Source organism: Denticeps clupeoides, chromosome 8 (assembly GCF_900700375.1).
Source record: "Denticeps clupeoides chromosome 8, fDenClu1.1, whole genome shotgun sequence".
Lineage (NCBI taxonomy): Eukaryota > Metazoa > Chordata > Actinopteri > Clupeiformes > Denticipitidae > Denticeps > Denticeps clupeoides.
This window is the reverse complement of record NC_041714.1, coordinates 837,868-898,815: the sequence shown is the minus strand read 5'-3', so window position 1 is coordinate 898,815 and position 60,948 is coordinate 837,868. Positions and strand designations below refer to the sequence as shown.

The window sequence follows — 60,948 nt, the reverse complement described above, 5'->3', positions numbered from 1 at the left end:
CCAGGAGCCAGGCCAGTACATCAGGAGATGTGGAGGAGGTCATAGGAGGGCAACAACCCAGCAGCTACCTTTGCCTCAAATGGTCAGAAACAGATTCCATGAGGGTTGTGAGTTTAGATGGTGGTTGTGCTTATAGCCCAAAACCATGCAGCATGTTTGCCATTTGCTAAAAAAAAGACTGGTGTCCTGTGCTCTTCGCAGATGAAAGTAGGTACATACTGCACACATGTGACCGACGTGACAGAGTCTGGAGACACCATGGAGAATGTTTTGTTGCCTGCAACATCAAGCATGACCGGTTTGGCAGTGGGTCAGTAATGGTGCGGGCTGGCATTTCTTTGGTTGGTCGCAAAGCCCTTCATGTGCTTGCCAGAGGTAGCCTGACTGTCATTAGGTACTGAGATGAGATCCTCAAACCCCTAGTGAGACCATATGCTGGTGCGGTTGGCCCTGGGTTCCACCTAATGCAAGACAATGCTAGACCTCATGTGGCTGGAGTGTGTCAGCAGTTCCTGTGAGACAAAGGCATTGATGCTATGGACTGGCCGCCCAATCCCCAGACTTGAATCAATTTGAGCATGTTTGGGACATCATGTCTCACTGTGCACCAACACCAGGTCACACCACAGACTGTCCAGGAGTTGGTGGATGCTTTAGTCCACGTCTGGACCACCGGAGACCATTCATTCCTCATCAGGAGCTTGCCCAGGTGTTGTAGAGAGGTCATACAGGCATGTGGAGGCCACACCCACTACTAAGCCTCATTTTGACTTGTTTGACAATACATCAAAGGTTGATCAGCCAGTAGTTTTTTTTTACTTTAGTTTTGAGTATGACTCCAAATATAGACCTCCATGGGTTGATAAATGAGGTTTTTTTGTGTGATTTGTCAATACATTTAACAAAGTAAAGAACAAAGTATTTAATAGGAATATTTCATTCATTCAGGTCTAGGATGTTTTATTTTTGTGTTTCCTTTATTTTTTTTAAGCCTTGTAGGTTTACCTATGGGTGGTAGTAGCCTAGTGGGTAACACACTCGCCTATGAACCAGAAGACCCGGGTTCGAATCCCACTTACTACCATTGTGTCCCTGAGCAAGACACTTAACCCTAAGTTGCTCGAGGGTGGTCTGTCCCTGTAACTACTGATTGTAAGTCGCTCTGGATAAGGGCGTCTGATAAATGCTGTAAATGTAAATGTAAATGTTACCTGCAGAGATTTACAGTACCGCACTACTGGATTTTATTACCAGCAGAGATCCAACACAGCTTCATATTGGATTACGTGGTAGCGCTCCAGAGGATTGGGTTGCTGAAGGACATCCCATCCTCTGATGTTAGCCTCTAATGAGATTGCTATAAATTATGTTTAATAGCATCTCCTAAGTGCAGTTCAGATTAATATGTAGAACTTCATTGAGTAAGACTGCCAATGAGACACTGAGAAGGTAAACTCCATTTATATTTTCTGAAATAATATTTAATAAAACTAATTATGATTTATTTTTATTAGAAGTATAATCTTCATTAAGAATAATAATATTGATTATGATAATAATAATTCTAATACTAATCATATATAATTGTATATTATCTATTACAATTATTAGGGGGCTATAGCATCCAACCCATGTTAAAAAGAACAATAGTTTGCTGGAGTGGTCTGGGTGGTGGTAGCCTAGTGGGTAACACACTTGCCTATGAACCAGAAGACCCGGGTTCAAACCCCGCTTACTACCATTGGGTCCATGAGCAAGACACTTAACCCTAAGTTGCTCCAGGGGGGGACTGTCCCTGTAACTACTGATTGTAAGTCGCTCTGGATAAGGGCGTCTGGTAAATGCTGAAAATGTAAAATGTAAAACCATGATGCAAGATATCTTGCTATTATCTTATTATTGCTTTTAATTTTATTATTGTTGTTTATTATTATTAAACATTTAATACTCTGCAGTGTATGTCAGTCATTTGACTTGATAATCTGTGTTAACACAAAAGAAAACTATGGAAAACCTTTATCATTAACTTGTTATATTTTTCTGTTATGTGACAACTCTTGATATGCATTTTTCACCAGGACTGAAAAAGCCCAGTCTGTTTCCTGTCCTCCATAAGCGGGTCGCAGCGAGGCACCTGTGGACCACACTGTACACCACACTTACTCCTCATTTACTCACGAAAGTTGGAATTAGACTAATATTTCACACATTTTATAAGAAGATTAAAAAAAAAAGACCAGCAACTGAGTGTTGTCAGCGGAACTGATGACGAGTTGCCGTTGTTGGGTGTAATGTGATACGCGTGCTCATTCTCGTCCAGTTACAAGCACAGTACCACAGCCCAACCCTGGCAATAATTCATTGAAACACCTTAAGCTTCTTTCAAACAAAATTACCAAAATCAAAGAGACTCTTACAAATAATTACAGCCGTGTTTTTAAATCGGAATTAAAAGGAAAACAACAATTAAGAGTGAAAGCCGACCGAGCCTCTGCCCTCAACTTTTCTGTGCGGCACTGATAGGAGGGGAAGTATCTGTTTACTTTGTGATTAGGACAATTTTACTGTCGTGGAGCAGTAAATTCAAACCATCCAGCCAGCCAGATCACTGCAGACGGCATTGGGCCTTCACTTATTCAAACCTCCCTCCTCCAGCCGCCCCAAAATTCAAATAAACCCCAAAGCTAATTACTGCGAATCCTGTATATTTTTCCGTCGACTTCCCTAAAACGTGAAACAGGAGAGATTCTTACAGTCAGCATGTCACACTTAACCACTCACACATCAGACACATCTCAGATCTGTGCTTTCTTATTTACTTAAAGTACTTTTACCGAGGTGAGGAGGTAAAAGGAGCCTTATTTGGTGCATGGCCCCCAAAATTATTCCTGAAGACGCAGAGGTCCAGTTTCATAAAAACACGATAAGAGTAAATATTATGAGTCCAGGGGGGGAAAAAAGTCTTTTTAAAGGGTGCCAGTGTTTGAGAACAAATGGATGTGTGAATACCAGTGTGAGGGTGTGTTTTTCTAATGCTGAGCTGAGTGTGTCTCAGTCAAATTGTTGGGTTGTCGAGTTTAACTACAACATCATAACCTCAGACAAGACCAGTTACTGTAATGTTAATTTTTATTTAATATGAGCCAATGTATATTGCATTAACTTAAGAATATTAACAAATGCACGGACCTACTATTATTACTATAATACTTTGTATAAATTGAATGATCACCCTTTGTTGGGTGGAACCATCCAGTGAAATGATGTAAAAGTCAGCAGCGGTGTGTGTGTGTTAGTTCCGAGTTGGAATACCTGACCGAATCCTCCCGAACCTCCCGCGTAACGCTGCGTGTCGCAGGCTGGGGACCAGGTCGCCCCCCGCCACCCCGGGACCCACGCGTGCGCGGAGTTGAGATCTGGAGAGTGTCCCCGTGGCCAGAGAAGGATGTGAGCAATTACCAGTCCTCCAAACACTACTTTAACCCGGGTTCACCGCGTCCCGCTCCTCAGCTGTGAAACGCAGGCCTGGCGGACACGAGCACGAACACGAGCTGCCTGCAATTAACCAATCATCATCATCATCATCATCATCACCCGTTCAAAAAACACATGCGCTCAGAGCTGACCGCATAATTTACGCCGTATAATATTGCTCTTCTTTAAACATTTGCGTGATATTTTATCACAGTTTACAGTGTAAAGATTTCTAAATCGTCTAAATTCGATTTGTTTTTCAATAATAATTAGTATAATTTTTTATTTTGCTATTATCGTTTTATTTATTTATTTATTTGTGGTTTCTTTGTTTGTCGTGATGAAACGTTTCGGATAAACCCGAGAGAAACTATAGTTATATGGTATAGTCTGGACTCCACGTTGTCGTCGCCATCTGAGTGTCGCATAAGCGAGATCGGAATCTGAACTGTACTCGAGGAGGTCCGGGTGTGAACTTTTGGTTTCGGTCCTTGTCACGACTGTCCCATGCCCGTTCGGAGTGGGTTTAAAGGCTGTTCATTTCACGCTCCTCTGCCAACACACACATACACACGTAATTACAATAATAATATTTATTGTTTCGTTCTTGTTTTATTGTACACATTATAACATAAAGACCAATTGGCACAGATAGCGGTGGTCGTGTAAGGATTTCGACTTTTGTTTGTGTGTGTGTGTGTGCAAGTGTGTCCGTCTGTGGTCACTGGTGGATTTCAACTGATTTCAGAATAATTCACCGTGTTTTGTTTATTGTATTCACAATCAATAGTACTATCAATCATTTGATCATTTTCCATTGACGCAGCAGAGTTCAAATTTGTATATTTTACACATACTAAACATTTAATGTCATATTTAGGCAAATTGTCAAAGAAAATCGATTACTATTGGTTAATGTGGCAGTGGAGGAAATTAATGTGATTTTTATATGTCCCATTAAAACTGTGAATTTTACTGTGTCCCCAGGTCAGCAGTGCGGGGTCAACGCAGTCGTGCGCGATTGGCAACCAGCTTCACTCACCTTTTTTTTTCCTGATTTTTTTTTTGTTTGTTTTTTCTGTTTTATATACCGTCAAATGACAATTATTGTGGTAATAAAGTAAGTCCAAACTCCCTGTGTGCGTTTTAATTTTTGTTTTTGAGTGTCTGTGAAACGGTGCGCACGGCGGCGCGCACGACAACCCGATCGCGCGCTCGCGCGCCACTCGACCCACGGAAGGAATCCACACCGGGCAGGACGATGCGTATTTATTACTTTAAATCACGTAAGAAAGGCAACATCTCTCGGTTTCGTAAAAAAAATGCATAAGAGCTCCTGCACGTGGCCGGTAGAATTATGAATGATTTTGGACAATATAGTTTCTAGTATCTAACATAGAAATTTCTGTTCGTTTGGTGCAACGTGGCTGCATAGTAACGTGTCTCAATATTTGTCTCGCGACGCATTAATTTCTCATTAGCCAGACGTCATCCAGTAGCCCTGTCAGAAATAACACAGTGATTAAGGAGGCCTGGAAAATCGCTGAAACATTTTGTTTAGTTACTAATAGGGTTCTCACAGCCAAATACACAAAATAAGTACATACCACACAACCATGGCCATCTGTGTACACATTCTAGAACACACACAGAGAAACAGTGGTCGTGGTCATTTATTAAAAACCCACAATTACCATTTGCCACTGCTACACAGTTAGAAAGAGATGAATAAAATAAAATAGAAAAGCCGAACCCCACACCACACTGTGCACCGTTCTCATCTGAAGCATATTAAGTGTGTTGAGTTTCAAGGCTAAAACCTCCCTGAGCTCGCAGTCTCAGGCACCCTCCCTCCCTCCGGCCGCCTTTACTGCCCCGTCTCCTTCTCTCATTCACTCTCTAATCCCGGTGCACGGTGACGGGCACGGAGCACCACAGTAGCCTTCATTAGCTGGTGGCTTTTGGGAGATGGGCCTCAGCACAGAGCTCGTCCAGGGGGCCTGCATGGACTCTAACTCAATTTTAGCAACTTTGTTTTGACAGAAGCAAAGAGTTACGAAGGGTGCTGTGAAGCCCAACACACCATGTTGTAAAAAGGCACACATACACACGCACACACACACACTCTCTCTCTCTTAGCATTACTGCTGTGAAACCCAACACTACTACTTCTACTTTAAAATTAAAATGAACTGAGGGTGTGTACAGGAGGCTGGCACTCTCCTTAAACACACATACACACACATCCAAATGTGAAAACATTTCTGGGTATAATATTTCTTAAGACCAATTATGATTTTTATTTACGATGGTTGATGAATTCATCCTAAATAAAACCATGAATACAGGAATGTACACAGGAAACACACACACACACACACCTCAGCCTGTGTAATGTTAATCATTCAGACATTTCAACAAACACCCCTGATCATTGTGAATTATATTTTAGGCACTGATTTAACCAAATGTCCCCACAGAGACAAAAAGACTTTACTTTACTTTACTTTATTTAGCAGACGCTTTTATCCAAAGCGACTTACAAGAGGAAGACACCAGCAATTCTCGTTCGATTTCTATAGAATATTGAGTTTACAAACTAAGAGCACTGATAAGGCTCAGACTTGTCAGGGAAGAGCATGCTCAGAGATTGTTAGGTGCTAGACTAAGAAAAATTATAATGTATTTATAAATTTTTGTATTGTTTGTGCAATACATTTGCAAACAAAAGACATTTTGCTGGTCCTCATAGGGGAAATGAATGTTTAAATTTTTTTTATTTGGGGACAGGGTTAGGTTTTGGCTAAAGTGATATTAATAAAATATGTATGTGTGTGTGTTTGGGGGGTAATTTTGGAGTACAGGAGAATTGTCATCTTGTGGTCTGTGTGGCGGTTTTGAGCGCTGACTCTGGGCTATTTCTTTCTGATATATGACCATTTGATCCTCAGTGTTCCTGCCATTGATCAAGCCCTGTCCGCTCATCTGATGGGCCTGGAGTAATCCAATCAGCCATGAGAAAACCAGAGGAAGAAAAGAAAAGGAAGATGCATGAACCTCTACTTTTCTTGATATTTTAAACATTTGTTAAATGCAGAGCCACTTTTGGTGAAATTTTGTGCATTCATCAGTGAGGCGAGGTCTGAAGAATACATGTCAGACGTTCTCCCCATTTTTCTGCTGTTCTGAGAAATCTCCTGTGCCTGGTTGTGCTGAAGCCATGTGCTGAATTGAACGCGGTCTGTCAGAAGTGTCACTGAAACAGATGTGAGTGCCGTGTCAGTCATATCCTGTGAGCTGTGTTTGTATTAACACCTCTGTCTGCGTAACACACACACACACACACACTGAACGCACCTACTCTCTTTGTTGGCAACGCACTCACGAAGGCCTGAGTGACAGTCACTCGTCTGACCCTCCACTGCAGGGGGTCGTGACCCATCCCATCTGGTTCTGATCCCCAATGACACAGATAGGTGCTCGACTCACATGGTCTTTCCAGTGGGACTGGGGGACCTGCAAGATTTTTTTGTTATGGAGCAAGAAAAGAACAAATCTTTCAGAATGAAAGTCTGTAAAAGTTTTGTTATGGTTTCCAAAGTTGAAATAATGTTTATGCTAATTTATTGTGTGTGCCATAAGTTTTAATGAGCATTTACAAACAAAAAAAATCTAATTGAGCACAGACATTTTAAAAAGTGAATAGAATAAGAGTTTATTTAATTTGTATTAAACAGTTTTTCAGAATGATTATTTTGAAGAAGTGGTCTGAAAAGGGCACAGTTCTTAGTCAGAACTATGAGAAGTTAAACTGTCAATTACCTTTCTGCTCAACTTTCATTTTGTTTAGGTAAAGCGAGTGACAAGCCTCCTTTTGACGTTTAGTGTTACACTGCATGGTAATGGGCAACTGTCCTCCGCTGTTCCCGGACCTGTTGAGGAACTCTTCCGTTCCTAATGGTTTCAAGTTCACATTATGCTATCTGAAGTTGTTTTGAAATGAATATGGGGAATGATCACACAGAAGTGAAAAAAGATAACAATATACAGTTACATTCGTTTTTTAGTCTGTTGACACGGCAAATATATATTTCAAAACAGTTCCCCTGTCAGTGGGATGCTGTTTCTCGCTTCAATGTGTCGCAGACATGTGGTATTAAGGTACAGCTGCTGTGAGTGGTGCTTGGGAGGAAGAGGAGGCAATGAAGAACAACCAGCAGGGGAGGAAATTGGCATTTTCCTGACATTTTCTTGTGTCACTGTCATGGTAACTGGAAGAGTAAGTAATACAGCAAAGTGGTGTGAAGTCATAAGTACATTAGAAATGAATGGAGATCTGGACTGTTCCCACCTTTTCGCAGACGTCTAGGCCGAGACAGGCCGCCACGGAAACCCGAGACCTGGTTTCTAAAGTTGGTCCCTCGCCTCCTGGGCTTGCGCCCCTTTGTCATGCCCACATTGACAAATTCTTCAACTCAGATCAGGCTGCAGTGTCACTGTCAATCACGCTCCACAAGCAGGAAGTGGCATGTTATAGTGAGGTGACACAACGCGTGAAAGCATCTCTCCATGGGTAGCCACTTCTACCCTGGTGTGATGATGTCTATAAATGTTTCAGCCCATTTCTCCATTTTACTAGTCACCTAATGCTAACACAAACAGTCCTGCCCAGTTATTTTTTTCATTATTTGCCATTTAAATAAGATAGATGTATATATTTACACCCTAGAGTAAAATGAATACTGTATTATAACTCTGTTTTAAAGAGAACCACACATTACACTATTTGCACTGCAAGCCCTTGTGTAAGTAACAATGCACACTTTTCACACTCTGTTTATACTATTAATTGTATTTGTGTATGTTTCATACCCAGGTCTACACAGACCCCGTATCAACCACATTCTGGTCTCAGCACAGGAACCTACTATTTACAGTGTTACATGAGTTTAATTCACAGATATGGATGGCTTTACAATTAAAATGCCCTCACTGCTTATGCCCGGATGCAAATAGATGCCTTTATTTGATACATTATCTGCACAGAATCTAAATTGTATTTACCATATTACCAATTAACCATAAGAAAGACACATTTCCTGATTAGTAAACATTTTCAGAGCTTCATAGCATTCAATAGATTTGAGGCAGAGGAGGATTGGGCTGGATATTAATTTTGAGCATCTCTCTTGCCTGAGGGACACAAACTCTCTCTGGCGAGGAAGATAATGAATTTACTCGGAGTCGCTGAGAGCTTTTTAATAAAAGACACATTCAGTCCCTGCTCGCTCTCTCTCAGTGGTTCGCGCTCTCTCAGTGCTGTTATTTCCTGAACAATATCTTTATTCTGGTCATTATGAAGGTGACGAGATGACGCCGTGGTTCGCGATACATTAAATAACATAAGCCAGATTACTTTCATACTTTCACTGTGTTGTTACGCTGTAGTCCTCTCTCTGCGCTTCACATGTGTGTGGAGGCAGGGAGGTGCTGACTGAGGCCGTCACCTCTTTAAAAAAAGGAATGTGTTTTTCTTATCAGCGATGAGTGACAGTTTACAAGCTCTCATGTTGTGTTCTGCGGCGGGTGTCCTCTGCGCCGCCACCGTGCCACTGCTGCTGATCTGTGTGAAGGGCCTGGTGCCCTGAAAGGCGAGATCTCCCTGCAGCAGGGCCCTGAACCTGCACCACCGACACATATAAATGGATTAGGAAATATCAGAGAGCCCAGCTCTCTCGTACACGTGTAGATTCTACGTGGAGTCCAGAGACAACACTATTCTAAATCCAATTTTTCTTTTTTCTTTTTTATTGACACAAAATGTAGCATGTTTGTTTATCCATTCATGCAGTTATATAGACAGACCTAGATTATCATCATTTATCTGTGATACAGTACATTATTTAAGGATGGAACATCTTTTTTTAAGATTTTTTTTTTAAGAAAATAAATAGTTCTGACAGATTTTCTATCGCTTCCACACTCTCCAATAAGTTGTAAAGCTAAACCGTATACACAAAATGTATACAAACTTCACTTTATAAGACCACAAGCCGTAATTTACCCACTTGCATCCTGAGTAGTTGGAAACGGCTGTGTTGTGTGTGTGTGTGTGTGTGTGTGTGTGAGAGAGAGAGCGAGACAGAGAGAGACTTGTTGTGTAAGCGTTTAAGAAGCCACCAATTAACAGCGAGCATCTTCCTGACAGCGCCAATGTATCATTTCAGTCCTCGGTTGTGACTCTAATGCAGAGCTAATGCAGCAAGCGAGCCGTGTTTTCATTATGGCTTGTCCGTGTGTTTGTGCGATTTTTTGACTTCCTAAAGCCATGATGACAAGGCCCCTCACCGTGCCAAGCCTCCACAGATGTCCAAACACAGGCTAATGCAACTAGAAGGTTCCCGAGTGTGTCCATCAAGACCACTGAGAAACGCGAGTGGCCACAGCAGTGGCGGCAGCAGCGGAGTGCAAATGGAAGCAGCGATGAGTTCACGGCGGCCCCTGGAAATGGGGAGTTTAATGTAACTTAGTGGCTTGCCAGTTTTAAACAAACGTGGCCCATCTTCATCCCCACATAATCCTGAGAGGATCATTTGTGTACCTCGTCATGCAGAGACAGCTTTGATGAATAGGCAACCTTGGACCCCAGCAAGTGGTGACCATAAAGAACAAAATGCAGTCAGTTTAAATACACACATCATCACTGATTTAACCTACAGTAGATTATGGTGGAAAATATTTCAAAAAAATATATATAACATCTTCCTTGCTCCCCATTCTCCCCCAAACTCTATGCATGGACATTAGAGCATACATGTTAATGTATGTATAGGCTATGACAGGAAATATTGGGACTGTAAATAAGTATTTAAATCATTAGAGACATACAAACTTGGAAACATGATAAAATATCCTTTTTAAACTGTTAATACATCCTCTAATGTTGAAGCAGTCAGACCTCTTCTTTCAGAAAACTGTTTCTGTTGCTGTTATGTTATGTATTATGCAATTCAAACTAATTAATGCAATTGCACAATAAGTAAAAACCATGGATTAACAATATCATAAACCTGTGCTACATCTATGATTACATGTTTTATTGTTTAAAGTTCTTAATTAAAATGCAATCATGAATACATATGTAGGTACACATATATGAAACCCATAAATGTTTACGATGACAATGACAGGATACTTTACACTGATAAAACAGCAACAGTGTATATGCCCTCATGTAACAAGACATTTTATTTCTAAATCATAAAAATCGACAGGATAAATAACATTTTTAAAAATATGTACAAATTTCATGTAATCTTTATCAGAAAAACACTACTCTCCTTCTAAGGCTCTATTTATGGGAGAAATCTGAATAAATAAATCCCATTTATGCCAGTTATGATATCTGTCCTGATGTGCAACGCTTTAATCACATTGTTAAAGCTGCGGTAGTTGCCAGTTTGCATTTATCTGTTCGTATTCCACCGACTGCTGTCTTCACATTATTTACCCTGTGTGACATGAGAATCACCCTCAGGTCCTGGATGTTCACACTGTGTGACCACCAAGCGCATTCAAATAAACTGCATGCCCCAAAAACATGGTTCAGCAACCCAAACTAAAGGCAGACGTTGTTTTGTTGGTAGAGAAGCTGGTAACATTATATATATCTACAATGAACCTTTAAAGAACACAATGGCCGTTTTTGTCCATGTACACGTAGGTGCTTGCAAGTCAAAAGAAACGTTCCAAAATCCTAGTAAATTCCAGTCCCTGTGCATTGGTGAAATATCATAGCTGTCTAGCAGCAATTCAGGAAGGATTGAGTGTTGGCCACCACAACTGTGCCAGAAATGAATTGCAGGCACAGGGGCAAAATCCCAGACGTGGAACACTGGGACTATTGTACGCTGCCTGTCTGTGGACTGTCTGCCTGTATGTGGGGGCAGAGAAAGGGAGAAGAGGAGGAACAGGAAAAGAGAACAAGGGGGGGAGATACAGAGGAGAGAGATAAAAAAATGAAGACGGAAAAGATAAATGAAAGAGTAAGGGGTAAAAAAGCTGGAGAGAGGGTGGAGGCATTTTTCCACTCTCCTTAGGATCGATGAGCCTGACAACTCCGGCACTGTAACTCCGGCAGGGCTGGGGTGTGTGGGGGTGTCTCTCAGGTGTCCAGTCGATAGCAGATGCATTAGTCTGCAGGGCTGTGCCGGTTTTGGGTTTAAACACACATTTTCTTAATACAACATGACCCCATTTCCCCCGTTCATTTATCATGTAACCTGATTATACTGGCCGTCCCCTGCCTGCCAGCGGTAAAAAAAGGACGTCAGCCCTCTCTCACGGTGCACACCAACACGCTCAGTCATGACAGCTGTTGAAATACACAACGTGATGATTTTTTATCAAGGTTTGTGTGGCTCATCTGGTCTAGAAGCTATATAGATCTGTGTTGAAGGAGGTATAGATTTCTAGATAAGGGTTTTGGTGGATTTATTGGTCAAGTGTGGCTACAGTTTCCAATTAGTGGCAGAGGATTTGGAAAAGACTCTAATTAGATAGTGGATGCAATTGGCAGCTATGTCATTCGTACACACACACAAGCACAAATCCCATGAGACGGCCCACTATAAACATTCCTTTCACAGTGTTTACCCCTAATAAATCGTCCGCCCTCGTCCTCACTGGCTAATTGGCTTATAGCGCTTGCTGTGATCGCCTGTCCCAGCCCTGTCCGCCCCACTCCCGACATTTCGTCACTCCACATGGGGCTTTCTCTGCTTCCCAGCTTCATGTGATGTCTTTTCCTTGGGAATGCCTGGTCGGCCTCAGTCACTGAACCCGTGTTTCTCTTGGACATCCGGCCTCATCATGCATGTTTGACTCATGGTTTACTATTTAAGAGATGTTCATGTAAGAGGTATTGAGGTAACTCTTAGAGTATTCTTACAGTGCCATAATAGAAATGGTACATGGGGAATGTCACTAATGTCAAATAGGTCTTTATAACCACTTTATTAATTCTGTCACTAATAAACCAATATTAAAATAGTAGTGTCCCCATAGAAGTGACAGCATTCACACGTCCTCATTCAATATAGCACATGCAAGCCTCGGTCACCTCCCTTCTTCCTCAGTTTCCCTCCATTATAAACATCTCATGATCAAGTTTGATATCAAATCAAGCGTGTAGGTTATCATCACTTTTAATCAAGACTCCTGATCTTTCAGAACACTCCTTTCCTATATTCTGTATTTTATCCATTTACCATATTTCAGATACTCTGGTTCAGTTTGTCAATAAAGTGTAAATTGTGAAGTAGTATCCTATCTAACCGAATGAATAAGTCTCAGCTGGAGTGGAGGTTTATCCAACTGCAGGCAGCAACAGCTCGGCAACAGCAAAGGGAGTCTGGACTCGGAGGAGGGTCTCTGAAGATGGAGGGTGAACCTCTCCCAGGGCTGATGGTGGTTTTATGGTGGCCGGCTGTCAGGAAGCAGGGGAAACCGGAGCGGTGGGCAGAGACCCAGAGGCAGCGGTGGCCTAGGGTTGACGTGGTTTACAGCCCTGTCGCCAGGCACTGATACCCCCTCAGCATCAGTTGGGCAGCCGCATTCATTAACATAGAGAAAAATTCATAGAGTCGAAGAACATGAAAACAGGGACGTGCAACACTCTTCACCAACATGCAGACCATTGGTAGTTAGTGAACTTACACCAACAGAGCCAACCATTTACCCAATTGCAGTTTAATCACTACTGACATCTGCTGTAAAATACACACAAAAAGGCCAGGCTCAGCTAACATTGCTATTCATTCATCTTGGATGTGTTGCACATTCTCATTCTCAAAGCAATGAAGACTTGCACACACATATGCCCCAGTTCTCTGCAAATGTTTGGAGCATGCTTCTTTTAAGGTTGTTTTTGGTGGGATGTTGTGCATTGTGGACGTTAGAATTCCTTTAGAATTCCTTAATAAATTGACAGATAATCTGCATGATTTACATGGTTCTGAGACATCAGAGGCCGTGTCCGCCGATGGTGCTGTGGACAAATTGGAGTATGAGCAAAACACAAGAATGGGTTCTCAGTGTTGCCAGATTGGGCAGTTCAGGAAATGTCCAAGCTGTCACATTTTTCTTGATTACAAAAAAGCATACTTAAACTTAATCTTTTGGGTATAAGAAAAAAATGCACATCAACAAAATGGGCTGGGTATAGATAACTAGCTTTCAATTATTTTGTGTTTCTATCTGGTTCTATCTGCTGAAGACATACTTATTCTGACATTAACAAACATGATCAAAGTACAGTGTTGATTATGGTGCTTTGAAAGTAGGCCTGTAAATGTTCTATAGACTTTACATGATGTTTTTATGTAATAACATCTTGTGCAGGGACACAAAGTTAGCAAGAGGGGCTTTGTGGTCATCAAGTTCATAGGCAGGTTTTAACATAATCAGATCTTCTTTAATTCAGTTGCCATTCATCTGAATTTCTTGGTTCAACTTTACTTGATTTACTCTCTGGTGTGACATCTTCAGAGCTTCTGACTTGTCTCATATTGTATATAGTGGATGTCAACATTGTTGTGGTTAGTTACTATGTCATCCTGTGCAAGAAAGCAAAGTCGTTGTAACTGTATTAATAGCTGACATGATGTTGTGGGAGACACAAATAAAGATATATGGTTACCTAAAGTGATACTGTGAACACTGAGGCGAATGGTCTTTCAGTACACACACATCCACAGAGCATACACACAGACAGGCATGGACACACACGGATGGTATTTCAATACACAGCCAGGCCAATATAGAGCTGTCTGTGTGGTTTCCTGTGAAAGGCAAGCAGCTGATTCCACCTTCAACTGTCACAATGGACCTGACAACTGATACCCCTTCACAAACACACACACAACCCAAAAGTAGAGCTGTCTGATTTCCACAGCATGCTCTTCTATTCCAAACCTCTGAGCGCTAAACAAGACAACTTTCTTTCCCTCAGGCAGTGATGGCCTGTCTCATTTTCCTTTCTGGTTGTGAGTTGAGAGAGCTCTCAGTTCATTTGCTGTTAAATAAAACCATTAAATCTGCTCTGCCAGTGTGGATATGGATGACAGTCAATAATATATATATTTGATCATTTATTATTAATCAAACTGATGATATGCAATTAGTAAGTCCCAAACGGGCCTTCCATTAGCATGTATTTTGCCCAAGGCTTCTGGCAAAAAATTCTCAGTATTCATTAGAGGTGTAAAAATTAATCTCATAATTGGACTTCTGCATGTTTCTGCATCGATGAGCGGACCATAATCAATTTTATCCCTGAAGCCCCCCTGCCTGTGTCCAAGATGAGCCAGGACCAACCTCAATTCCTTCCCACATACACTGTTTTACACTGCAGGGTATACAGAGTCCATAAATACACCTGACTCAACTTGACTGTTAAGCTATGTGGTGCATTTAAATAATTGACAGGCACACAGTAAGTTTTTACTGCATCATTTCCATACAGTCATAACACAATAAGCTCTTGCAATGTACAGTGGGCAGTGGTGGCCTAGCCATTAAGGAAGTGGCCCCATAATCAGAAGGTTGCCGGTTCGAATCCCGAGCCGCCAAGGTGCAATTGAAGTGCCACTGAGCAAAGCACCGTCGCCACACACTGCTCCCCGGGCGCCTGTCATGGCTGCCCTCTGCTCACTAAGGGTTATGGGTTAATAGCAGAGGACAGGTTTCATTGTGTGCACCGTGTGCTGTGTGACAATAACTTCACTTTCACACTTTACTGACAGAAACCCAGTCCGATCCAGGTGAACAAGATGAATGCATCTTGTTCACCTGGCATTTAAGTATCATCCCCCTGAAACAATCCCCCAACAGAAACTACTTTTTTAAACACAGAAGCTGAAATAATCATCTTACTCCATTTAACAGCTATTAATGACTTAATTATCTCCCATGTGTGGAGCACCTGCTTTTACTCTATTATGTCTATTTTTTATTTTCCTCCAACCATTTGTCAGCCATGTATCAGGAGGTGTTGCCCCGGCCTGGCAGCTCAGCAGAAGACAGATGTGCACGCTCCAGACAACCCTTAATGCATGTCTTGGCTCAGGTTTCACGTCACAGCTGAGTGAAAGTGGTGGCTAAGTTGCAGTGTTCACCACATGTTTGGTTTAATAGCAATAAATAGTAACTGTGTGAAGGATGAATTATGTTGCCTTGTGTAATTCTCATCTATAGCTCATCTGGCAGACAGTGGTACAAACAAAGCCATAATTATGGCTTCAAATCCCACTGGAAGTGCAACTATGCTAAAGTGACACTGTGTAGGTGGTGTCACTGATTAATATAACACATAGAATATGTTCCTACAAGAATATGACTCAGTGTACATGATGAATGTAGATATCATTGAAGCAGTATTCAGATCTTTCCAATACTAAGATGTTCATATTTTGTTTTATTGCATGTGGCAGATGGTCAGATCAGTGAAAGCTCTCTGTACCCAGACCCTGTCAATGAAACAGAAGAGATTTCACATCATTAACATGGATCAGTTGGACAAATTGACAGTATTTACAGGTTTAGCCCTACATATTTGACATTGGTCTTCACCTTGGACATGCTGATTCAGGCAGATTTAGAACATCTCTGGGTCAAGATTTTTTGTAAGACAACTGGAAAATGGTCAAGTTGAAGGTCAGCCAAACCACTTACAGTGTCAAGATCTGCTTGATGGTGACCAATCAGGACAAATGTTTCCTCTACTCTCTTCTCTATAGTTTTACTGTCTCCTTCCCTTTTTTACCTCTGTTGCTTCAATCCTGTAAACCGTTGGCCACCAACGCCGTCTGCTCAAACACCAATCTTTTTCTCTCCTTTCTCCCCCTCTTCATCCTCCCACCTTCATTCCCCCCCTCTTCCCTCCCAGCCCCTTCCCTGGCTCACTCTTGGTTGGGCAGCAAATTCCTGAAGGCTATCGGATTTCCCGTTGCCGTGGTAACCCTCGGGAAGGCAGCTCCATTAATCATTTAGAGTACGCAGTGAGTGGAGGTCAGCCTGATTGCAGCGTATAGGGTATCATCTCCGCGCCCCCGCTGGGGACCTCCTTGATTTGAATTAAAAAAGATTAAGCTGCCCGCACCCCTCCCTCCACCTTCCCTTCCCAATATATCCCCACATCGACCCCCCACCTCCACCCTCCAGCATCATCAGTTGCCCTGCAGTATCATGTGACCACGCTCAGCGGAGCCGTGCGGATTAAGAGATTCAAGCTATGTGCTTATTTTTCATGGGCCTGCTGAAACTTTAGACGTGCGCAGGTGTCTACGCCGATGAAGAGATGGAGGGAGGGCCAGCAAAAAGAGGACAAACATCATGCATGGCTGTCCTCTTCCTCCTCTTCTGACACTACTTAACTTCTCCTCTTTTTTCTTTTTTTTTTTTTGAAGTCTGTTACTTGTTGGAGTGCCTTTGAAAATGGAAATAGTAACTCACATTTATTCCTCCACTGACATTTCCCACTCTTTTAAGCCATTAAACAGTGCATTTGTTACTGAGGCTTTTATAACTTCATAGTAATATGCCATTTACGAGCATGTAGGACAACTGGTGCAGGCCAGGGGGACACTGGAGAGGAGAAGCACAGGTACGACAAACTCTGGCTGACCACAGGACTGCTTTTAGGAAGGGTGGTGAGAGAGAAAACAGGGAACACGAAAATGCCCCTTGCCAGCTCCTCATGATTTCAAAATGTTGGCCACACAGGAGTGAATTTATTGTGCCATAGGAAACGTGACACTGGCGGCCACAAATCACATTGCCCGGCATGGCATGGGCTAGACCACTGGAGTGACTCCCAAAGGTGCTCTGCAAATTTACTGACCCTCCTTCAGCACTTCAAAAGCGCTCCATAACTTAGAGCTGGACAATTTTATTGTTTCATGGGGGTTGGGTTGAGGGGGCAGCAGAGGAAGAAAAATTAAAACCTCCTTTTGTCTCCAAAAACTAAAATTCATACAGACACTGTCCCAGACTGCACACAGAAGAGCTAGCATCCCAACAGTAATGCCATCAGTGAGTAAAGCTAATGTCCCTATGTTCAACTTTTTCTTCTTTCTTTTTTTCGCCTGCTCTGGTCTAATGACAGAACAAGACGTCTGAGGAGTAACCAGTCCACTGAGAATAAAATTGGCTCCACCTTGTTAAAATTAATGATCTCAACACCTTGCTCTTCCAAGTTACAAGGCCTTTGGCTGGTTGGCGCTCTTGTTAATGTCTCCTTGAATAAGTCCTCAGTAGCACCGGCTGCAGCGGTGCTCACCAGCTGCTAGGTCAGGTTGTTGAGGACCCCGCTGGACTTTGAAGATGTGTTGGTCTAAATGGGAATATATGGACATTGATGTTTCACAAATCTGCATCAGATGTTTGTCAGGTTTGAATTGAGTTATTCATCTTATGGTATCACCTGGTGATATTGGACACAAAATCTCTGACAGATGAAACAAAACTCCTTGCTAAAATCCAAGTAGCACCCTATCTCCATCCTGAAACATATGCCTGGCATTAAATTACATGTAATGTAAGTCACTGAATCAGAACAGCCTCCTTTGAAATACATTTGTGAAATAAACAGAGCAAAGACCATCTTTGTTGAGGAAAGGCCATGTTCTCTCTAAAAGATATGCACTTACTGATACCGTATCAGATTTTAGGCTAATAGCAGGTGGCCACCCACATTATCTGTGTGACCTACAGCTTTCAGTGTGTGATCACCTTACAAACGTCCCAATTCACCCTCTGATCAGATCACTGAAGCTAGACAACAACTGATAACCCCTCCTGCTGAAGCAGATTTAACCCCTCTGTTGGATAAACACAGTGCAGTCCTCGGGAAAAGAACGCAGGACAGAACCATATGTCCCTGAGGGAGGACCATTGTATTCTGTCTTTGAGTAGAATAATCGTTTGGCTTCCAGTCTAGTAGGAGAAATTTTGAGGGATGTGGCCATGAGTGGGAAACTGAACATTATAATTGTTAAAATGTATTATGTGGCAAACTATATTTTAGCAACAAAAGGAACATATTAACATTAACACATTGCACCTCTGTGTAATGTGAAGCGAATTTATTGAATTCAGAAAAAGAGGGGAGGCCGGTCATTGTTTTATGGATGCAGTCATGTTGGATATTCTGTGTGCTTAGTTGGATCTGTACTGGGTGGCTGGAGATGTTCAGTAATCCCAGTATGAAAATAAATCCCTGCACTGGTTTCAATTTGGAATTTTTAAAAAATAAATATATTTTATTTTTGTTGCTCATTTTAAAATACTGCAGCTGTAACATTGGTTTGTACTTTTCTTCACCCTGACAGTTTCTGCATTTGCAACTTATAAGCAGAAATAGAGAGGCGGGGCTTTGAAACACCCACTCACTGTTTACAGGGTCAGCATTTACACCCACCACCAGTCTTTCAAATTGTCAGACTAATTCCCAAGGCCTGGATGTCTGGTCTTCACGGCACGCGTGACCAATTTACTCAAATTAGCTGTGTGTTTGCACACATATGGAAGCACATGCTTGTATGGCTGCTGTAGACCTGCGTGTATTCGCTGTGAGAATGAGTCCACTCATTCTCACCGAGGGCCAGAGTGTGGCCATGTCTGGCCATTTTACCAAGTGAACTTTAATCACGCGGCCGAGGAACAGCGGGCCATCTGTGCATAAGTCTACACTGCAGAACACCTTGAGTTCTCCTGCTGATAGGTTGGAAACGAAAACCAGTGCCGCAATGCTAGCCATACAGAGAGAGGGGGGAATTCTGAGAGAGAGAGCGAGAGAAAGAGAGAGAGAGAGCAGGTGAGTGGGTGTACTCGCAGAGGTTCTGGAGTCACCGTGAATCAGTCGGGACCCAGATGGAGGGAGCGGGATAAAGAGGAGGCTGAAAGCTACACCCCTTTCACTATTTATTGCAGCTATAATGTTACAGGGGTCTGCTAAAGCACTTGTGGGCAGGTAGAGCACAAAAATGTATCTTCACATGAATGGTAAAACAACAGAGGGCTGGGAGGCGGGGTAGGCTGATTGCGTCGCAGGGTATCATCACAGATTGAATCCAGACCTGGGTTTTATAGTCTCGATGGAAATCTCCTCTCTGCTTAATAATTCTATTCCTTGTCCACTTGCCAGATGACCAGCCAAGCATTTGCTCAGTGCATTACTTTTATTCTCTCCATCTTGTCTTCATAAAATACTGGTTCTTGGAGGAAGCCCTGCTTCTGCGCTGAGATGGAGGATTTGGAAAATGGCATCTTTTTGTGGATTCCTTTTATTATAGGAAGGCTTCATTTTTCCTATCCATCAGGGGCACGGATGGATGACCTTCCCATTTACCTGGGCTAGGGACCGACACCAAGAAAACACTGCCACCTGCATACCCAGTGGCTGGATTAGGCAACCATATAGACCATTAATGAAACAAATTAACAAAGTTATTAATACATTGTGAAAAAAGAGATATGTTTAAGAAATGTAAAATATATTATAAAAAATGGTTGTTGTTATTGATGTGAAGAATTAGTTACCTGCTTTCAAGTAGGTGTGACCTAGATTGTTACTCAGAACTGCAGTTTAGTGTACTTTAATTTCTTAATTAAATTCATTAATGGAAAAAAAAATCAAATCCTAAAAGTTCAAATCATAGTTTTTAAATCATATCCATATTGTGGTTAAAGTGAAGTGTGTAGAAGGGTGTTTGCACAACTCACTGGATCCAAGAACACACAGCATATGATGGGCTGCAAATTGAGTTGCTGTGCTTTTATAAATCGAACCTGACTGGCCCATAAACAGCTCCTCCCTTCACCGGCAGTTCGACCACAGGTCACGTTCCTCTCGCCAATCAGAGGGGACTGATCCGACTCTGTGTTCCGCGAAAGAACACAAACGGTGAAATTCATACTTCAACAACGTCAGCTCTCCTCCACCATCCTGTCACTCACTCTAGGGTCATGGGGGTTCAGTTTCTGCCGAGTTTCTATTCTGATTTTTTGTAAGAAGGCCATGTGAGAAGAAGACTCATGTTGTTTCCTGCTCTGCTGTCCTCTTGACCTATTGGTGTCCCTTTCTTTGGCCGCTGTGCTCTCTGCAGGTTCGATACGTCCTCTTCACCTGCCACACATTCACACTGCCAGGCCTGGGTCGATCTGAAACGTTTTCTTCTTCACACTTCCTTTGCCCTTCTATCAGCAGCCAAGGAGAGTTCCGGCACTGCTGGCAGGAATGAATTATGAAAATAAACCAGCTCTTGTCTTTCATAAATGCGGTGTTGAGTGTAGTGGCTGCAAACAGAAAAGGTGAAATACAGGTAAATGCAGCAGCACATTAAATTAGCATTGACTCTGGCTTGTATGTCCTCCTTAAAAGCGTTTGCTGACTGAGTCGACATCTTCCCAACCTGCACATCGCAGGATGAATTTATTAAATTACTTCAAACGACTCCATAACAAGAAAAGTTGGCAAATATGCTGAGATGCACAAGATAAGCTTTCAGGGTTCATGTTTTGGCTATTAAGTTGAATTCAAGGAGACCATTTTTGCAACCAATTTTGCTTAACGCAGCCAATAACATTTACCCTTCATTCACTTCCCATCTTTTATCTAATAGACACAGCCACTCAAAGCAGGAGCAACCTTAATGCTGTCATGATTAGACATTTTGTTCACCCCATGGTAGATCTGAACATTTTGCTTGCATTATTTTGATGAACATTCTCCTCGTTGTTTACTATGCTGAAAAAAAAAAATTAGTAAACTTTTTTTATTTTAAAGTTATTTTAAAAAAAATTTTTTTTATAAATGTATCTGATTTCAAAGTCCAAAATGTGTTATATTATACACTCTGAAATCATTTTTCCTTCCTTCTCTTTCATGTTTCGGTATAGAATTTGTTATATAAAACCTAAATTACATTTGCCGTATTAGTGAGCATTTACAGGCTTTCAAAATAGGCCAGAGAATGGAAACAACAGTCTGGACCTCACCAATGCCCATGACTCCCCTTAACCACTCCAGCCCTTGGAAAGAAAAGAGCGTTAATGAGTTTGCCAAAACATCAGACTCCAATGTTGTGCTAGCTTTTCTGCTCCATCAGGGAATATAAAGTTTAAGAGCCTTTTGCTATCACTGACCCAGGGAGAGGAGGCCTTTGCAGGAGATGTGGTCCTCTAATTATGTGAGCTGCCAGTGTGCGCTGAGCACGGCAGTCTTGGGACCGCACAATGACACCTTTGGAAGTATAGTTACTGGAGGACAGGGCCTCTAATTTATGTCAGCACTATCGCGGGGCTAAATTTATTGACGGTAAGGCAATACTGTGAGATCTGCTTAAAAAGCCCCAAGGCCTCATATTATGCAACTTGTCTGTCTTTCACACTAACGTAAACTGTAACTGTAGATTTTCAGCTGACATGAAGGACATATGGTTTCTAAAGAAACCATTAGAAGGACACTCAGGCCTCAAACAGCAAAGCCCACATAACCTCCTCCCCCAAACCCCCACTATATCCCAATCTCAATACAATTACTGTACAGCTAATGTTAGAATTTATGAGCTCTGTACAGGACAAAGACAAGTGTTTGAGGTATTTAGACCTTTCCATGACGATGGTGAGGTGGAAGATTTTTTTCAAAGGATCAGAAAGAAAAAAAATTGGAACAAAATTTGAAGAAAGGGTTCATACACAGAACACAGTGCATGGAATCCAACTGATATGTTTTTATATGGGGTCTGTGTTCTGTCCGGCTGGCTGGGGGTTCCTCCCTGCACCGGGCATATAAAACTGAAAGTGAGGGCTGATCCTATCTGGACCTCAGCGACCTTCACAAGATGCACAGAAATGAGCAGTCATTAAGCAGGAATTTGTAGTAACCCCCTCTAATTTTGCCCTTGTACTTCATGGCTGCGGAGGAAAGACACTTCCAACTTTTATTGGCCATTAGAGGCTCTGGGTTAAAGCGCTGCAGTTTGTTTGGCTAAGTGGGGCAATTTTTGTCTTGAAGTATCTCATGTCACTTCCTCTTCAGGACAGGGCAACAGATACAAGCCTGACCCTGTGACACCCTGTCCCACCTCGCCAGGGTTTGTGAGTGATCTTTCATCTGGTATTCAGGTCTAGTCATTCCACTGGTCCAACAAGATATGAAATTTGCTGTGGTCTGTGAGTTTGTATTTCTGATTTACAGCTTTCTTAGCAGCCTGGTATTTTATTCTTTTGATTAAATGTTATGCTCACATTGTTACATGGATATCAATAAACTTACTGTCTTAGTACCAGGAATTAATTGATAAAAAATTGTAATAATATTATTATTATGTCTGCCCTGCCCCTTTGTTCTGATTCGGAATAAGTGTTTATTGAAACTGAGAGAGATTATTATCATTATTATCATTATACATATTGTTGTTGTTGTTGGGGTGGTGTTACTGTTAATAAAGCTACATTTTATATAAACAAAGGTCATTTATAATGCGTCGCTTTTTTAGACCTAAAAACCACTTCTTCTCACATGTCCCTCTCTGAATATCTTCTCGTCCTGCTCAGTCTCTGGATCAGACTTCAGACCAGCTGGACGGTCACTTGTCTGGACTGTGTTAAAGTAGGGTGCCTGACTTTCTGCTTTTATTGATAATTTTACATTACTTGATGTAAATATGGCCATGGTGGCTGTTCCCCCTTGGTGTGGGACATGACCGGATCACAACCGAAAACCCTGACCTCCACACAACGCTCCCTCAGGTGGCAGAGAGGCTGGAGTCTGCAGAAAGCCACCATAAATATCCCAGCCTTCGACAAAAGCTTGCTGCATATTTTCAGTTGATTGTCGGTCATAACTCGGTGCAAGGTGATAAATAATTCTTCCTTGGATGGACCACAACCCCCAGAGCCTGCTGTCTCCACCACAGTCTGCGTGGAAGCGGTCGAGAAGTGGTCGGCTATCTGCGGGGTGTTATGGGCTCAGACGAGTAGGATGCATTTTATCATTCTTCAAAGACTCGACCCACCCCCTTCTCCACACACCCCTCCAGTGACCACTGACGCTTACACTGTACCAGCTGTACACACACACACACACACACACACACACACAAAAGTATGATCACTTGTGGGATCAAGCGTTTCATCTGCCTTGAACTGGATGTGTAAATACCCATGTAATGTCTGAGGGCTTTTCTACTGTCTGTGCTACTGTTTCTGCTGCTACTGCTGCTTCATTTTACCTCTCAGTGAACAGGACCGGTAAAGAAATTGATTTTCATGCTTAATGCTTATGTGAAGCACCACTCTCTATTCTAAACCCATATTTTAATCAGAAAATATTGCTGAGGTGATATAGAGGGCTTTATTTTATTATTTATTTATTTACTCCTGTGCTCAAGAAACCATTGGAGCGAGGTGAAGAACAAGCTTTTTTCTCAGGTCGCTGCAAACACGGGTCGCTTCCACTTGGCCATAAACATGCTCCCCACCCAAGGACACAGTTGTGAGCAGCACCTTCCCAAATCTGGGTTGTAAAGATGATTATATGTCCCCCCACAAAAAGAGTCATTCCATTTGAAACTAGAAACCTGCTGGCAGCATGTACCTGTGTGTGTCAGTGGTGGGAGTGTTGTGGAGTCAGAATGGGGAAATGCTGATAACCCTCAGCAGCCGGGGTGTCACGCATCGCTACAATGGAATGGACACATGGAGCAATTTATAAACTGTATCCGCACGGGTGTGTGGGTGGCCCGGGTTGAGGGTATTATTGCAATTTGTATGGAATTGATGGTAATCCTTGTCTCCCTGCCAACATTCAGGAGGACACGCCATCCCTTATTCCCTGCAAACACTGCATCTTCTCTCTTTGTCCACACCAAAGGCAGTGATCTCTCACATGCTGTGCAGCATGCATGTGTTAAAATTCACAAATGTAATTTGTAAGATATACTGAGTTTAAATTATTTCATGTGAAATTATTCCAGTGCATAAATCTAAATGAATCAAATGCCGCAACATTCAGGGAGAATGCTGCATTACAAAAAGTAAATGTATGGGAAATATTGGCTGTGTAAAGGCCTGTCTGCATGGCTGCTTTATTTTGTCTACAGGAGCAGCCTGACCAGACATCAAGCCTGCCGCCATCTCTCAGCCACCTCGGTGTTGATAGAAACCAACCCTGACCAGGAGAAGTGAGAAACGAGAGACACTTCTGAGGTGAGTTATGCGAACACATGTTGCTGTACTTCGGTGCAGGCGGAACACAACTGAATGGAATTCACCAAAATCTGCCATTTTCAAGCAGTCAAATGCCCTGTCAGCAGTCTCTTCAGAAACTCTCACCCCTGTATTATTATACTCACGCGATTGTACAATATATCATGAAGAAGTGCTTTTTCTTATTTCTGTGACAGTTGAAAGGTTTTATTGTTTCGTTTTTTATATTGAGTGCAGAGAAGAGCATCTTGTGCAGCTAACTGAAAAGAACTGGAGTGTCCAGCTTCCTGTTGGAGAAGCGTGTCACAGAGCAACTTTTATTCATATTAAACACGATCGAGTAACAGGATCCCGCATATTAAAAACAAATATGTGCACAGCACAAACACAGAATGTTCTGTGTCGCTCCAGGGGAAACAGTGCAGTTGCTGTGATCGTGTGCATTCTGTCGTTACTCTTATTATGAGTGAATATTGCAGATGGGCTGTCCTGAATTAAGACTCAGACTAATTATTTATATCAGCACTGTTGTCCAAGAAATTAAATGAATCATTTATATTCAGGGAATGCAATACACCCTGAATTCATTATATTGGATTTAAAATTCAAACGTGAGAATATCCAGGAATGCAGAGATCCCCACGAGCCTCTTTATTTAATTAGACGCTCCCTGATTATGAGGATTTTTTTTCCCAGTAAGGCTCAGCTGAGCCCATGCGAACTGACTTTATCTAGCAGCTATTTACAACCCATGTGGCAGCTGACACCGTGTGAACTTCTTGTTTCAAGTCAACCACAAAATTCCGTAAAAATCTGGCTACAGGAGTGGCTACAAATTCAGCTGTGGGTACGCTGATCGTTTTTAATCACTATAATAAAACCTTTCCTGGCATATAGAGGGCCAACCATGTCAGAACATGGACATGGCGTCTCACCAGCCTGCTAATGTCTCTGAGGAACCAGACAGGTTGGATTGGGGATGAAGGTGCCATGTGAAGGTTGTGGGGATGAAGGTGCGCAGTCCCTGTTCTATCCACCTCAGCTCCTCAGGGCTGGCTATTCTGCTCCTGTGAGATAATTTTGTTGGTCCCAACCAGGAATATTGTCACAGAGAATATAAAGATAATGTAACATATTTAATTAAACAATATACACTCGCATGTAGGTGTGTAATTATTCATTCTGTTATTTGACGTAGGTATAGGATGTCACTTCAGCTAATTTAACCTGCTCTGTTTGCTCACTGAACACACACATAGTGAGATGAAATCAGACCAAACATTAGAAATGAAATCGGAGTAAATAATCCAGTTGAGAGAGAGCAACAGCATTCACATGCTGAAAACTGTCTGAAATAATTCTGCTAGGACAGGTGCAGGTGCAGTAAAAACCCACAAAATAACCTCCAAATGAAAGTGAAGTGATGCCCACACTTACTGATCCACACAAGCACCAAATGGTTTAATTTCTCTTTTTTTTATTTAATAATAAGGTTTAGGTATTTATTTAGTTTGACCTACAATGTAAAAGAGGCATTACTTTAAATTGGTATTTGATGTGTTTTATCTCCACAAGTCCACAAGACTTCTTTTATTACTAATTCTCATTAATAGTATAGACCCACTCCTAATATCCATGTTCTGAGTATTTCTCAGTTGAGATCTCGTCCAGTATAATCTAGTCTGTCGTTGTCATAGCAATATTGCTAAATTATGTTTTTGCTTGTCTTTCCATCTCTGTTGTAGTTATACATTCTCCATATTCGGATTTTTCTTCACCAGTGCTGTGAGAGACAGATTCAGCCAAGAAATGTTCAAAACAACGTTCACCACTTAGCTGAATGTAACTCTACCGAAAGTCTTCTGCTTGCCCGGTCACCTCACCGTGACACATACATCCAGGGTCTCTGGGAACAGTAAAGGTTAGTACCTGTGACTGTCCCACACTCTTGGCTGTGTAAATGTCAGAATGAGGATGATGTGTCTCAATGAGGGTTGTAAATATTGGCTGTTGTATTTGGAGATGCTTATTTGAACTAAATTATTTTAGAAGTGAAAGTGAAGTGATTGAAAGTGAAGAAATGTGTCCTCTGCATTTAACCTATCACGCTTAGTGAGCAGTGGGCAGCCATGAAAGGTGCCGGAGAGCAGTGTGTGGAGATGGTGCTTTGCTCAGTTGCACTTCAGTGGCACCATGGTGGCTAGGGATTCTATCCAGAACCCTTCCAATTACGGGGTCCGCTTCCTTACCCGCAAGGCCACCAGTGCATGAAGTGCATTCCCCCATTTTACAAAGGCATGGAGTATGATCACTCATTGCCCCTTACAAGTGCCCAAACAATTAGTTTCCTAACAATGTTTCAATTTGTGAAATAATACTTTAAAACATAAAAACATAAATCATGTTGCTTATATTTCATTGGAGCTGAATACTTTGGGGCAGTGGTGGCCTAATGGTTAAGAATCTTCATTAATCTTAATGCTTAATCTTCATTAAGCAATAAACCCCTCGTGATCACGCTTTTACCCCTCGGTAAACTGGCAACATGTCACTCCAGACTCCTAGTTGCATGTGTGAAAGTGAAAGGGATTGTGATACACTGCAGTTCAGCACACGGTGCACACAACGAAATGTGTCCTCTGCATTTAATCATCATCTTTAGTGAGCAGTGGGCAGCCAGTGTGTGGGGACGGTGCTTTGCTCAGTGGCAACCTTCTGATTACTGGTCCGTTTCATTACCCGCAAGGCCACCACTGCCCCTATGTGTGTGTGTGTGTGTGTGTGTGGACCTGCAATTTCAGGACGACTCAGCCAATCAGATTGCAGATTGAGCTGCTCTAGGTTTCCTCATGTACCTGCACCCAACTCTCCCTGCAGGAACTACTGCGTGTGTATTTCTCGTTGTCAAACCCTTTCTGTGTGTCTTCATTAAAATTATTTAAAGTTCTGCAGAGTCTTTCTGCCTGTTCGATCCGCAGGGTCTGGCTTTAATCCTGAACATGACATGGCTGCAGGAATGAAGGGACTGTCTCTCCTGCTCCTCCCCTGAAAAGCACATCTTGCAATAATCATCCCAATTAGTGGGGGTCGCGGCTGCAGCCTCTCGGGTTCGCCGGGGGAGGCTGTGAAAATAGGGGGCGGCTATTAGAGGCAACGCGATCCCCATTCATCAGGACGGTAATAACCGGCGCATCGCGCGGACCGAGCGCGCATGTCCGGAGCGGAGACGCTCTGATCACGATGGGGTTTACAAACAGTGTCAGCGCGAGCCGGCCTCCGTGATTGGGCCCGTCGGGGAGGTCACCGGGTCCTCCTGTCTCCGCCACATGACCTTGCAGCACGCGGCGTCAAGTGATAAGAGAAGGTTCACTCTGATTATTCATATCATAAATACCCATTGACCCGGTACTGGAGATGATAACCATCCGCAGCTACTTGTAAAACTATAATTAAATCTGGAAAGAAGGTCATTTGGCAACGTTTAGGAATAATATAGTTTATTATGACTGTTGGCCAGTAATGCGATTTCTTTTATTATCGAACAATATGGGCTGCTAGAAATTTCAATCACACTACCGCTATCTTTCTGCATGTTATTCAATAAATGATTACATCGACTGTTTTACCTGATCTCGACTCTTCCATTCATTAAGAAATGTTGTTAATAAATCGTATATAATTATATAGATTATTATTATTATTATTAGCGTTCATTGTGTTACATTTCACCAGCAGCACTGACTTGATTTATTTTATATTACAATAATGTAATATTATTCAGTCAGATGTGCTTCAGGCAAAACTCAATTCCGTTTAAATTCATTTCGAGTTCATCCTTCTAATTGCATTTTTTTTTAAAGGTGAGAAAATGAATTAAAATGTTCAGAAAATTGTCATTGAAACTCGTCTACACGACGTGCTACAATTTGCACACATCTTATTTATATCGCCTTTATTATATAAAAATTTAATTGGTCATTGTTCTACGACATAAGAAATATTTAATCATAGGCACCATAGATGATACAAGCAGAACTTTTGCAGACAAATTCTGTATAATGAAGGTGAAGTTTATAATCTCATCTGTCAATGATAATCCAGGCATCATTTCGAGGTGTGCAATAAATTAATCGGTTTTTGGATTGCTATAATTTTGATTAATATAATTTTGAATGCCATATGAATCATTATGACTGCTCTCTCTCTCTCTCGCTCTCTCTGATGACTAAATTAAAGTCTGTCCATGTCAAGATGTCGTTACCGTGCCGCAGCCCACTTTAATCCTCCAACATAAAATCCAACAAACCAACAAGCCATTTTACCGGGATACAGCGCGGCGGAACTTCCCTCGTTCGGTCCGAACCTCCGGGCATCAGCCAGCGACTCAGCCTGTCCGCAACCCCCTGTCCCACCCACCCGGTGACACCGGACCCTCCACATGCGACTTCAATAATGCGCGCAGCCGTCCCGCCACGCGCGCGGCTCGATGGAAATCTGCGAATTATTTTATTACCGTCCAGCTTCCGCCTCGGGCACAATACCGTCCTGGTATCCCCGGAAACCTTTATTACAATTAAAGCAACATGAAAATCGCTGCACAGTAGCTAATTAACATGACATACATATGTATAATATACATTAAAGGATAATGTAATATATATATATATATTAGAAATGCCTTTTATTTTGATTGTAGAATTGAATATCGTCGATACTAATAGATGTTGCTGAACTTTTTTCGCGCGCTCCCGGGGTTCCTCGAGCTCTGGCGCCATCCTCCCCTCGCGCGCGGGATCAGACGCGGAGCGGGAACGCGCGCGAGGGTTCTGCCGGTGGGCGGGCACGAACCGACGCGAACAATAAGTCGGCCGGGGCCGGGGCGCCACCTCAAAGCCTATCGGGTTTCTCTGAGTGACGGCGTAACCATGGCGACTAATTTGACTAAAACTATTGTCTTATCCCCACCATCCCCGGGTCAGATAACCGACCAATCACAGCTCGCGTCATCGCTTCTCCTGGCCGCTTTGGAATAACATTATTAAACCGGGCGCGCCGGGCTGCCCAGACGTCTCGGGAAGGCGGCGAGCGACTCTCGGCGGAGTAAAAAACTTTTTCGGATGGATACGCGTCGTCTGCCGAGCTGAGCCGCCGCGCGCGGGCTGGATCTCTACCTCCCTCCCTCCCTCCCTCCCTCCATCCCTCCCTCCCTCACCACCGTTTTTCATGTTTTCTCGCCCGATCGCGGGAGGACACTCGCCGGCCGGTAAGAAACCATGTCGATGCTGCCCACCTTCGGCTTCACGCAGGAGCAGGTCGCCTGCGTGTGCGAGGTGCTCCAGCAGGGCGGGAACATCGAGCGCCTGGGCCGCTTCCTCTGGTCCCTGCCCGCCTGCGAGCACCTCCACAAGAACGAGAGCGTCCTGAAGGCCAAGGCCGTGGTCGCCTTCCACCGCGGCAACTTCCGCGAGCTCTACAAGATCCTGGAGAGCCACCAGTTCTCCCCGCACAACCACCCCAAGCTGCAGCAGCTGTGGCTCAAGGCGCACTACATCGAGGCGGAGAAGCTGCGCGGCCGGCCGCTGGGCGCCGTGGGCAAGTACCGCGTCCGCAGGAAGTTCCCGCTGCCGCGCTCCATCTGGGACGGCGAGGAGACCAGCTACTGCTTCAAGGAGAAGAGCCGCAGCGTGCTGCGCGAGTGGTACACGCACAACCCCTACCCGTCCCCGCGCGAGAAGCGCGAGCTGGCCGAGGCCACGGGACTGACCACCACGCAGGTCAGCAACTGGTTCAAGAACCGGAGACAGCGGGACCGGGCGGCCGAGGCCAAGGAGAGGTCAGGACGTGGAAACGATGTACACATATGCAAAAATATCAGCTGGAATTTATTTCCATTTTTTATTCATTTCGATTTCTTACTTTTCGAAAAGTTCGCAAACTGCTGTCGTTTGCTGCATAATTCGCTGGAAGCAGTAAATCGGTGTGTGTGTGTGTGTGTGTGTGTGTGTGAGCTGTCAGGTGAGAGTTCGTGTTTTTCCCCGCCGGCGAAGTAGAAAAATCATTCGGCAGCTCGCGCTTTACGTGTGTGACTAACTGCGAATTACACCGTAATAGACTGCTAATACCCACCAAACACACATATACACACACACACACACACACACACACCTTCAGATTTATGATTCCAATTTAAATGTATCATTTCTACATAGCTGTGTATCTATGTATTTTTTAAATCTATGCAAAGCTTATTATTATTCATAGGGTCCCTATTCCATGTGAATTTATTATTATTATTCTTATTATATAATGTAATTATCACAACAGTTTGCACTATGATGCTATTAACACGTGAATATAATCTGAACAATAAAATACTATTAATAGTATTAAATAGTATTAATTAGCTAACAGACGCACATCCCTGGTTTCTAAAGAGTTATTAATTTCAGAATAAGTGAAAAATGTATGTGTTTTGGACGCTATAATGAGAGCTGGATTGTGTGTGTGTGTGTGTTTCTCGGGCGCAGGGAGAACAACGAGAACTCCAACACCAACAGCCACAACTCGCTGAACGGGAGCAAGACGATCCTCGGCAGCTCGGACGACGACAAGACGCCGTCGGGGACGCCGGACCACACGTCCTCCAGTCCGGCGTTACTGCTGACGTCCAACTCGGGCCTGCAGTCCCTGCACGGCCTGGCGCCGCCGCCGGGACCCAGCGCCATCCCGGTCCCGAGCGCGGACTCGGTGCTCCACCACCACTCCCTGCACGACACGATACTGAACCCCATGTCCTCCAACCTGGTGGACCTGGGCTCGTAAAGGGACTCGAGCTGCGGGGACGCGCAGGGACTTTAATACGCTCGGCGGGACATTTTGGACACGGGGAGGACGCGCGTGGCAGGAGAATGTAAGAGAACGCAACGACATGTCTTAATTCTTCATGGTTATTATTTTAGGTATTTCCCGGAAGAACCTGTCGCTCACTTTAGGTTCTGTGTTTTTATTTTTATTTTTATGGGGACTCGTTTCTGAAGTGTCCTGTGACAGGGACCTTCTTATCATTCTTATCCACTTGTATTATTCTTTGGAGAGAGACTGCATGTAAACTAATAAAACGAATAATAAAATTATAAAATTTGATCCAACATTATTTTCGTATAACCCTTTACAATAAAATAAAAAATACATATTTAATGATTTTTTTTTCCTGACCATGAGGCGTTTGATAAATTTTGCGGATATTTTGTGGTGAAACCATCGCAGACTTGCCTTCTTCACATCAGACTCCCCTCTCCCGGGATATTAATTAATGAGATAGTAAAATATATTAAATGTACGTCTTGTTCTGTCTTGTTCTGTCGCCTGGTTTCGGGGATTTAAAAAAAATACGTGCCTATAATAAACTTCTGGCTTATTAAACATTTCCACGACTCGCGTGTGAAAGACGCTCTGGGTAAAGAAGTCGTGTTTTCGTGTGTTTTTTTATTTATTATATTTTATGTTGGTATCATGGTCCCAGAATAGTGTGAATAACGGGAATTTGGAAACTGTGGGCTTGATAGCGGCCGCATGTTGGAATAAGCAGATTGTTTCGATGGAATTCGTTTGTATCCTGTTGAATGCTGGCCTTTTATTCTTTTATCCGATCCTGGTTGTGTGCGGCATCTTTTTCGTGTTTTATTCGATGCTTATTCGATGTAGCGCACGCGCGTGTGCGTGGGGAGCTCGTTAAACGTTTTGGGCAGGAGATGTTACGAGAATCTCTCGGCATTTAGCCGTCCTATTAAGGAGCTGTTTGCTTTTTAAATGCGAGGAAATGCACGCTTTAATACTGGAAAGTATGTTTATTAGGAATCGACACACAACACAACAACGCGAGCAGGGAAAACACACACACACACACACACACACACACACACACACTCCAGCAAAATCTATTGCTTACCCCTGAGCGATGTTTCGGATTTTTCCCACTTCTGCAGATTTATGACCAGTTGTTTTGGGTGGTTTCTGGAGGTTTGGTGTTCCACACGATCCTGCCCGAACTCCCATCACCCCGTGCGCCCGTCCGGTATACACCGAACGGAGAAAGTCGGTATAGTTAGAAGGGGGTTCTGTGTGCAGTAAAATCCTGAAAATAAGGATAGAACTTTGCAGGAGACTGACAAAACACAAGGAGTCCTGGTCGAGGGTGAAATAAGTCCAAAAAAAATATTCAAAGACATAATTTGTTAACCTTTTTTGTCTCATTATTATAAATAAGGTACAACTATTTCGTTTGAGTACTTTTACATAGGCACTGCTATAAAATTTGCCTTTGCCTCAGTGAGCATCCATGTGACCATATGTGTTATGCTAAATTATAAATATAATTATGAAAAATGATTTTCTCAACTTATATCTATTTGAATACAGTGTAACTTGTCTGTCTCTGTTCTAATACTCCAGTCGACTTTGACCACCTTGCTTATTACTGCCAGATTATCATGCACTTAATGCTGATGATGACGCTGATGATGAAGCTCCAGCAACTTTACCTGCAGCTGCAACTCCTGCTTGGCTACATTTTGAAGTGTCTGCAGTTTTATAACCACAACCATAATAACAGTGTTTCAACATGCTCATAAAATTATTATCATTATTGTTTTATTGTTTGCATTTATATAATTACACAAGCATGCACTGTGTACTACGTATCCGCACAGCACCAGTTGCAAATTATTCATTATAATCATAAGAAAGGGCACGGTGTTGACAGTGGTCCACAGCGCGCATCTGAACACGATCAGGTGACCATCATGACGGCAGGTACGACGGTAAGAATCTCTGTCAGCATGGATGCGGACACAGGCCGATTAGGAAGAGGTCAGTTATCAACCAGTAACTCAAAATGATATTCACTTTTTTTTTAACATTCATTTTGTGACTGTACACATGTATACTTTTCATGCCTTTGGGATATTAAACACATTTTCAGCATGTATAAACAATATTTGCATTCATTACATTCATTAAGCTAACACTTAGGTTGGAGGAATGTGGAATGAGAAGTCACTCTAAATGAAGAAGATGGTTTTTTTTTTAATGAAATGCTGATTTTACTGTCCTACTGAATCACCACTTTAAGACTGCCCTTATATGAACCATGATTGTGTCTTTTATATGTTTTAATGCTAATCTTAAATGAATAAAGTGCATGTAAAAGAGATATATCTTTATACCAGGTTGATGAAAAAAAGCACTGGCATGGCTCAGAGTCAGATCACTGGCTGGAGCTGAAAGATGAGTCCGATCTGCTGTGTACTGATCTGAATGCCTGGTATTCTTGGTGAGTATATTCCCTTGCGGAAACAGCCCGAACAAGGAGTCTGCTTTGGGATCAGTTACGGCATTGTTTTCATGCGCTGTAAGGATGAGAGGATGCGTGCACTCCGGCCTTCCTGCTGGGAAAGAAAACCACAATTATGGCGCAATGTGACTGTGACATTGAGACAAACATGAGCAGAGAGTCCATACAAAGATGCAAATCATTCAAATTACAGACCCTCCACAGAATTAAGGGTCCACTGCTATTACAACAAATGTTTTTTACTGCTGTATTTTGTTTTACTCTGTACTGCTTCATGTTATATATTAACTTGGCTCAACCCAATAGTTCAAATGATAATGTCACCACCTGCGTATTTATTACTGATTATTAATTTTAATGTGTAGGTCACAATTTTTATTCATACACACATAGTCACGTACTGTCAAAACAAGTACATGCAAGGGCAATTTTTTAAAGCGTGGCATAAATGGGGCAGTGGTGGCCTAGTGAGTAAGGAATTGGAGCTGTAACTGGAATGTTGCGGGTTCGAATCCTAAGCAGGCAAGGTGCCACTGAGCAAAGTACCGCCTCCACATACTGCTCCCAGGGCACCTTTCATGGCTGCCCACTGCTCACTAAACATGACCGCTTGCTGTGCTCCACAATGACAATCACTTCACTTTTACATGATTTGTCTCTTGAGTGACCGCTTACAGGTACTCCATTTCATCTGATGAGACGTAGCACCCGCTAGTGCACAAACACATTCAATAAGATACTTTATCTGTAGCTTTTTATTAAAAAAAAAACTAAAATTTCTTTAATAATTATGATCTGTCCTCACATAAAATACACATAAGTACATTAACAGTGTATGTTAAGAAATGTACACTCCCTGGTTAAAATGTTCTGTTAAAACACTGGTTGTGTGAATGCTCATAATTTGTTGAAATGTTTTTGATTTAATTACATCATTCAGTCTTGTTGCATTCACACCTGCCATATATTAAAGAGTCCTGCACAGAACACAGTGAAGACACTCACCAAAAAGTGAAGAAAATTTGGGACAACAAAGTCGGTGTCAAGAACTGGTGGCCACTCAAAAATGAATGAAAACTGGTCAGGGATGAGCAAGACGCAGGTATTTCTGATTGTGACAACAATGCCCCATATACTCTGTATGTCTGGACTATGGGGTAGAGTTGGGAAGCTCCTTCTTTCTAAGAAAAATTTACAGGCTTGGCTAAAAACAGCAAAAAATGAAAAAATACATAATGTGTGCTAGTGCTATTATAGTGCATGCTAGAGAAGCACGGTGGTGGCAGTAATGGAGATGGGACTTGGGACTACAAGGTGGATGGAAGAGTTCACTTTTGGCCAAAAACCAGGCTGCTGGAAAGGTGAAGAGGAATTTCACTTTTCAACATGATAATGACTCCAATCATAAATTCAAAGCATTAAAATAATAACTTCAGATGAAGAAGCATTAAGATTAAGAGACAAAACCTAAATCTAATAGGGGTGAACTGAAGAGGGCTGTGTAAGGGTGTAAATCATTTTATAATCCACCACAGTTTTAATAGTGCTACACACATACAATAAAATACAGAACAAACAATCAAAAACACAGAGGCTTTACTTAAACATATATACATTTACGGCATTTATTAGACGCCCTTATCCAGAGCGACTTACAATCAGTACTATATTAAACATATCTAGACAACAATGAGGAATTGTCTATGTTAATTTGTTAATACGAAATGAGCAAATAAATTGATTTATATTGTTCCATTCCCTTAGTTCCAATTTCTTCACCTGTTCGCGAGCCTCACGTCCTCCTGTCGGCGGTGGCTGGTGACGGTAGGGTCGCCAGGGACATCCCGAAATATGGCTGGTTTTGATTTGTCCCTTCCGGCCAGCTCCAGTCCCGTATTCCAATCACAGCCTCGTCAGCCAATAATAGACTCCTGTAAGCGGGCAAAACTCATGCAAACGTTGATGTGAGTTATGGACTATTCCAGGGGCGTCAAACTTGTATTGCGGCCCGGCGATATGAAACGCTGATATAGACACAAAAACTACAGATCCCATAATGCAGCCTTGCCGAACGCGATCTTTACACTGAGGTTGAATCTGTACACGAGCACTTTCCACTCGGGATGTGCGATACCGAGTAAAATTCAGGTTGGTATCGGCGATACTCATAATTCATACAAAAACTAAACGTGTTTGGGAAATCTGAATAAAAGTGTATGTCCTGCGGCTGCACCTTCAAGAAAGTGTTCCGCATTTGGGGTTGACAAAGTTGGCGTGACGGTGACCCTGCTGTGACCCACCCAGGTCCGTCCTCCGCGCACAAACACGTTATAAATCGACATTAAACGCTCCTCTGTAAACCACGATAAGTGGCTGTTCCTGGTGTTACGGGAAATTCAGTTCCCCCATGTTCCCCCTGGCGCGCGCTGATTTTAAATCATGACGTCACACGCGTCTCTTTATTTAGACGTTTTCTCTGCCTTTTTAATGTTTTTATCCGAAGCGTCTTGGTTTTTTACAGATTCTATTCGAAATAATTGAAGTTGCCGGACAGGATATGGTACAGGTACATAATTACATGTTACTGATGTAGTAATATTAATACTGAGGTCCAGAGTTCCTCTATACCAGTTTTAACAGGGGGGGGGGGGTCATATATTCTGGGTACCAGGAAATTTTGCCCCCCCCCCCAAATTATTTAGGCTAAGATGTAAGGCAGATGTCTGAAAATCACTCAGGTAAATAATTACATGTTGCTGATGTAGTATTGGTGGAGGGGCGGTTAAATCCTGGGTACCTGGCAAAAATGTTCCCCCTAATTTTTAGGTAGGGTGACCAGACTTCCGATAAAATTAGATTATCATTTATCAGTCCCACAAGTTGGAAATTTAGATTGTCATGGCAGAAAATGTCCTCCATATGGGGAAACAGAATTTCCCGGCATTGACGCGCTCATAGAGGAGGCGATGTTACCCGCCTGGTTCTAGACTAAATGGACGAGAAAATAAAGCTTTATAATATGGTTGACATTCATTTGTATGAGTGGGATCCTGTTAGCCATTTTAATTCTACTATGACGATAACGTGAGCTCGGAAACCAGGCCCAGACAGATTTTCTCTGTCTCGCTGTTAACATGTTTCCTGCTCAGAAACATGCAGAAAAATCTCACTAAACTCACAAATGTTTAAACTACAGCACAATTGCGTTTAACAGCATCAGCAAATACAGTAACAGCAGAATGTGCTTTTACATTTAAACCTCTGAGTCAGTGTTACAACAAATCTTTTTTACTTACAATAATCTGACCAGTAGAATTGCTGCAGTCTTATGTAATATTTCTGTTTATATGATTTAATTTACATATGTGATTTATCATTAGGTAAATGTTTGGAACAGCTCCACTGAAAAAAAACATTAGATGAAGCAGTTTAGCAGTGAAGCTCACAACCTCCACAGTGAACCTGACCCACTGATCCAGGATCCCATCTAGTGGTGTGGATATGAAGTGGAGAGCAGGACACAGGATGAAGATCCTCTCTTGAAGGAGGTCCCTATCAAACTCAAGGTAATGAATGGAATGCTGCTGGACAGGGCCACAATGGTGCACAATGAGCTACTAACCAGAATGATTACATTCAATATACTTTATTCTACTGTTTCAGTTATTGCCAGTGCATTTATTTTTAGGAAATAAAATAGAAATAGTCTAAATAAAATGAGCTCTTGCCATATTAATGAATGGACAATTTTTAGGCTTGCATTTTCCAGTGATGCCTCTCTCCGTCTCAACCAAGTGCTCATTTGCATGTTACTTTGTTACTTTTTATGCTATGTCATTAATTTGGAAATGGGTGGTTTTAAATGCTTATGAGGAAGGGGTCTGTCCGCTTCCCTTTACTCTCCACTGACACCTGCTGTCAGCTCGGTGTGTAGCTTCATTCTTCTGTGAATGTAAGTGTGTTAATGGCCAAATGAATAAGGATACTTGGCAGGAAAGGAAACGAACATGTTGCGGGTTCAAATCCCGAGCTGAGGTCCCCTTGATCAAGGTACTGTCCCCACACACTGCTCCCCAGGTGCCTTTTATGGCTGCCCAAGGTGATGGGTTAAATGCAGAGGACACATTTTGTTGTGCCACCATGTGCTGTGCTTGCTGTGAATCACAATGGCAATTGACTTATTGATCAGGGGTATTGAAAGGTGACAATACATTAAAATGCATTCTGGGTGAATGTTCAATCACTCTTTATTTGTATTATTTCAGTACAGCACATGTTTTGTTCTCTATGTGTCTGAATAATGGCTGTGTAGAACAGACTATTGTTGCTGATATTGATGATATCTGTACAATATCTGTTACATGGAGTCTGAAATTCCGATCTTCACTGGGAAGGAGACAGGCAGTAAGTCCTTTATGGAAAATGTTTGCAATTGTTTTTAAGACTACTTTTCCAACCCTACCAAATGATGTTTCACTGAAAAAGGATTTATTATTTAATCAAGACAGAAAGGTCAAATTTTGTCAAGACAAAAGTTTTGTCGGCTATACAGAAATTGAACACATTTACTGCAAATTAAGTAGTAGTGCTGTGAGATCCATGTTTAATATCTTGTATGACTTCTATAAGCTTGAAGGTTTGCATCCATGCGGTTTGGCAAGGTTTCATACAATTTATTGATGAAGTCATCAAAAACAGCAAAGAAAGCAGTCTTGCATGCCTCCCAGAGTTCATCAATATTCTTTGGTTTCATCTTCCATGCTTCCTCTTTCATCCTACCCCACACATGCTCAATGATGTTCATGTCTGGAGACTGGGCTGGCCAATCCTGGAGCATCTTGAGGAACTTTGATGTGGAGATGGAAGTATGTGATGGAGCACCATCCTGCTGCAGAACTCTCGCACACCCCCATACTGGACCATTATTTTTCTGCCACCAAACTTCACTGTTTTCTGGGTGAATCTCGGATCCATGCGGGCTCCAATAGGTTTCCTGCAATATTTGTAGCAACTGTGGTGTAATTCAACAGAAGCTTAATCTGAAAAATCCACCTTCTGCCACTTTTCCAGCGTCCATCCTTTTAGCAGGCTGTGGGCCTTGGCAAATGCCACATGCTTTTTTGGTGCTGGCTTCTGGGCACTGATTCGACCATTTCGAGACAGAATCCAACAAACTGTTCTGGTTGACACAGGGACTTCAGGTGACCAGGTCTCATGGAGCTCTGCTGCAGTGAAAAATGGGCTGTCCTTGGATTTTTGAGCGAACAAACGGTCCTCTCGAGCAGTTGTCTTGCGGGGTCTGACTGACCTAGACGTCAAAAACGTCTCCAGTCTCTTCAATTTTTTTTTATCCTCTGTACTTGACGCTGAGACACTTTGAAGGTGTCTGCCACATCAGCAGTGGATCTGGTCTTCAGCCTTTTGATAATCAACACTTTAGTCTCAGGGTGAATCTTAGGCATGTTTGCAGAGGTCTAGTTGCAGTTGATGTGACGGTCTAGTGTACTGGGGTACTTTTTATACACACCTGAGATTTAATTGATCCATTATTAGTCACAGGTGAAGCTCATATTACAAGTCAACAACACTTGTGTCTTTGCAAAAATGGCTCAATGGGTTTACCAAGCTTTGAATATTACAATACTTTTTACAGTTTTGTTTTGCACTGAAACATTATTACAAAAGCTGTTGGAAGTAAAATGAACCATTTCTTGTAAAAAAAAATCTTGATTAGAAATATATTTCAGCAGCACTTGAGGTCACTTTATACACAAGCGACAAGACGTTTGTCAGGGAATGTATATGTCTAATTTCAAGCTCATCGCTGCTGACTGCATATGACCAGTAGAGGGTAGCAGAGTACAGAACGTTTCTCATTTCATTCATTCAAGCCTCCATGCTCAGGGCTTGTAGGATGTCACTCTTACATTGTGTCCAGTGTGGAGAAGATCAGTGATCAGAAACTATACACTGAAGATTATTTACTGCAAACAACGATCACTGGGGAGCACCATTCCTCTGGGTCACAGCATATTAATCAAGTATTAACACATACTTGATGTGACATTAGTGAAAGTGATTGTTTTTGTCATTGTGATACACTGCAGCACAGCACACAGTGACACAACAAAATGTGTCCTCTGCATTTAACCCATCACCTTGGTCAGCAGTGGGCAGTCAGGAAAGCCCATTGAGCCCATTGAGACATACTGTATGTGATTTTGGGCTATATAAGAAATAAATGTTGTTGTTGTTGAAAGGCGCCCAGGGTGCAGGGTGTGGGGATGGTAACTTGATGTGGACCTCAGTGGCACATTGGTGGCTCAGGATTTGAAACACTTCCTTATCCGCATGGCCACCACTGCCAGGCACTACATCCATCATAGTGCCTCAAGAACTGAAAGCCCTTGTGTATCTCTATTAGAATGTGTATTGTACAACATGTGTTGTGTAGTAGCACAAAAACAAGCACAATATCGTCAGGCTAACAGTGCCATATAGTCACTGAATTTAAGTGACTGAGTTCATGGGGTACTCGACCCGAACTTTGCTTTAAAAATGCATGATGGGGGAGACTCTGGGGAGTTTGGCCTTTTTACAGAGTCTGCTTAAAAATCCAGCGAGTCACCCAATGTGAGTGGCATGAAATATAGATGCAGTCCAGTGTAGAATTCCACCAAGCCCTTTTTGAATGGAGTTGAGGGAAGCTGGCCTGAAGTATTTGCGGGGATTAGTGGAGATGCACTTCAGAATCAGATTCCTTCAGATTGGCATATGCTTTGTCTCACTGCGTTTGCTTTTTTTAATACGAGTCACTAAGCCTCTGCTGAAAAGATGTCTTCATGTAGTGCAAATTAAATTCTAAAGAAAGAGCGAGTCAAGTTCATGGATAGATGTGAGGGAGACAGAGCAATATGCACTCGGATTAAGGAAGATGTTTTTTTCCTGAGGTTAATGTCACAAAGCTGATTGGTGACATAAGTAAAGAGCTCTCGCATAAGTGTGATGAAAGGCCTCAATTTAGTCTTTGATGGCCATTTTCTTTTTCTAAAACCATGTGATTGATGTCAGATTTTATTTCAAAGAAATATTTGATGCAGAATGGGCTGAACAAAAATAAAGGAAGGAGAAGGAGCACTACTTGAGATAAAAATTTACCATCATGTTCAAAGCAGACATTTTATAACGATATTATCTTTGCTTGAAAAAACAACTCTGTTGGTTGAATGTCACTGTCACACGTACCCTGGTTAATGAAACTATCGGCGCTAGGGCTGGTCTTATTTCAGCAGCACTCAGCCATGATCTCCAATTCATTCAGAATGGTGACGCATTTCTGATGTTGGACATTTCTGTGTTTTGAGTTCTTGCTAGATTGGAGAAATTTGACTTTTGTAACTTTTTTTTCTGTAATGAAGGGAGCATATTTGATGTACTGGGAGTATCAGATGAATAGATGCTGGCTGTAATCGGGATTTGGCATCAGGGACGGGAATCGAAGTCATGGATGGAAAGCCGGAGACAGAAGGGCAGCTGTGAGGTGTTTGTGCTCTTTGTCTGCCTTTTATACTGTCTGTTGTCTTGGGCGTGTAGTCCTTCCAGGCCGGTGAGGTTGCCCTGGCACCCTCTGGTGGCCCTGTGGGCGAGTGGCAGCCGCGACAAGTATGTGATGTCCCTCTGTCAGTCCCTCTGGCACAGGCTACCTTTGATCCATGTGACATCAGCTGATGGTGCCTTGGATGGGTGTCAGCGAGGAAAGCAAGGCAGAGCAGGAACCATCACTTCCCCCTCAAAGACAGCTACTTTTACACAGGTTTGGTTTTTGGTTGCTCCCGTTATTGCCGGGGTGGAATGGCGTTAGGACCTGTGGTATGGTGTCTATTTCTGCCATGCTTTTACATACTCAAAGAGGGTCAAAACAGTTTTGAAATGGCAGCATTAAGTGGAAATGGCCAAAGTTGATCTGCCGCCACGCCATTGTGGACGGTCTTGAGGGACTTTGAGTAATGGTTGTCCTGCAGACAGGAGCGTGTTTTACTGTCCATTTAGAGTGAGCTCTGGCTCTTACCCCGGAGTTTAACTCGGAAAGGCCGCGCTCCACCGAAGCCCATTAGGTTTTTGCATCGGAAGCGCAGAAACTCTGGGTATCACTGGTAAAAAATTAACCAGGGAGCCTGGATTCCATTACACCCGTTGCTGTCTCACCCCTTCATCTCGCACAAATGGAAATCCAGTTCAGTGTTCCAACATCATTTGACTTTCATACGATGAAACATTCATGGCCTCGCTTGTTTGCCGCTGTCCCATGGTGACGGGCATTAACTGGAGCGCGAGAGACGCAATGAATCAGCTGGGCCAGACGGCAGCGCGGGCGCCACTTAAGACATATATCTTCAGCCACTGGCTTTGGTCTTCGATATCTGACATGGTGGCAACTCCATGTCAGTAAGCAAGATCAGCTGCTGTCCCAGGTTTGGTGACATTAGCAGAGATTGAGTTCTTTATGGGTGTTTTTGGGTTTAATTTGCATGTTAAAATCGAAATCTCTCACTGGCTGATGTGAACGCTGAATAAAGGCTGTGCCAGTGAAGGGGAGGGCGTAATTTCCGGACTGCGAGCAGCAGGTGGCGCCAGACGCCGCGCTCAGCTCGATGGGTAATCCATTCTGTTGCTCTAAACGGAGGTTAAATTGATAAGGGCATCCAAGCCCGAGTCAATCTCCTATCTTTTGTTAAGCGCACATGTCGGGCGTCGCAGTGGCACAATGTGTTTGTTTCTGATTAAATTACTACGGGGATTGAATTATTATGAACAGCGATGTCTAATTAAATCCCTGCCAATGAAGCAAGGTCCAATTTATTAATATTATTGTAAAATCAAAATATATTAAACACACCGTGCTGGTCAGTGCTGTTTTCATTATCAGTGCATGACGTGCATAAAAAAAATTATAATCTTAAATATACGACTACTACCACGTCTTCGAATAATTATTATGCATATTGCGTAATGTTCTTGTTTCTTTGTTATTTTCTAATGCCGTTACAATATTGTTATAATTCAACCACCTCGATGTATTATTATAATTTATTTGTAATTTTTACAGTTCTTAGTATTTATGTAAGGTAATAAATTAATAAAACACTACCTGTATAAAATCACTAATCTACATTTTTATTAGAAATACATTTTGCAGAGGCAGTTCCATCAGTAATAGAAGGCAGCGCTCCAGTTCGCGTGGTGTTTAAATGCCGTCCCGCTAATAAACTCTTCTCCAGTGGCCGCTTTGTCGGGACGTCGGAGATTATTTACAGAACGAGTCAATTTGTGAATGGTTTGCTGATTGTTGGGCAGGGCCGCGGTAGGAGGCGCGGGGGTCGACCCCTCTGTCCCGGCGGGGGTCCGCCAGGAGCGGCGCTAATTGAGAGGGCCGGCCGGGAGCAGCAGGGCGCAGTTCAGCGCGCTTTTCACTTTACTTTCCGGATGTTCGTAAACAAATTCTACCCTTATTAATTCCCGTTTCTTTAAATGCGTAATATTACAACCAGTCTACTATATCATGTATTTGACATGTAGATTCATTTACAAATTTGAACATTGAAGAAAATAATTTACATTTCTCATTATTTAATTATCTTCAGGCAACAACACCAATAACAATAAGACGGGGGAAGTATTATTGTATAACGTCGTAATTAAAAAAAAATCATTAGGTTTGTGTGTAGGGGCTCTTTATCATCTATACAGTTAAAGAGAGTTTTAATCTGGATCTGTCTGCACCATGCCTGCTGTGTTTCAGATGAACAAGTGAAAGTTTACTCCACTTTCGTGTTATTTCCAGTGTGAGGAGGCGAGGTGGAATTGTACTAATCTGCATGAAAGCGTTCTCCCCCACACTCACCAGTCTTACAGCGGCCAGCGGCCCAGAAAGCCTGTGATCCCATCTGCCCATGACTCCAAATGAAAGTTCAAACGGCCGCCTTTTCCACCACTGATCCTGTATCATACACTCTCGTGACCCCGCAATGACTATTTAATGGAATTACAGTTTTAAATCCCCAGGTTTCAGAGTGAAGATGTGTTTTCTTCTTCCTCGCAGCCCTCACGAGGTAGGCCAATGTTAGATTAGCAATGTTAGACAGCTTTTTCCCCTCTGTAATTGTAAAAGACGTTTTTCGGTTAAAAAAAGTTGGGATTGGGCTAAAGGTTCAGCACAGCGAGTTACACAATTAATACATGTGTATGTGTGTGTGTGTGTGTGTGTGTGTGTGTTTGTGTGTGTGTTTATATCTTAATTTGGTCAGCAAATTAGTGGAGAGTTGTTGGGAAATATTTATTTCGAGAAACGACCAGATCAATAAAAAGAGTGAAACGTAAAAGTTTGATTGGGCTTTGTGGTGTGCCGTTGAGCAGACAGGGGGTGAGGAATATGAAATCCCAGGAAGAATGGGGACAGGCAGCAGCAGAAGGCTCCGCGCTATGGCGGCCTGAATCCGGGTCACGGGGAGCTGCGGCTCTTTCAGAGCTGCATGAATACACATGAATAGAGAAGTTGTGCTCAGTTAACCGATGAAATAAGAGAGGGAGAGAAAAAGACCACGCAGGGCACCTCCGCGCCACCAGAAAGGGACAAACCGGCCATTCTGGCGTTCTTGGACAACACGCGTAGTTTAGATTGGAGGAGAGGGGAGAAAACGAAAAAAAAAAAACATGTCACTTCATTGTCGTCGCACTTGTCTCACATTCGCGTGTATTTTCTGCGTGTATTCACACGAGAGATGTCCCCCATTGGGCGCATTGTCCCGGGATGCCGGTCAGACACTGGACCGGCCGTGTCGCGTCGGGCTCGGAACCCGAAGGGACTCCGCACGGCGAGCGGTGAAGATAAGTCCCGTATCTGCTCTCCGCAGGCCGACTTAACAGATGAAAAGGGGCTTAAATGCAGATCAGCTACCGATGAGCGCGCGCCAATCACGGACAGGTGGCGCGCGCGCCCGCGCTCGCGGGGGATCGATCCCGACCCCGCCGTTCCACAGGTCACCGTGTTTTATTCACACCCAGAGCTCCTCGTTACTAAATATCTTCATGTGTGCGAGTGGGTGATGCTTTTTAAACTTCTGTGCTGTTACAGTGACTTTTCCTCGCACCCACTCGTGTGCATGTGTGAGTGGAGGCTTTTTGTGTTTTGTGTGACGGAGGAATGGGAGAGAAAGAGAGACTTACTACAGAAATGTAACAAAATTGAATACTGTATTTGATTTTTTTTTTTTTTAGAAATTTATACATTAACATAAACACGGAAGAAAGAAACATTTAATATTAAGCGCTTGGAGCGAAGCACGGGGAAATATAGACTGTCGATGAAGGATATTCCATATTCTTATTCTTTTTTTATATTACCTTTGCTTTGCATAAATTTATGACTGATAACACAAGTTGGTCTAGTGTCCTTAGGAGTAGAAAAACGAACCAACAAAACGCCTGACAAACACTCTCTTTTCTGCAGGAACACCAAGTCAAGAAAGTGAAGGATAGAAAAAGAGGGATGGCGACGGCGGAGCAATATTATATACAGGCATATTTCTACACATATATTACAGAGTGGGAGGAAGAATAAAGATATACACAATTCAATATAAAATCTGGAAATAAAAATAAAAAATCTCATACAGTTTTCCACGTGTGACCAGGACCCCACACAGGCAGTGACAGTGTTGGGGAAAGGTGCTTACGACTCGGAGATGATTGTCTGATGAACAGAAAGGAAAAGAATAACAATAATAATAATAATAATCACCATTATTAATAATAATATTAATAATAACAAATGAAAAAGGCGACAGAAACGGTGGTAATTCCCTCTTCGCGGTGGTCCTTGTAAAAAGGTTGAACACAGGGTACGTTCCCCCCACACCCGTATACAAAAAATAGATCATGCAAGTAGTGAGTGGGTCAGGGGGAGACGTGGGTCCATTAAAAGCGCTTGGGAAAAAAAGACGTGCTTTTTTCTTATTTTTTCTTATTATTATTTCAATTGGTCCTTTTCTCTTCCTCGATATTTTTTTTTCATAGTTTCGTTTCGCTGTGGTCGTTGGTGCTTTTCAGGTCCGATTCCCCCGTAAATATTCTCTCTTTTTTTGTATCATACGTCGCACTCGGAGTCACTGGAGGTCACGGACAGGATGGACGTGCCCGTGTCCACGCGTTCTGTCATGCTGGACACGCTGGTGGTGGGGCTGGCCGCGGTGGAGGGCGACTCGGCCGAGCTGTGCGGGGTGCAGCCGGACTCTGAAAGGGACCGCATACCGTTCTGTCCTATTGCTTGGTGCTGGAGCCTGGAGCAGAGAAAGCGAGAAAACGGCGTGACGATTAGAGCCGCGCTGAATGGTTTACACACACAGCACCCACTTACAGCGAGCATGCACGGCGACATGCGACACTTTCACACGCAATCCGTTCCTGTCACTCTTCAGACCATAACACGCACGCATCAACAGAGACGCGCAAATCTTTTATTATCTTTGTATTCTGCAAAAACCGAAAGCGATTTATCGAACCAGATAAACGCAGAATGATTTTCTATATTTATTATATTATATATATTATATATTATATATATTATATTATAGTAAAGTGTCTACTAACCCATGTTTATATTGCACATATAGCTTTTTTTGTACATATCTTTAAATATTGAAATTTTAAAAACATTTACATTACCATATCTATTTTGTCAGATATTGTAATGTCAGGTTTAATATATATATACGTTTGCAAAAAAAAAAACAATTTAATCATTGTCACTATTCTAACTAGCTTTACTATACTTTTACTATTACTACTTATTCGCTCACTATAGTAATACTTATATATATATATATATTGCAGTTAACAAAACATTTCAGGCGTGTGACAGAGCATTTTATTGCGCTGTGTGTAATAAAGAAAAGTTCAGGATGCGTCCACGACATTTTCTCTCGTACAGAACCGCGTTTTCACCAGAAATAAGGCAGTAAATAACAGCTCGTTATTTTGGAAAGATTTTTTGCGATAATGGCGAAGCGTGTGCAGGGCTCCGCCCGTAAGGCTGCGTCGTCGCCGTTTCCGCGTTTTCTGTCTGGTTTGGTTTTGTTTTTGTTTTGTTTTTGTCTGTTTGTTTGATTGATTGATTGATTGATTGATTGATTGATTGTTTTATGCTCACCGGTTTTTGGCCGCCGCGGCTCTGTCCCGTTGCCTCCGGTTTTTAAACCAGTTCCCGACCTGTGTAGGAGTGAGTCCGGTGGCTTGCGCCAGTTCCCTTTTCTTGCTGGGGTTGGGATAGGGGTCCTGGAGGTACCACTCCCGTAACAGGCTCCGCGTGCGCTCCTTGAAACAGTGCGTCTTCTGCTCCCCGTCCCAGATGGTCCTGGGCAGCGGAAACTTCTTCCGCACCCGGTACTTATCGACCGGTCCCAGCGGGCGCCCGCGGAGCTTCTCGGCCTCCTGGTAGTGCGCCTCCAGCCACATGGCCTGAAGTTTGCCGTGGGAGTCCTTGGTGAACTTGTGGTTCTCCAGGATGTGGTAGAGGTCGCGGAAGTTGCCGGTGTGGAACGCCACGACGGCGCGCGCGCGCAGGATGGACTCATGCTTGTTGATGGCCTCGCACGCGCCCGGGGCCACCGGCAGCGACCAGAGGAAGCGTCCCAGCCGCTCGATGTCCCCGGTCTCCTCCAGCGTCTCGCAGACGCTCGCCACCTGCTCCGGCGAGAAGTTGAGGGTCGGTAGCTGAAACATGGACAAGTCTTCGGGGGACCTGGCGCTGGGCGCCCCGCTCGCCACGAGTAAGGGGCGATCGGCGAAGTTCGGCAGGAAGAAATGGGAGGGATAAAGCTCTAAAGGGGATCTGAACACCATGGAAATGACCTGAGAGAGGAGAGAGAACTATCAAGGAAAAGAGAGGACGAGTAAAAAGATGGAAGGATTCAATAGCGTCCGCCTAATGACACCAGCCTCATAATATCTTCCCCTAAATCCGCCGTGAGTGCAGCATTGAAATATTTTGTTTCGCTTTTCTATTGGTCTCCTCGGTGTCGTTGTGGGGTTGCCATGGCAGCCCTGCCAATCACTGTCAAGCGTGCCAATCATTAGCCAGTACGTAGAGGCTTTCACCACTCCGCTCCGCGCGCGGGGGGTTATCAGGAGCTCCGATCTCCACGCGTCCGCCCTCCCTCCCGCCACGGACCCGGAGCCGGGCTCGGCTCGCCTGTTTGTTTGAATGGAGCGAGCAATTAGTGGGTGGAATATTATTGCGATCTTAACGAGGCTCGTTAGGGCTGAAGAAGATGCGCGGCGGAGGAGCGCGGCGCTGCGTGGGTGCGTGGGCGGGCGGCGGGTAGCCTGTACCAACGCGGGGATCCGCGTTTACACGTCCGGTTTCGGATTTTTTTTTTTTTACTGCGTGATCCTTCACCGTGAAACTAAAACCAGTTTACTTTATATTCGCCTTATTAGCATAATTTGTTCGTTATTTCTCGCGGTGTTCCGTGATGCTCATCCAGGGACCGGGTCCCGGGGACCACGCAGCCCTCCGCCACCAGGGTGGACGAGCGTGTTTTTCCGTGGCTCTTCTTGCTCCGTGACCGGGGAACAATGCGCGTCCAGCCCGCGCCTTAATCCTAATCCGCCTAAACACAAAATCATTTCGGAATCCTGAACGTTTTACTCCGTTCTCGGGTTTTCACGAGTTTTTTTTTCACGCGTTCAATTTCTGTGTTTTTTTCGATCAGAACCTTCGAATGACCTGTAAGTGTGTGTGTTTGTGTTTTAGAGTCGGGCCGGTAGTCTGGCTGGAATTGAACCTGTTGTCCCCTGTCGCAGGAGACCCACGACGTCTTCGGAAAGCGTACCGGAGTGAGAACAGCTTCCTCACCCTCCTGACGCCAGCGGCGCGCGCCCGTGGCCTCCTGACCCTCCAGGTGCTGCTTCCGGGTTCTCTTGCCACGCACGGAGCGGAGGGGTCTGGGTGGGGGGTATTTATGGGGCGCGGGAACCCGGGTATGTTGGTGTGTGTGTGTTGTTGTTTTGCGTCTTTAACGCCGATTAACCCACTGAGAATCGTATCAGCAGCACATTTTCTATACCAGCTTCCTCTCCCATCAGGAGTTAGGTTCAGCGCGCGTGAGACTGGGACCGGTCCGGTGGGGCGTCACGTGGCGTGCTTTAGCCGCGTGAACTGTGAGCGAGCTGCAGGGCGAAGAACTTTATTCCATACACGCACCGCCTGCTGTCCTTCCACCTCTCCACATCTCCTCCCCATCCCAGCTACAAACCTCAGCGCGCGTGGACGGGAACTGCGTGGTCCGGATCGTGTGAGTTTCTGCCCGCCAGTTTAAAGCGAGGCTGCGGTGACTCCGGTGACAGCGCGACGACGTTGTCGGGACGGGACGTCGCGGACAGAAACGATCAATAATAATTCTCTTTATTATATGCATAAGTATAATAAACCGCTAAATACCTAAATAATAACCCAGTGACGCAGCGCAGCTACTACTCACCAGATACACGCGGACAACTTATTATTCGCAGAGAGCAGTGATGTTGTACTCAATTAAGATCTCAATTAAGATTTACTCAATGAAGATCGTCCCCAGCGTCGTGGTATAATAATAAAGATCGGGGACGTGTTTTTTTCGCGGAGAGAAGTTTGCTACTCCGCTGCTGGGATTTTTGTCCTCCACCCTCCTCCTCTTCAGCATTTTTTTTTGTGTGTGGTCTCATTAAGTGGGTATCCTGCTAAGTCCGCGGAGTTACTCTGGCGCGGACCAATCAGCGCGTCCGGCCGGCTTGTTAGCGCCAGTTAATGAGGGTTCTCCGCGCGCGCGCTCAATGCGTCGCGTCAACTCGTTACTTCTAATGAAGGCCGCGTAAAAACGCGGGCCCCCTTTCTTCCGGTTCCTCCGAACCCGACGCGGTGTTGGATGGGAGAGGGAGGGAGGGAGGGGCATTCTGACTGAACAAGAGAAAAGGAGGAGAAGGGGAGCTCTCTCCTCTTCTCTCTCTCCCTGCGTATAATATGTTCATAGGTGCGTCCACTCTACTTGTGTATGTGTGTGTGTGTGTGTGAGAGAGGGTGTGTGTACTTGTGTGTGTTGGGTTGTGTGAGCACTGTTTCATCACCATGAAATATGAACAGTGTCTGGAATTACTGAATGATGCACAGAACAAAAAAAAAAAAAACACTAAATGAATTCAAACGGTACATAATTAGTGTTTAGTTTTATATAAAAAGAATACAAAAGCATAATGAATATTTATGTTTCATTTGAGTTGTTTTATTTCATGTTATATTAGAGCCTGCGCGCTTTTTATGAAAGTACTTTTGTCGAGTGTGCCGGAGTATTTTGCACGTGCACTACCTGTGTACTGTGTGTAAACTGTGTGTGTGGAGTGTGTACAGTAAAGTGCGTGTACTATGATATGGGCTTTCAGTTGGCTGACCAGGTGAGGGTGAACGCGCGAGGAGTAGAGAATGATGATGATGATGAGGAGGAGGAGGATGGTCACTCTGGCGGAAGTTAACGCGACACAGCTGCACATGTGACGATCCGCGGGGAGCTGTTGGTGGCTCCTCAGGCCAGAAAGTCACATCTAAACTTTACTGCATGAAACCTTGTCGTTACCGTGGTAATTAGAGCATGAAATGGCGCCAGCGCGTGCTGATGCACGCAGTAATAAGATACTGAACATTATTTTTAAAACATGTATGTTAATCATTCCTGTCAACGTCACGTGGTATCACACACACACACACACACACACACACACACACACACACACAGGGACAAATTCTACTAATGTATCGTGGTCAGAACATCCATAAAGGAGCGCAGACTCCTAAATAAAGCAAAATAAACATAATAATCAATTGGTGGATATTTGTAAGGATCTGATGCATTTGAATGCACGCGACGTGTACGTCTCCACTTGCAACGTTTATTTAAAAGTCCTGCTAAATAAATGTGAAACTCATACACACCCACTCGCTCGACTGTGTGTTTTTTTCCGACTCATTTACGCGTCATGAGCTCCTCATATCACACGAACACGCCCTCAAATCTTCTCCCAACTTTTAACATCTGCCATTAATTGCCAGATGAATTATGCATCGTAGCTGCATCATCTGAGAATAATTCCCAGCAGGAGGGCTTTCCCGGGATTTTTCATCGTGGGTTCTGCCAGGATACCCGGTGCGGGATAATGAGTGAAATGCAGCGTTATTCACGGGTGAGCAGGAGCTGTCCAATCGGATTTCTGTCTCCGGTTACGCTGCGCCCGCGGGATCGATACCGGACGTCTGGAGCGCGAGCCGCACCGCTGCAACACGTACAGCCACTTCCGGCCGCCACGCGCGTCAACAGGTAAAATATCTCCAGCAGGAGACAGCAGCCCGATGCCACTAAACCCCTGAGATGGAGACCACTGCCCACTTTATTACAGTGTTTTAATGACCTAAAATTTATTCTCTTATTGTCGATTAATTCGTTATAATTTTTTCCCTGCTAAGATGCATCTTGTGGTAATTTAAAGACTGTAAAACAGAATTAACTAGTCATTTTAATCACTTATTACATTCTCAGTTTTTACAACTTTTTTTATAAAATAATTTGTAAAATATTTATTTGTACACTACAAATTCAGAATTTCATAAGTCTGTATCGCGCACGTAGTCTAATGTTTAATGTAATCGAGCATTTTTAGCATGTTTAAATGATTTGTCCTTTTAACTGTTTCGTTTAATTAACTCTATATATTTTAATTTATGTTCAATGCGACAATATTTTAAAATAGCATTTGCAGTTAGATTTCTTTTGTATTATGGAAAATAAATATATATTTGATGTTTTGTCTTTGAGAATGTGAGTTAATTATTTTTTTATATAAAATTTTTTTTGGTTAATTTGACGTCAAAACAAGTGGTTTGATGCTAGTTTGGGATGTTGCACGTTGTCCATATTTCTCCTATGTTTAATGTACATAAACATTTCGCAAAAGTTCGGGAATTAGCCTGGCAATTAAAAAATGAATCCAACTCTGTGTGGGAGGGGTGCGCGCCACTCATTAATTTTTTATTAAATTCTGAGGAGACCCCGCAGCAGATGCCCGAACGTCGCGACACCATCAAACATTGATGACGGACAGCTGTGGCTCGCCGGGCTCCTCCGTCGCCGATCCCAGATCCCCGATCCCCGCAGCCGTGCGCGCGCACGCGGTGGCGCGCAGAGGCAATGGGAAGTTATTGGGAGGCAGGCGGTTCACGGCGAGGTTAAAGACACTGTTGATATCTTTTTTTTCTGTTGTTTGCTTTTTTCAGACGAAAATAAAAGCCACCTTCCTTCCCCTCACCAGGCCGGACAGGAAAAGAAATAATGGTTCGCTCTGTCCAGAATTTACCTCACGTTCGAAATGGAAACATATTTCATATGTTATTATTATTATTATTATAACTATTAACATGTTGTATTGGTAAAATTAAATATTGCCTACAAATAAACTTTATTCTCAATTGACCTGCCTGGATTAAATCTATTTTTCCTTTTGAAACACACATTTGAACAGACACGTGATTGCGAGGGACATGTGTGTTATCAATGATAATCTTTCTAACAATGGTTTCCTGAGCCTAAATCGAACCCTACATATATATATATATATATATATATATATATATATATATAATCACACACACACACACAACCAAGACCAATACACAGTCATATTTTGGTGACAAAAGACCAAGTGTGTCACCACTGGTTGCGGTGTGTACACTGTCCACTCCTCTGCTGACACGTGCTGTCTCTGCATGGATGGGGAGGACGATGAGGAGCAGAGCACCTCGTACCCACTTCAAAATTTCAGATTAATACCTTCCAAATACTGTATAGGTGAAACAATCGTAATTTCATTTTCCCCATTGGACTCAATAGGCCATGAAATGAAATTGTGAATTTCAGGTCAGCCTATTTAATGAATCTTAAAGCCTCTAAACGTGCTGTATTTTATAATGTGTCATAAGCCCACCCTTGTTAGCACTTAACCCTTCAATCCAGCTTACATTCACCCGGGTTCGAGTACAGGGTTAAGCTTCATCTTGTTTGTTTCTTTGCTTCCTCTAAAACAGCCTCTGAAGTTTCTATTAAAAGAAGAAGCAGCAGCAATAAATGATTTATCCTGGCGGCGTGGAGCAGCAGCATCATTCAGGAACAACTGTAATAAAAAGATGGGTGGAGGTCAGCACTGGATCTACAGCGTTTGACCCGTCAGGACAATAACACTGTTTGTCAGCCTGTCACTAATCGGATGAGTGAGCTGCCCGCCGGTGGTGTGTGTGTGTATGCCCTGTGCACTGTGCGACATGTCTTCAGGCTGCCCACACGTTACGTGTGTGTGTGTGAGATCCATCAGCTTGCATAGAACATCCATTAGCCTCATTACGTGTGTTTAGTGTGTTTAGCTGCAAAGCATCATAAATGATCACCAGTGTTCCCCTGTCACTCAGTATAAATTTTTGTTGCATTTACAGTAGAAACAGGGCTTTTACAGTAGAAACAGGCTGATCCCCTGTTTGGAATCTGTACACTAAGAAGGTCTTTCCTTTTTAAAAACTTCATAACCCTCATCTGAGTCTGAGAAGAACAGCCAGAGGTGTTGCTTACTTGGTAGAGCTATGTCCACATTTCAACAATGATCTTAGTCTGCACATGATCGAGGTCTGACTACATGTGTGCAGGTAGTCATTTTGACATTAAAGTATGTTGCTATTGTATTCTTATTACTACTTCTAGAGAACTTAATATTTCATTTATTTAGGGGCATATTGCTCTTCTTGAAATATGTGGAAAGCAAAAAGTGTGTATGTATGTGTGTAAGGGGAGAACCTCAGTCTTACATTTCCTGACCCTACCAGGCAGGCCGGGATGAACACACCTTACCACACCTTCAGTGGTTCTGCTCACTTTTTCTGGAGAATGTAGAGCAGCCTTACATTTGTGTTCATTGCACATCTTTTACATGATCAGTAATGAAAGTAAATTCTAATTAGCAAACAGCCCTTTCACATTCACAAGATGTGAGGTGTGATGTCTCATGCATAATTCTAGTTCTAAGGTCTCCAGTCAGTGGTGCAGGAGCCAGCTGTCAGTCTACCTGTCTGCTGTTTTGTACATGTGTGTGTGTGTGTGTGTTCTTTCCCTGTTCTCTGTAAGGCTTTTTGATGTCTCACTTTTGCAGACTCTGACAGATGCTGGTGTGGATGTTGGCTGTATCCCACAGGGATGTTTATCTGGAGGTGGTCCAAACACTTGGTCCCTGCATCCTCGATTCCCACTTCCACACTGGGGCGGATCTATGGGCCGGCCAGTAACACAAGCAACAGAGAATGAAACAACAAACTGGCTTCTGTTTGCGGGAGATACGCTGAAGGTGACGTAAGAGTAGTACCCACCACCACCAAGTTTTTTCAGCGGTTAGGATGGCCTTCATTCGTTGATGGCCTGTATCAACGAATATTGTTGAAACAAATACAAATATAATGCCTTTTGAGATTGGCAATTGGAATGTTCCTGTTAATTATACAAAGTCCAACAATATCTGCAGAATTACCACATCCTCTTACATTACATAACTCCTCTTGTAAGTTGCTTTGGATAAAAGTGTCTGCCAAGTACAGCAAAGTAAAGTAAAGTAACAGTGAATGAAAGCAGTTGTATGAACAATGATTTCATGATCAAATGTCTGTCAGTGTTGGTGAAGTTCATTATCAGTTTATGGTTTCATCATGCAGTTACAGCTCTTATCAGACGCACAATTAATTTACCCTCCAGGTACATAACTGGTGCAGTGTTAAAGGTCATAAATTACATACTCCTAATCAAAACACTAATTGCAAGAGAACCTCAAATTATGACACTATGTACAAACATCAACACAGCTGGTACAACACAACTCACCTTGTTGAGTTTTTGGATACACAATGCAATATTGCAGAAGTGTGCACACACACAGCCACGGTCACATATGTACACATATGCAAACATAGACTCAATGTGCATGTACACACACACACAAACGAGGAGCTGTGGGTTGAGCAGGAGGTGAATACGCTTCCCACCGGACCCTTTTGTTGTCTGGGCCACTGATGATATCTGTGTATTGTGGCGGTGACCCCACCAGTCAAGGGGAAGGAGAGTGGAGTCGCTGGCTGCTTGTCATTGTTCCCCATCGTCACTCCGGATTGTTTTGTCATGTTTTCGCCTCCTCCATCGCTGCCCTCCCCAAGCCTGTCCTTGTCCATATCCACTTCCCCCTTAACCCCGCCTGCTCGCCCCCAAAACACAAAACACTTCGCTGTGTAAACGGATCAACTCCGTGTGAGTATGTGTGTGTGTGAGAGAGTGAAACCATCATATTTCAGAGCCCCATTCATGTGCAGAAATAGGGAAAAACGGAAATTGCTCTCTTTTTTTTGTTGTTGTTGCATGACCAGACGCATTCTGATCAATGCCTTATATGATAATGGAGCAGCAGTCGATAACGTCTACCTGGAAACTGTGTTAATGTTTTCTACATTTCTTCTTGGCAAGCACACTATTTCACATGGGAAAAAGTAAATTTGGGGCAAAATACAATTAAGTCAAGACAAACACCGCAAGCGCTTTGCAATGTGATCAGCAGGGTGCGAGTGTGACGAAAAACAAAGTGCTGTTCTGTATAATCCTGTATCTGGCACAGTAATCCCAAATGAAACAAATTCCATAAAAAGGATTAGTCGAGTGTCATAGTGGAACCAGTTAGGAACACTGACGGTAATTTGTAACCTTAGCAACAACTGGAAATGATTATCACAGCCATGTGGGCCGTCTTTGCGGACTGGAGTGGGGTTGCCTGGGCTACAACTACAAGCACTAGCAAAGTTCACAAAATATCGGCTCAGAACAAAGTAGTGGGTTTGAAACACACCGTCTCTGTGGAATGAAGGTGCGGGGCTGTGACCGTGTTCTATAAGAGGAAATGTACACACATCCTACAGGTCAAATCAAAGAGAAGAAACCTCTGAGATGCAAAGTACTTCAGAACATCTGGAGATAAACGTCACATTTTGTTCAATTTCATTGCAACCACATGCTGCCTTTGTAGAAACAGGGCAAGTGCACACTGTCATTAAAGCAAATAATACAACTACATTTTGAAATTACGCTCAGTGCTCTAAAATAATATAGAATTATTTTATTTTATTTCATTTTAAGTAATATGTGACTACTACTACTAATATTATAGAATATAATTGTTATTACTATTATTAGAAGGTTCTAACAATATTGTATTTTTTATCATTTAAGATACATTTTACAATGACTATATTTTACATATTTAAAATGCTTTAAAACGCTATCAAGCAGTTTATGGCAACATCTTTGTGATTGCAGTAAATCTAATATTGTCATTCATGCAGCACTGCAATTTAATTGAGAAAAAAACCCTGTTAAATTGCTAATCATCTGCTGGTGAAATTGAACTGCTCTCTCTTGGAAGATGTTTTGTGAGGAAATGAGCGTGGCTTCGTCCATCAAGTCAAACCACTTTCTGGTGGAGGCTTCTCAAATGGCTCATTGCTTAATCATGTGGAAATGACGACGGCCCGGCCCAGCTTTCCACCTCTTCTCTCTCCGTCTCTACCCTCGTCCCTCTGCCCGCTCTATTTTCTTTTTTCATTGTAAGTTTGGGGAAGCTATTAGAGCAACAGCAAATGGCTTCACAAGTGACATTTGCTGACATTCAAGGGAGTGCATTTATCAGCGTAGCACTGTTCACCTCGGTGAATGAAATCCATTTGTGCTGGTAGGTCTGACTGGTGGCCTCTCTTCCTTTCTCTCTCTCCCTCTTTCTCTTTTTCTCTCCCTCTTCCCCCGCTAAATTAATGCCCGGCGAATGGGAAATGGCAAGGTGGCGTGTAGCTCCTCAGCTGCTCTCAAATGTCACGCTGGAGAAAACTCTTTAATGGGCTAAGTGTAGCCTTTCCGGCCCCAACTTGTCAGGTAATCAGAAATCTGGGTGACTCGTGGATCGGCACACCACCCTCTCCCATCCCATCTTCCTGTACAGCCCCCACTTGGGTGAATATGCAGACTCTGGCTAATTACTGGGTATACCAATCGGTGAGCAGGAACCGTGAAACAGGTAGATGGCTTTTAAAGAGAAGATAGCGGAGCCGCCATTTCTATACTCACAGCTATGCTTTGCTGCCTGGTTATCATGATTTATACTCTGTGTTCCTGGCTCTGCTCTATAACACACACACACACACACACACACACACACACACACACACACACACACTGCATCAGGTCTTGTACACAAAGCTGAGAGCTTTTGTACCTGTAAAAATAACTGGCCATGTGGCCGAAGGAGAATCTGTCTCATAAAATGACATTTGTGATGATGGTGTGTGCAAATAAACAAATACAAAGCAACTGAAAGTGAAAAAACAGAACGTTCTGGAATCTACGTGAGAATTTGGCGTGCTAGCATGGTCTCACACCAAGGAGAGTTGTAGATTGGGTTATAAAGGTCCTAAAGACATGCACGCACTCTGACCTGAGTGTGTGGCTGTGTGAGTTTGCGTCTTATTTCTGGCTCGTTCCCATAACCCTGAACAACATAAGGGGCTTATTTTATGCCATTTTAAACTTTTCGTTTTAGCCAGAATGTTATAATCTGTTTGTTTTCCCACAATCCAGAGCCAGTGGCATATGTGTCATTGAAACTTTGTTCTCAACTTTTTTCACTGTACAGAATGACCTGGGTTTTGTTATTTCCTTTTTATTTCTAAATTTGAACCAGTCTAATTAGCCTCTTGGCTGTGAGGATGTTCTAAAACTGGCAAATAACTGTCCTGTGGTTTTTATGTATTATGAAGCTTAGAAAGGTGAATTAGCCACATGAAACAGGCTAATAGAATCATTTCCTCCACCATCTTACCAGATGACTCTGAAAAAGAAAATAAGAAAATTCAATATCACTTTTGAGATCCAGAATTATTAGTTCCCTATTGCAGCTGACACAAATCATCTTTGATCTCATTATTTTTTTTGCTGAAAAAAAACCCCTCAACATCCAGTCAACATCCTGACCTCAATGGGGCTTTTGGCATTGAACTCAGCAGCAGTGTCACCATGGGGACAACAAGGTTACAATTACTGTCTGTGCATCTCTTGTCCCTTGTGCAAATTTAAATTTGCATTTTACAGTTATTCCCATTACATGTTGTTTTATTGTATTCATCATATACTACTTGTCTAGAAGATGGAATAAAACAAAACTTAAAAAGCGTTTATATATTCAATTGTTCTTCTAAAAATTATAATATATTTTTGGCTTATAACTTCATAATCTATAACATTAACCTAAAAGTTACTTTATTAGATAACATTTATGTCTATAAACATATTCAGTGTCACTGAATTCATTTGTTTAATTATAAGTATCTTTAACAGTATCTTTGCATTTTAACATTAAAATTAAGTCCAGAGTAATAACTGGAAAATGTTAGGTGGTGTGCATCACTTCCTAATTAAAATCTCAAATTTCCAACTCAATAATAGCTTATAATGGCCTAAGCCTGGTAACAGTACAGAAGGGTTTTACTGGGGATCTTGTGGACACCTTGCTTTAGCACAGCGCTAGTGATTAAAATGCTAAATGTGGAGGAGGAGCAGCTCAGAGACCCTCTTTCCTGAACAATGGGCAGGTCAAATCCAGGGCTGCACAGAGAGAGCGGCCATTGTTGAAGAGCAGATGAGGGAAGTGGCAGCAATGGCTGGGCATGTTAGACGCCCCCTCCATTCACCAGGAGTTAATAACTCTGTTATATGGGAGATGCAGAGCACACAACAGCACTCTGCCACATCTCACAGTGCACCCACAAAGCATTAGATGTGTGTATTTAAACTAGATCCAAATAACAATTTGTTGGTTCCAAAAATAGTGAAATAAAGCTACAGTCAAGAGATGTTGGTGCTCCTATGACCCTGAAACGGTACAAGAAGTTCTGTTTTGTCTTTTTAAGGACTCTTGATATAGCTTCACTTGATGACTGTGCTGTTCTGTAAATATGAACTTTTAAATTAACTTTTTCAGCCATGAGAATAATATTTGTTGTGTGTCTCTGTTACTTTTTTGGCAGATAACAGCAGCACACTTGCACTCCCTTGTGCACAGGCTTCACAGGTCAGCCTCCAAAGTTTCCTGCTTCCTACCTGAGAGGCTTTGATTTTTTTCTGGCCTGGTAGACTGAGGTTTGCCATTTTCAGTCTGCACATGCTGCAGACAGCCCCGGCATGGTTGTTAATGTCTCCTCTGCCTGGGGAAGCATGTGGCCACATTCATCAAATGGCCTCTGTTGATAAGCAGCTTTGGTGCTGCTAAGCACATGGACCTGGGGCCGGAGTGTGTTTGAATAGGTCTGACCTGTCATGTCAGAAGGAGCTGAGGAGTGATAAGTGCATGCAGCCTGGCTGGGATACACTCACAGTTGTGGAGGGTCAGTGTTGCAATGTCACCAAGACAACATTAACATCATAAACACAAACAAAAGAACACACACCCTCAACATCATATGTAAATGTGTATGTACGTGTATGGCTGGACTGTGTTATTTGACTGTGAGTGAATGTCTATTTCCCATAATTAGAAAGTTACTGCCAAGGTGCCCCTGAGGTCCCCTTGGTCAAGGTACCATCCCCACACACTGGTCCCCAGGTGCATTCATGGCTGCCCACTGCTCACCAAATGCAGGGGACACATTTTGTTGTGTGAACGTGTGCTGTGCTGCAGTGTTTTACAATGACAGAACAATCGCTTTCATTGTACTTTAAGCCATCAATCAATTTGCTGTGACAAATGTGTTGAACAAGTATATATTGAACAAGCGAGATTCCCCAAGCAAGATTTTTGGTGGCACCCACAGAATGCGGCCTTCTTGCTTTTTACGCCTTCCTGGGTGACACTTGGTGTTGTAAACAGTGACACTGAGAGTGTGTTCCACTTTTTACAGTGCTTGCACATGAATGCTGAATGGCGTTTTACCACTAAGCGGTGTAAAAACAACCTTGTGGAGGGTTGAAAAGCATACTTATGCTGTGTTCTTGCAACAAAAGCCATTTTTACAGCATTATCTTTAAACGCATGGTCTTGTTCTTTTCATATTAAGACATATTAATGCCAACTAGTTTTAATTAACACTTAATTTTTTTCCACCGTTTATGGCGCCCCCTGGAAGGATAGCGCCCTTAGCATTTGCCTATGTTGTCTATGCCACGGACCAGCCCTGATCTTAATTGTGCTGATATGTGAAGCCCATCTACATGTCCTATATAAATCTCTACTATGATAGATGCCTTTCACTGAACCTGAACCTTTTGTACAGCACTGTAGGTCTCAAAGCACGAGGGGTGGAGGCCATGGGTTTGACCTTTGCTATGACCCCCATCCCCCTCTTTCTCTGAAGCACTTGCACACTCCTGTACAGTCCATTCAACATCAGCAGTCTGCACATCCCCCTAGACACCCAGCCTGAAAAGTGCATTTCCATGTAAAAACACTGAGGTGTGTGCGTGTATGTGTGCTTCATTCATCCCCTCATCTGTTTCTCAGTGTCCCTATCTCCCATTATGATATCATGAAATGCTAAATAAACTGCCCCCCTCTCTGCATTCTGTGAGTGCTGCTGCTGCTGCTGTGTACTGCCTTTCTATTAATGCTACAGGCAACGATCACAAGAGCTTCTCTGTTTAATGGGGAAAATCCATCTCTGATGT

At 43.0% G+C, this 60,948-nt stretch overlaps 2 protein-coding genes and 1 long non-coding RNA gene across 4 annotated transcripts; 1 reads left to right on the top strand and 2 right to left on the bottom strand.

The window, feature by feature from the left end:
• Positions 1-19,225: 19,225 nt before the first annotated feature.
• On the bottom strand, positions 19,226-29,173 carry LOC114796219 (uncharacterized). Of its 2 annotated transcripts, none has more exons than XR_003750634.1 (3): positions 29,067-29,173; positions 20,257-20,829; positions 19,226-19,918 (listed from the first exon to the last, which is right to left on the bottom strand). It is a non-coding gene; the product is annotated as an uncharacterized LOC114796219 (long non-coding RNA). The 2 variants fall into 2 exon arrangements; XR_003750633.1 differs by having other exon boundaries at positions 19,226-20,411; positions 20,491-20,829.
• Positions 29,174-29,740: 567 nt separating this feature from the next.
• six2a (SIX homeobox 2a) lies at positions 29,741-32,193 on the top strand. The gene is made up of 2 exons (XM_028989081.1): positions 29,741-30,577; positions 31,272-32,193. Exons 1-2 carry the CDS (start codon positions 30,018-30,020, stop codon positions 31,564-31,566), a joined length of 855 nt encoding a protein of 284 aa, XP_028844914.1. The 5' UTR covers positions 29,741-30,017; the 3' UTR covers positions 31,567-32,193.
• A 13,134-nt stretch (positions 32,194-45,327) lies between these two features.
• On the bottom strand, positions 45,328-48,350 carry six3a (SIX homeobox 3a). The gene is made up of 2 exons (XM_028989555.1): positions 47,301-48,350; positions 45,328-46,431 (listed from the first exon to the last, which is right to left on the bottom strand). The coding sequence occupies exons 1-2, from the start codon at positions 47,990-47,992 to the stop codon at positions 46,239-46,241; spliced, it is 885 nt and encodes a 294-aa protein (XP_028845388.1). The 5' UTR covers positions 47,993-48,350; the 3' UTR covers positions 45,328-46,238.
• Between the last annotated feature and the right edge of the window lie 12,598 nt (positions 48,351-60,948).

Coding starts and splice junctions, on each gene's coding strand:
- six2a (XM_028989081.1), top strand. CDS start 30,018: ATGTCGATGCTGCCCACCTTCGGCTTCACGCAGGAGCAGGTCGCCTGC. Junction 30,578..31,271: donor GCGGCCGAGGCCAAGGAGAG/GTCAGGACGTGG, acceptor TCTCGGGCGCAG/GGAGAACAACGAGAACTCCA.
- six3a (XM_028989555.1), bottom strand. CDS start 47,992: ATGGTGTTCAGATCCCCTTTAGAGCTTTATCCCTCCCATTTCTTCCTG. Junction 46,432..47,300: donor GCCGCGGCGGCCAAAAACCG/GTGAGCATAAAA, acceptor TCTCTGCTCCAG/GCTCCAGCACCAAGCAATAG.